At 47.6% G+C, this 69,830-nt stretch overlaps 4 protein-coding genes across 4 annotated transcripts; 3 read left to right on the top strand and 1 right to left on the bottom strand.

The window, feature by feature from the left end:
- Nucleotides 1-734: 734 nt before the first annotated feature.
- On the top strand, nt 735-4,284 carry LOC123346394 (killer cell lectin-like receptor subfamily B member 1B allele B). Its single transcript, XM_044983764.1, has 5 exons — nt 735-861; nt 1,351-1,485; nt 2,837-2,991; nt 3,374-3,486; nt 3,895-4,284. Exons 1-5 carry the CDS (start codon nt 735-737, stop codon nt 4,016-4,018), a joined length of 654 nt encoding a protein of 217 aa, XP_044839699.1. The 3' UTR covers nt 4,019-4,284.
- A 23,882-nt stretch (nt 4,285-28,166) lies between these two features.
- LOC123345163 (C-type lectin domain family 2 member D-like) lies at nt 28,167-34,479 on the top strand. The gene is made up of 5 exons (XM_044981855.1): nt 28,167-28,570; nt 29,181-29,267; nt 32,408-32,592; nt 33,356-33,459; nt 33,919-34,479. The coding sequence occupies exons 1-5, from the start codon at nt 28,468-28,470 to the stop codon at nt 34,046-34,048; spliced, it is 609 nt and encodes a 202-aa protein (XP_044837790.1). The 5' UTR covers nt 28,167-28,467; the 3' UTR covers nt 34,049-34,479.
- Nucleotides 34,480-37,843: 3,364 nt separating this feature from the next.
- LOC123345763 (killer cell lectin-like receptor subfamily F member 1) lies at nt 37,844-42,995 on the bottom strand. The gene is made up of 3 exons (XM_044982811.1): nt 42,804-42,995; nt 42,057-42,169; nt 37,844-37,967 (listed from the first exon to the last, which is right to left on the bottom strand). Exons 1-3 carry the CDS (start codon nt 42,993-42,995, stop codon nt 37,844-37,846), a joined length of 429 nt encoding a protein of 142 aa, XP_044838746.1.
- Nucleotides 42,996-48,449: 5,454 nt separating this feature from the next.
- On the top strand, nt 48,450-51,767 carry LOC123345162 (killer cell lectin-like receptor subfamily B member 1B allele C). Its single transcript, XM_044981854.1, has 5 exons — nt 48,450-48,576; nt 49,088-49,222; nt 50,575-50,729; nt 51,112-51,224; nt 51,633-51,767. The coding sequence occupies exons 1-5, from the start codon at nt 48,450-48,452 to the stop codon at nt 51,754-51,756; spliced, it is 654 nt and encodes a 217-aa protein (XP_044837789.1). The 3' UTR covers nt 51,757-51,767.
- Nucleotides 51,768-69,830: the final 18,063 nt, after the last annotated feature.

Genomic DNA, 69,830 nt, shown 5'->3' with positions numbered 1-69,830 from the left:
TGGCTCAGTCCAACTAACACCTTCCAAAGCTCTCGGCCAGACAAGGCCAGGCGTACGGCAGCACGTGCGCTATACATGAATCAAGTGAAAGCTAGAGCAGGAGCCTCCACTTTAATCTGACCAGTGTCAAGTGTATGTGCTTATGCTGGACTTCCAGAGTGTGATCGCTAGCGCCTGGTGCTGCTCCTTTACATCCCAGACAAGGCCTGGGGGGACTGAAGCACAGACTTGCCCCAGGGCTCAGGGGCGAATTAAAGGGTTCGGGGCTCTGGCCACCACGGCGCTCCAGGCCCTTTAAATCACTGCGGGAGCCCTGCCACCACTACCCTGGGGCAGCAGGGCTCTGGCAGTGATTTAAAGGGCCCGGGGCTCCCCGCAGCAGCTGGAGCCCTGGGCCCTTTAAATCACCGCCGAAGAAGCCAGTCCAGTCCGACATGGTGTACCAGCTCTTACCGGTACACCGGACCGGACCGGCTTACTTTCACCTGAGTGGGACATAACCACATTGTTAACTTGTAACGTTGCTAACAGGAGGTCGGTGTTCGCATGCTCATCAAGTTCCAGTATTTCGTCTGGTTAGTCACAGGGCTGCCCTAAGAGTGACTTGCTCCTTGAGTGACAGGTTCAAAATTATCCTGCTATTATGTGAGGGGGAACATAACCCCCATCGGAGGCTGCTGCACCGGCTCCATTGGAAAGCAGCTGGTCACTACTATTTCTTGCACTATATGCAGATGTTTCACCAAACACTGACTCTTCCAGGTCACCCTCACTGTCCCCGCTGGCATCGGATGGCTCTGGGGGTCGGCTGGGCTGGGAACATCGTCCTGCTGGGAGCTGTGGTAGCGATAGGAGTGTGGGGTGAGTAACTCAAGGCTAGTTATTCACTTGTGTGTAATGCTGCACCATGAAATTTCCTCTTCCCCCACATTTCCACGGAGACTCTTTCTTGTTCCTAGAATCCTGGAAATGTAGGGCTGGCAGGGGCCTCACGGGGTCGTCTGGTCCAGCCCCCTGCATTGAGTCAGGGTTATATAAAATCATGGATGCTTCATCATTCCAAAGCAGAGCAGAATATTCCATGAACAATGTGTAGCTAAGAGCTGGATACATGAACCCCAGTGATCCAGCTATGGCAACTCCTCTGTTAAGCGTGCAGGGAAAAGGGAAGGCATCTTACAATGTGCAACGAATGAGAGTTTCTGTCTTGTTCTTTATCTTTCCCTACTCTAAACTTGTCACAGCATGTGCACGTGTTTGTTTTGCACACACACACTCTCAAGTCTCAGGTTGCGAACCTGGAATAGTTAACTCTGGTTCACAATCATGCTCTTTCCTTCCTGACAAAAGGAAATTTTAAGGGCCTGGGGAATGACGGTGCCAATGAGAGACCCAGCTACGGCTATAACTGCAGCACTGAGCTGAAGGATTTTCCATTCTGCTTCAAACAGTTTCTATGTGAACCTCCGTCCAGCAACTCAGGAGGTAATTTCTGCTCCTTTGCTCTCTCAGCTGCTTCCCCATAGTTCAGTGACACCTAGTGGTCACTTGGGGTAATCTCAGTGTGTGCAGTACCAAATGCACTAAGGATCCTACTTGTGTAGATCCTTTCGTCCCAAAGGGCTTTACAAACTACTTATAGCTTGTAGCTGTAGGGAACCTAAATACAGGCATCACTTACACTTGCCACTGGCAAAATTTCTTCTGACTTTTTAAAGAAGCTCTTGCAGCTTATTGTTCGCAACAGACCTTTGAAAATTCAGCACGGGGAGAGGCCTCAGGCTGGGGAAGGGACTTTTCTTTGTTTGAAGAACTTTCTGCTGAGATGTGAACTTGGGAACAACCACCATTTCCATTTTCACTCGTGAGCCTCAGGAAAGCTCAGTAACATGCTAAAATAATAACAGCATGAGCCTTCTAAATGCTGAGCTCACCCTGTGTCTGGAAACACACTGCACTGGGAGCTGGCAGAGCAGCTATAGCTGGGAAGGTGAGAGCTGGGCCAGGCTCCCCAGAGCCCAGCACCTGACCATGTAGCTTTTGCCCCATAAGCTTCCCCCAGAGACAGGGCGAGAGCTGATTTGGGCGCCTTCTGACAGCCTCCGAACCCAACAGCCCCTTCCCCCACATCACAGCCTTTTCCTACCAGCAGCTAACGCAGGATGCCTGTCGCTGAAGGGATCCAGTCTGTGCTGACGGTTCAGGGTGCAAACCCTGCTGATGATTCACACTGGGCATGTTGCTTCAGTTGCACACCATAGAATTATTGTTCTTTTATTTTTAAACTAGGAAATTCCAAAACATTATTTGAATGGCGGGAAAATCAAGCCCTCAGAAGTCGGGAAATGACAGATTTATGGTGCATGGATAATTCTGCCCCTTTGCGCATATGTATTAATAGACAATCTTTAATTACATGATCACATACTATTGTTTTCTCAATAGGGCCTTGCCTCATTCAGTGCACAAGGTGGACCCACATGGGGGCAGAATTAAGGTTGCACGGGCCACAATAAAACAGACATTTCCTAACTTCTGAGTGCTTGCCTTTGCAAGCTAACACTGCCCAATAGCTAAGGAGAGAAAGTGAAGGAGAATCCCTATTGAGCATGACTTGCATTAGCCAGTACAGTTCCAGGACTGGAGTGCTCACATCCTCGCCCATACCTCTCACTCCTGGCTGCAGCGCCTCCTGCTGACTGAATATGGGACCTGTCCCCAAACAAAAATAAGGGTAGTTGTTCTAGCTGCATGAAGCCTCTGTGGTTGACTGGGATGAAGTTCAGCATTCGTCAGAACCTTCAGCTCCATTACGTGTTTCCATTTTCCCCTCCAGAGGGATCAGGGTGCAAGCTCTGCCCCCCAAACTGGCTGCTGCACAGGGACAAGTGCTACTGGGTGTCTAAAGAAAAAACTCCCTGGAACAAGAGCCGCGACGACTGTTCAAAGAGGAGCGCTCGACTGTTAACGATTCGGGATCAGGATGAGATGGTAAATAAAACCTCTGGGGAGATGAGCATCATTAGTAATAATTAATACACAAAACTGCTGTTGTGTGTCAGTTAAGGTTACTCTATACACAAGGCACCTACACAAGCTAAAAAGCAAAGGACTTAAAAAATTAAGTACATACCCTATGCTCTACAACCTGGCACTGGACACTTCACTAGTAGCACAACATAGACCACAAAGAACGTACCACAACCTTAACTCTGTCCCAGTAGGGACAGAGGCTAAGTGACTGGCCCAAGGTCACACAGGAGTCTGGGCTGGAAAGGGGAATAAAATCCAGCTGTCGTGAGTCTCTGGCTAGCACCTGAACCACTATAACCTCCTTTCTCCCTGTCAGTTTATTGTTCCATGTCATTTACAGGCCTTCATACAAACTACTTCCAAAGATACAAACCAGATCTGGCTTGGACTCACCATTACATTCCCTGCAAGGAAAAGGATTTGGGTGGACGGCTCCCTGTTAAATCAAACACTGTGAGTGTTGTTATCCTTGGAATCCATGTAAGATGCCCAGCAGGGAGCAGGGGGTTGTTGACTTTCCAGCATTGCTGTGAGCAGAGGCTACTTATGCACACAAGGGATGTTCAGTGCTAGGCACAGTCCTCTGCACAGAGGGATGGTCAGTCCTAAACCTCAAGAGATGATTTACATCAAGAGTGTGGCTAATCCTGAGGGTTGTTTTTTCTAATGTGAACAAGTCGTGTTCACTTCTGGAAAACACCAGCCAGCAGCTTCTACAGGATCATGTGCCGGGAAGTCTTATCAACCAGGGCTCTGTAGGAACAATTCAGGTGTTAAGGAAGAAATTCGTGAGAGGTGTCAGAATGAGGAAAAGCTGCTATAAATCTTGTTCAAAAACTAAACAGTGATTTTGTTTCTCAGGTTCAAGGTGGTGGATCCTGCTGAAGGGAACAGCTGCGGGGTGATAAAAGCAGATCGGATTCATTTTGAAACCTGCAGTGCTGTATCGAAATGGATTTGTGAAAAAGACGCTCTCCTGATATAGACAGTGACATTAGTGCTCTGCACTTGTGTGTGTGAAGGACAAATGCTCTTTAGTGTCAGTCTGTCACGTGAATGATGAATAACGTAGGTGAGCTTCAAAGGGAAAAAATGGACGTATGCCCTTTGCCTCTCCTTGCTTTCATAAAATGGATAGAAATGGCCCCAAAGCCTTTTCTTGCATTTGAAATTCAGGTCCTGTCTGGGCTGGAAGATTATAGTTATGGGAGAACTAGTGAAAAGACATCACAAGTAGAGCTAGGGGGACAATTTTCCACTATATCATTTATTTGCAACCTCCCTCCCTTTAAAAAAATGCACTTTTGGGCCGAACAAGACTATTCACAAACTGGTGTTGAATTCACTGAATAGTTTCAGCTAAAATAAAAACAAATAAATAAAATTCACACTAGTTTCACAAGAGGACTGGAGGAGGAGACAGCAGCTAACCCCACCCAACAGCCGAGTGGTTAATGCACCAGGTTTGAATCCCTGCTCTGGAACAGTGCGAATAGATTAACCATGTACATCTAGACGTGGCTGTGCTATTTTAATACAGTTTTCTGTCAGCAACAGAATCCATTCCCAGGAAAGAGCTCAACATACCTAAGAATCAGGTCCTAGTACGACAAATGTATTGCAGAGCAAGGTTACACAGTGAAGATCAGGCACCTTCAAGAATCTAACTTGCTGCAGAGAAGGCACATAACTCAAGCAGCAACAATCTACCCTCTGAAATTAGGAATAATTAGCCTTTGTTTCATTAGCAGCCTGGACTTTCCAGCACTGCACATTTTTGCACAGTAATTTCTTTATAAAAGACATGTAGGAAAATAGTTTACAGTAAAAAGTGCCTTAAAGAAATCTATCCATCATATTACCCTTTTGCTCCTGTCTTTAGGATGGGTTTGTGTGTTCTGTTATCTGTGTGTAATGTGCAAGTATTGGAGTGTTCTGGTATCATTCTGGCATATGTTTGTATCTCTAGTGTCCAGTACCTTTTAGGTATGTGTATTTTTGCAACATCAGCCCTTTCCTTGCCAGCTCCTGTGAGCAGGGCCTGCCTCTGGCTCACAGCTTAACTTTGCGTTAGCAAAGTCTTGACCATTACCTTAGTTCAGGCCTTAGGCCTCATACTGGGCCTCTGCTACCAAGGGTTTATGTCTGAGGGCCTCATCTTACCACACTCCCCCACTTTTTATCATTTTATGGGGAGGATGTTTACCCATCGTCCCAGAAAAGCATAATGTATGGACTGAGGATAACCCAGTGGGCTAAACACTGTTATATGGTTACCTTATTTTACCATCCATACACTCATGCCCCATCTGTCTTTTTAGTCTGCACATTCCCTTGTACTACGGAGAGACAGATTTTATTATCCAATTATTTTTAGTCCCTTATGATGGGCCTGGGAATGTTAGGCCCAGGACCATGACTGAGGAATGTAGTATTATGATTGAGCCTTAGAGGCACTCCCAAATAATTACTATATATGGACGTGGCATACATATTTGTAGCATATATGGGCGTATATGTATAGTATGTATGTGTACATATAACAGCCCTTTATATCCAAACATAACAATTCTTTTCCAATCTGGTGTTGTAGTTCGGCCCTTGTGGTACTGCAGATAGCAACCCCCTTTTATTAGGGCAGTTACAGTTACCATCTGTATCATTAGTAGTAGGCTGAGTGTTTTGAAATACTGGGATAGGGATTGTAATAATGTGTCCCATAGTGCTATGTATATGAGAAGTAAAACAGAAATTTGGAGTAGTGACACTACCACTGAGGCCTTTAAATATAAATATATTGTAATTACTTACTACCCAGTACTGTGCATCCATGTTATAGATTAACCTTACGGCTGATTGTCACCCTCTGGTAAGCTTCACTGGGCAGGAAACAAAAGTGGGTAGCTTCTCTGTTCCATTGGTTGCACAGCTCTGTGATACACCAGTAGTTGACATAGATCCAGTTTTTTTTTATGGATGTTATTTTTCAGAAAATGTACTGAATGGACAGTAACCAATTTATCAAGTATTGCTGTGTCAGGATTTAGTATTGGTACCCAGACACTGAACAAAATTGTTTTGAATAACAAATGCTTTAAGGACGTGCATGCAAGGTGGAAACTGCAGAATTTCTCCAAACCTTTATCACTTGGAAGGGCCCTTCCCCCCCCACCCCGTTGGGCAGCCTGAAAGCATCGGCCTCTTGCACTTAAGCTGGGCTGTCTGAAAGGTCAGGCAGACATCTGTCCATTTGTCATTTCTGAAAGAATTTGTAGCCATAAGAGCTAGAGCTACTTCTTCTTTTTAAATTAAAGCTTAGCTTGAGCACAAGACACAGCCACCAACAAAAGGTACCAGCTCCTGTCCCAGCATAAAATGTTCAACACCTGGGCTGGACTTATTCCAAAGTAAATGCCTGGCCCAACTCTACCTGAGCAGGGGTGGGAAAAACTGCTGCAAAACTTTCTTAAGCTTTGCATCAGTGTCTGGTTCATGCTAAGGAATGTAATGCATTAATATCAACTTCCCCATTCACTTGCAACAGACAAGGAACGTGGAGTGACCACTTGTCCCTTATTTTAAGGGACCTCGCTTGATCATTTTAAACAGTAAATTGAGCAGCAGAAATACACCTATGAGAGAAAAATTCCTGCTTTGCTGAGGGCTATAGGGCTTCCCTAAAATAGAGCATGGGGTTCCTTGGCTGCATCCAATAAAGGGGTCACCCCAACCAAGAGCATCTCACGAGTCTAGTCTCTGCGTGCACAAGCTCCGTCTTTTGTTCGTTTCAGCTTCAACCCCCACCCCCCCAGGCTAGGGGTCAGGAGAGGGTAATATTGGCAACTTCCCCTTTAAGAGGAAATAGACCACGGCCCCTTTAAACCCGCTCCACCCGCTTGCTGCCGGTCTCGCTCTCGTTGCCCGAGCTCTCGCGGGATTTCCGGCGCTATAAATAAGACCCGGTGCGGGCCACGCTGCCGTGTTTCTTTCCCTGCGTTCGCAAGTCCACGTGGTGAGTGTGTCCGGGCGGCCGCTTGGATCCGCCGCCGCCGCCTTCCCCTGCGCTCCCCGGGGCCGATGCGCGGCCCCAGGAGGGGCCCGGCCGGGCCTCACCCGCCTGCGGCCGGGCCCCGTGCGCTGGGCTCAGCCCTGGAGGAGCCGCGGCTGGGGGGAGCCGGGGACCGGGCAGGCCGGTGCCTCTAGCCGGACCGAGCCGGGGGCAGGACTCTCGGCTCCGGGGAGGCTCCGGGCCCGGGGCGCCCTGTGGCTCGGAGCGTGTGAAACCGGTTCTGTTCCCTCTCCCGACCCGCTGCCCGCCCGCGGGGCGCGATCCTCGCTGCAGACCCGCCCCGGGGCCCCCTGGGCGCAGCGGGTTTGTCAGGCCCGGGGCGACCTGATCCCAGCCACGCGTGGGGGAAGCCCCGGGGTCAGCCCGGCGCTGCGGTGTGTCCGTCTGGCTGCAAGGGGAAGGGCAGCCGCTGGCCTCGGCCCAAGGCTGCGCTGCAGGAGCTGACACTCAGGCAGGGACTTTCATGGGGCCTGTCCCGCTTGGACCTCCCCATCCCAGCTGCGGCAGCTGCTGGGCCTGGCAGGGTGTTATTGCCTCTGCCTTAATTTCATCTCCTCTGAGATGGCTGTAAACATGCTGCTCACCCAAAGCACCTTGGATAATTGGATCTGTGTAAATTCAAATCCATTAATGGTTGCAAAGTCTTTGGAACTGCTGGGAGTCACATAAAACACAGTTCTGATCTTGATTAAAGAGGGGGATGTGCTGTGAAATGCTGATACGGAATGGTGACTTCTTACCTTCATCATTATGCTGCAAGGCTAATACAACACAATGCAGCGAGTGACATCTGCTGATAACTTTTCTTGATGACACAGTATTATCGGAGAGGAAATAAGGGGAAGCCATTTATTGCTTGCTTGTGTGCTGCTTATGTTTTAGTCTTATTAATAAAATGTTCATAATTTGTCTAATTATGGAGTTCTCTAGGGTATGTGACGAGCCAGGTGTGTTGCTAGTGCTGCTGCTCTTGGCGCTCGGCTGTTAGCTGCACTAGCAGAGAGCGTAGCATGTTGATTCAGCAAACCTCAAAGTAGTCATTGAGGGCTTGGCTACACTTGAAAGTTGCAGTGCTGGGAGTTACAGCGCTGGTCATGCAGCTGTGCAGGAACAGCGCTGGTGTGTGGCCACACTCACAGCTACCAGCGCTGGTGTGTGGCCACATTTGCAGCATTTACAGTGCTTTTGGGAGTGCTGCATTATGGGCAGCTATCCCAGCATTCAAGTGGCAACAACGTGCTTTTCAAAAGAGGGGGGTGGAGGGTGGTGTACTGTGACAGGGAGCGGGGAAGATAGAGTGGATTTTTGGAGCCAACACTGTGTGTTAGCTTCCTGGATTGAAAAATCACAAAATGTTCATGAACCCTTAAAGTCTTAATTGCAAACAGCCTGCATCCAATGCTGTTTCTCTGTCAAGCAAACATTCACTCCCTGCCTCTCATTTGATTGTTCACAGCCAGGTACAGATAGCTCCTGTTTGCTGTGATCAGTGTTTGTTTTTTTAGATAAGCAGTTCAATGGAGCTCCGATCCGAGTTCACAACAAAACAAAGAGGCTGCACAACAAAACAAAGAGGCTGCACAACAAAACAAAGAGGCTGCACAACAAAACAAAGAGAGGTTGCATAACAAAACAAAGAGTAATTTAGTTAAAAGCATTCTGGGATTTCTCCTTATTCCCTGGAGGCCAATAAAAGCGCTGGTGTGTGTCCACACTTGATGAGCAGCGCTGGATCACCAGTGCTGCAATCGCTACACCCCAACCTGGCCAGGTGTACAGCCAGCACTGCAGCCAGGGAGTTGCAGCACTGGATGTGCCTTGCAGGTGTGGACGGTTACTAATTGTAGCGCTGGAAAGCCTCCACCAGCGCTGCAACTTGCAAGTGTAGCCAAGCCCAAAGAGACCATTGGCTTGGTTTGGTGAAGGTGCTTGGCAGGTTTGTCGTTAACAAAGTGCCCTGGCTCAAGGTTACAGGTTTGCTTACACATACATCCCCCTGTGGTGTGCCTGCCCTCCCACCCCAAGAAGGTAGTGGCGCAATCTACATAATGCTGTCCCCTAAGCCTGTACAAAGTTGCCCCTCCTATGACATTTTTTGGCTATACATTGATACAAAAAATTGCATATTACACTGGGTAATGTTAGTTACTATCCTTATACTTGTACATCCAACAAAATATCCTCATTCATTATCCTTTCATCCCCTCTTCATCTTTACAAGGGGTCAGGGTGTTCCTGGATTCTCTTAAGAATGTGTTTACTTGAGAACTCTTGTCTCTGCATGATCATCTCAGGACAGGAACATGCTTGACACTTACTGTATTCTGTGAAGTCCTACTCTGGTTCATATTCTTAGTTATGCCTAAGGCTCCAGCAAGGCCTAGAACTTGACTAAAATAGTACAAAGGGAGGGGTGCATCACAAATGGCCCCCAGGGGTTACTCTCCTGAGCTAGCATTAATAAGAGCATTGGTGAGGTTCAACCTCATTCTCTGTGCTTCTCCAGACTATTAGTAATTTGGGGATAAAATTACTTCATGCTCAATGCCTTAAAACAGCCCTTTCATTCCAGGTTGTGTCCAAAAACACCACAGAACTCCTTCCAGTGGATTATTGACTTGATCCTCAGGAGATGGGGTCTATCACAGGAGTGGATGAGTGATGTTGTGTGGCCTGCAATGGGCAGGAGGTCAGATGAGATGATCATGATGGTCCCTTCTGCCCTTAAAGTCTGAGCTTTGCTTAACAGCATTGTTACTTCCTCTGCAGGAAAAGTCCTGGATACCAACAGGACAGACTGTCACTGAGCACTGACTCATCAGATAAGTATTATTCAGTCACTCGTCTCTTACTCAAACTCTCTAATCCCAGCCTTGCTTCTCTGTAATGTACTATTGATTCTTTAGAGGATCTTTCTGCTCTCTCCCCTCAGGTTCAGCTCCGAGACCAGCTCAAAAGTTGTCCCAGGAAATGACAGTCAGTTTGACTACTGGGGAGGATTAGGCTGCCCATCATCTGCTGGGATATCTGATAGCTTAGGAAGGGGTCAGGAATCTCAGAACCAGACATGAATCAGGTGAGCGGCTTCTCTTCTGAATGACCCCTGGGGTTTCAGGCCTGGCTGCTCTGGGTGAAGGTTGCAAACTAGTTTACTTTGTAGCTTTCCCCATCCTCAGATGCTCCTGAGTTTGTCAGTTGCCCAGAGCTGGGAGGGAGCAAGGCCCAGGTCCTCAAAGGTATTCAGGTGTCTAACCCAAAATCTGGAGGGCTGTTTTAGTTTGATCCCAGGCATGTGCCTGCCTAATAGATGGAGAGAGGCCTTCCAGTTGGAAGGAGGTTCTCTGGCTGTGGGCTCTTATCTCCATAAGTAGGTTTGAGCATGATGTGTGTGGTTTTTTGTGAAGCTACAGCTGGTTTTATGGTTTGTGCTCTCAGCCTAGGAGGGTTGTGAACGAGTGTCAAACAGTTGCATTTGTACGGCCTGAATTGTGTGGGGTCCAAGCTAGACAGCAGGTCTTGAGGATTGGTGTGGAAAAAGTTACAAACCTGGCATGGTTATAACAATGCATCTCTCTATGTAATGAGAGAGCTCAGGAGTGAGTCTGTTTGTGAATAGGATTGATCAGGGCTAGATTAAGGCATAAAGACCCTGGCTGGGGCCCTGGCTCCTAGAGTCATGTCAGGACCTCAGACTGTGGTGTTTTGTGTGTGTTTTAAAATTTTGAGTTGTTGGGAAGAAAAGATTGGAACTGTGACTTTAAGCAATGCAGGAACATATGCCTGAGTCTGCAGAGAGCCTGAGACCATTCTCTGAAATGGGGGGGGGGGGGGGAGCTGCCTCATGCATCTTGATGGAGTGTTAACCCCAAGACCTGTTGTTGTGGAGGACCTGCATCAAGACCCCTGGAGTAAAGGAGACTCTGCATGTGGCAGGAAGGGAAGAGTGCAGTGGGTCCAGCTCCTGCACCCCCACCCCCTCCCAGGAAAAACACTCATCCTCAGGGTAGATTTGATTTAAATTTCACATTTATCTCCAGGCTTCTTCTCCTTATCCAGATCTATTCTACCCCAACAGTCTTCTATTTATGGAACTCTTTGAAACTTTGCGCTCTTGAAGAGCTAAAGGGGATTGACTCTGTACACATTTGCAGAGGGACAATAGGGTTGAGGTCTGTTTCTCACCTTTTATATATATATTAAAACATTTTTGCTGTTAACAAGCATGTCATCTCTGGAGACAAATCCACAGTTTGAGAAATGCAAAACTAAGCCTCACTGATAGATTATTTAGGTCAGGGGTCCCCAACCTTTTTAGGTCCAGGGACCGGTTTCGTTTGCTGGATCCTCCGCAGGCGTGCCTGCGGGAGGTCCAGCTGAGCCGCGGGACGAGCGCTCCCTCCGCAGTCGTGCCTGCGGGAGGTCCACCGGCTCCAGTGGAGCTTCCGCAGGCGTGCCTGCGGAAGCTCCAGCTGAGCCCCGGGAGCAGCGGACCTCCCGCAGGCACGACTGCGGAGGGAGCGCTCGTCCCGCGGCTCAGCTGGACCTCCCGCAGGCATGCCTGCGGGAGCTCCACTGGGTCGGTTCGCGGCCCGGTTTCTAAGAGGCCGCGGACCGGTACCGGGCCGCGGACCGGGGGTTGGGGACCCCTGATTTAGGTTAATCTTTCTATACAGAAGCCCCTGGAACCCCATAAGATTGGGTCCCTAATCCATGAACTTTTGGAACTCATTTAAAAACTTTACTTAAACATTACATAAATATATTGTCTCATACTATAGAATCAGAATGTATAATCCCTATTCCATGGTGAGATCTTTGAGCTGTAATCTATCTAAAGATGTTTTTCCCTCAAGCATTTTATCAAACTGATTTTTAAAAAAATTATGGATTTTTATCCACCATGCCCCTCCTGCACCATCTCCTTTCCCTCTTCATTCCCCTGCATCTTGGGAAGAAGTTGGTGCATAGACCTTGGAGTGGGAATCATGGATTCTGTGAACCCTACAATCAAGGGGAGATGCTGTGAAGAGGACTGTGGACCAGGAAGGATGAGGGGGCTTGAGTTGTTTTCCTTTGGATTCTCACTTACCCCGGAGGAGGGAGGACACTTATTGGCATGGTGACTGTCGAAAGCTACACTGAATTTACTACCCAACTGCTATGGGGACCTGAGGTAAAGGAGAAACAGGCTCACTGGATTCCAGGGCGGGTAAGGGCCTCTAACAGAACCCATTCTTTGGTAACTTGTGGCTGTTTGGAGTTTCTGATAGTTTTATGCTGCTTTGGAAAGTGATGGTGGTTTTTGTTACTGAAAACTATTTGTAACATCAAGCTGCGGTGTCATGCGTAGCTCAGATTGTTTTTCCTGTCTCTCTTCCTCTCCCCAGAAGAACTGCCTGTTTTTAGTTTGGTGTTTCTATACTGATGCTCCTCACAGTGGTATTTGGGCATCTTCCATGTAAAATCAATAGCTAAGCACTTAGTGGTCTTCCTGAAGTCTCTGGCCAATCTTCCTTTATGGGGTAAGAGCCCTGCTTGGAATAGGGTGTTTGGGGTTTTGGGGCTAGTTGTCTGACTTGTCTTGAATTTGGAGGCATTAGAGTAGATGGGGGTGTTAATGCTGCAAGTCATTCTTGTAATGGTGGAAAGGCTTTTTTTTTTTTTTTTTTTTTAAGGAGGTTTGGCCCCCATCATAGGATTTGGGTGTCCCCATGTAAAATCAATAGGCATTGTAGAGTCTCTAGTGATCTTCATGGAGTCTCCAGCACTTTTACATTTTGAGATAAAATCTCTGTAGGGTAGGTTGTTTTCGCTTGTTTGAACTGGTTGGTTGGAGTTCTGGTCTGAGTGTCACCCTTGTTACAGTAAAAGGTGTGTGTGGGGTTTTTTTTTCCTTTTGGTGGATGGGGTGTGTCCATACTGTGCTGTCTGTGTATTAGTGAGGGCAGGTTGAAGTGAACCCTGTTCTTGGGACAGAAGATAGTGGTGATTGTGCTGCTTTTTACATCCTTCGGTGCCTTGAGACAGAGCCATCTTGGGGTTTGGTCTCTGTACAGCTCTGTCTTTGGGAGAGAAAGTTCTGCTGTGCTTGAGGAGCAAAGTTGAGTGGTATCTTGGACCAAGGCTGTTAAGTACCTTGAAGATGAGCACTCAATCTTGAATTTAATGTGATGCCCTCTGGGATGCTAGTGTAGTGCGTTGAGAACATGTATCACAAAGCCCAGCAGCTACCCTTCCTCACCAAGTTGTGGTTACTCAGGGCTGTTTAATGCACATGGTTACTGCTGATTCCACTCAGATCAGTTGGTTTGTTTAAAATATTGGAATTGCTGGGGACTTTAACCCCGACAGCGAAATTCGTTGTCTGTTCAGCTAGAGAGACAGGCAACACCAGCAAGGTCCGATCAAAAGCCTTTTATTGACAAGTGCACGCATCAACAAAAGGCCGCTCGTCTCCAGTGAGAACCAGCCCCTTTTTACAGCTTAGCATTAGCCTATATAGACAGTTTTATTACGTCATACATCACTCACTTGAGCAAAACCCACCCCCCTTTGTTTAACAACTTAAAACTAGACACTTTTAATATACACACATGCCTAGACTTTATGTCTACAACTTTAGATTATTAATTATATCTTAACACCCAAAAGTTAGAAATACAGGGGAGTTTTTAAACAAACCTATAACTCAACCAAAAGTTAGAATCTGAACCGTGGGATGCTAGAGTTCCTTATCAGCTCTTCAAACACTGTCCTTAGCAGAGCTAATGGTATGCCAGCAATGCAATCCCTGGTTTATCTCAGGCTTGTCTCACGTTTTCCAGGGCTCTGTTAAACAATGCTGCTTTTCAATACTTTTCCACTCTGGGATTACCCAAAACCTTTGTTAGCCTGATTTCAGTCAGGTTAGCATAACTGTTTTGTCTGCTATATTTTCATTCAGGCCTAACAGAATCAAAGGCTCCCAATCCTGATCACACTTTACTCACAGGAATCGCATTAAGGGCCTGCGTAAAAGTAGATCAAATGTGTCTGCACAAGTGGGGCCTGAATAAGAATGTAAAACTGATGCCTGGTACCTCAGTTTGGGTGGAGAGATCTGGGCAAACTTCTGATTCAGTAACAGTTATACATAACTACAAAGCCCAGTCTTACGATTTTATCTGCCTCTACAACAGACATGCTCACTCTTGGCACATTTTATTTAAAAGTGCTCAGCACCTAGTAGCTGCCTCTGAATATCTGTCAGCTTGATTTAGGTACCTAAATGGGAGCGGAGCTCTTAAGTCGTGATCCTGCAAACGCTTAAGCCCATGCTTAACTTGATGGGCAGGATAGAAGGCACTGGGACTACTCATGCTTTTAAAGTAAAGTGTGTGCGCATTTGTGTTTGCAAGATCAGGGCCTTATTTAAGTCCCAGAGTGAGGGCTGTTGGCTACAGAGTTATTTTGAAAAATTATGTATGTGGGCATCTATAAATACATCATAATGACAACAGTGGTGTTTGCTTTTAGAGATAGGAACTGAGATAGGGCCCTGCTGTGCTAGGTGCTGTACCAGGGTGGATTTGATTTAAGTCGCTAGTCAGGAAGACTCAATTTAATCATGGCTTTCTACATAAAACTGCATTCTTGTTGGTTAGTATAACCTTAATACATATTCTTCACAACTTGGAGATGTAGGTTTCATTTTTAGAAGGTACACACTATACATTTTTAAGCAGTGATTTATTTTGAAAACCTTTCAGATGAGTTTTACAGCTATATCAGAAAATGAATGATTGTTTGGTTATTTCATTTGCCAAAGGTAATGGAAGCAATTCACCTCCCAATGACTTCATAAATATCTCCAATTCAACAGGTTAATCACTAATATTTGGAGGATTTTCTTGCCATTCTGTATTAGGAGAACACCACCAGAAAGATATTTAAATTGTTTTATTTAACTAAAACATTATGTATTCTGAATTTTTTCCTTCAACAACAAACATAATTTAACAAAGCACATGAATTTTTGAATTTAAACAGGTTTTTATAAAAATCAGGTTTGTTTTAAACATTTAAAATGAAATTTTAAAAAAACAAATTAAATCAACTGTCATCCAGGTCAACATGAGAAACTTAAAATATTGGCTTCTGTGTCTAACTCCATCTTCACCTTCATTTTTCTGTTTGTTCATAATCTGGAAAAGAAAAAGCATTCCTGCTTTTTCAGGTCTCAAATGATTTCTCAGTTTAGAATGAATTAGTCCAAAGGAAGAAAATATTCTTTGTACACTGGCAGAAGAAGCTACTGCTGTTACAAGTGCTTAAGTGATAATCTCACTTTTATTCAGAGACTGTTGAAGTGACTTCCACCAGTTCACTACTGTGACTTTTTTTTTTAAAACATCAGCAAACACATTTCTTGAATGGTTTCCCCCTTAGCACTGAAGGTTATAATAGTTGGCCTTATGAAGGGATGACTGCTGGATGCCCATGTCCTAGCCAACTCCTTCTCTTCAGCAGTTAAGGATTGACATTGGTACTGAGTATTGAGAATGTTTTCAAGAAAATGAACTGGCAATAATGCTTGTCCCATTCATTTTTTTAGTGCTTGTAATTTAACTGTCATTGCATATTTCTTTTAAGATCTCACTCAGTTTCTTCCAAACTTTATACTCTCACCCACTGTTCAACATTTGGGCTCATGCTTGTGGTAGGCCAGCTAGGCCTCAGTTATTATAACAAATCTCTACGGGTGAAATGACATTAATGATTCCTAACTTGCTTCTTTAAATGGCTGTAGAACACTAAGTGATGGACCCTCCCCATCCTCTGGCAGGCAGGCGAGTGAGCATTACATCTCTTCTGCCCCATGCAATAACCAGGCACAAGGAGGGTTGACTGACTGACTGATTTAGAGTGAAATTCACCTTATCAACGGGATCCCAAGTGAGCGAGCTTGATAAACCCCCTTTCCCCCCATCCCAGAGCCAGAGGCTCCAGCCCAGCCCTTTTTAGCAGTTGCTGCCCCAGTGTGTGAGCAGGAGCATGCACTTTGCATCAGTGCCACTGGAAACACCTTCCATGGTTACTCCTGGGGGAATTCTGCATCACTGCGTGTGTGCACAATTCATAGCCCCTGTAGCCTATAGGATTAGCTTGCTTGCATATATATATCTTTTAGGCTTATAGGTTTATATTAAAGTAAGTTCGGCTGTGACGCAAGGGACCTACAGGCCATATCCTGTAGGTTGAGCTAAGGCAAAGTTAGCATATCTAAGGGTATGGCTACACTTGCGGCTGTACAGCACTGGGAGTTAAAGCTGTCTTCGTACAGCTGAGCAGGGAGAGCGCTGCAGTCTGTCCACACTGACGGCTACCAGCGCACTGTCGTGACCCCATTTGCGGCATCTGCACTGCTCCCAATGCCGCTGCATTATGGGCAGCTATCCCAGCGTTCAAGTGGCTGCAATGTGCTTTTCAAAAGGGATGGGTGGGGTGGAGTGTGGAGGAGAGAGGATTTTTGGAGCAGACACTGTCAGCAGCTGTCTTGCAAGTTCCGACCCCCCTCCCCCACCCTTCTCTCACTCACTGAAAGCAAACAGCAGCTGTTTGTTTTTTTTCCTCACAGACCAGATAAGCAGCTGTTCCGCGAAACGGACCCCCCTCCCTCCCTCCCCTGCGCGGCACTGCTTCTCTCCAAGGAAACGCTAACTGTGGGTGTTCCAAAGGGAGCCCCCTTCCTCTGCTCATTCACAGCAAATAGTGGCTGTGTTTTTGTTTTTTTAGAGCCCAGAGTTCACGACAAAACAGGCATCTCAACAAAACAGAGAGGAACCTTCACTTAAAAGCATTATGGGAAGCTTCCAGGGGTCAGTCACAGCGTACTAAGATTATTCCCTGTTTAAACTGGCACCCCAGCGCAACAGCACTATACTCTTTATTCCTCTCGGGGAGGTGGAGTACAAGCAGCGCTGTAGCCACAGAGCTCCAGCGCTGTATGTGCCTTGCCAGTGTGGACAGGGAGTGAGTTACAGCGCTGTAAGCGGCTTTATTGCACTGTAACTCTGCTAAGGCCTAAGTCTGAGACCTTTCATCCAGACAGCAAAGTCAACACACATGCCTGAGACCTTTCACCTAGAGAAATAGATAATGGCATAGGGGGTTTCCAAGTCTGTACCCTCAAACTTAACAGGTACACAACAAGGAAAGAACAAAAATAACTGGGAGAACAAAAACGTGTATGATCTAACATCATGATAGGTACAAACATACTAGCCTATGGAGTAAGTGTACCCTAACATTTTTGTGGGTGAGGAAATGAAGTTTGGGCATAGAAGGCAGGTTCAGGCACCTGTACCCTATGAGAGGTGACCCACTTTCCTAGAGGCTAGACTGTACATGGTTTTTCTTGAACTTTCTAAGTTCCATGGGGACTAGGCTACACTTGGTTTCCCCAAGCTTTTGTTCTTAACTTAAACCCTAAGAAACAAAACTAAGTAAACTCTGTTAGCTTCAATAGCTCTAGTGTTGAAGCTTTGCACCTCTCACTCAAAAATTGAGGAACCTGAAGTGCCGGAGGCAAGGCTGGCCCTGTGTCTCTCACCATCAGGTTATCAAGAAAAGATGTGAGTATATTAATCAAGATTTGTAGCCTATAATACCATAACAGTAATAAAATTGTAACTTTGTAACTCAAATGAAGTAGTATTTGATTAAAATAATCTTAAGTTTTTAAGTTTATATCTGTCTCAGTGTAAGCTTCCTGTCATACCCCCCAAGGGTCCTTTGTAAATTCTGTAGAGCCTAATTCGGGACAAGAACCTTATCTTCTGGTCAAATTAATTGGCAAGCCTAAAATCCATACTATCCAAATTAATATTGACCTCCTAAATCAGGCAACAGACTGGTGAGCCAGCCAGGGGACTTGAGGAGTGTGTGACAGGGATTTTTCGGGGATCTTTAGACCCCTGAGAATCTCCCCTGAGGCATAAGTTACAGATTGTGTCTCACTCTTAAGACCGCAGGAACCTGATTTCCTGTGACTGCTGCTAAGCAGTCAACCCCCTGTTCTGCACTGTCATTCATTCATGCCCGTCACCCCAACCGGGGTATGGGCCGCCAACCACAGATCTCCATAGTCTTCTATCCTGGGCCATTCGCTCTAGCTGGTTCCAGGTATAGCCCATTTTTTTTGCTATCAACCTGAAGGTCGCGTCGCCAGGTATTTCTTGGGCGGCCTCTTTTCCGCTTGCCTTGGGGGTTCCACTGCAGTGCCTGTCTGGTGATGTTGGTTGGCTGCTTGCGTAGTGTATGTCCTATCCAGCCCCACCTTCTCCTTCTAATTTCTTCCTCTGCTGGGAGTTGATGGGTCCTCTCCAAGAGGTGGATGTTACTGATGGTGTCTGGCCAGCGGATCTGGAGAATCCTTCTGAGGCAGCTATTAATGAAGGTCTGGATCTTCCTGGTGGTTGTTTTGGTTGTCCTCCAGGTTTCAGCTCCATACAGTAAGACTGATTTCACGTTGGAGTTGAACAGTCGAATCTTTATTGCCAAAGACAGCTCTCTGGAACTCCAGATGTTCTTGAGCTGTAAGAAGGCTGCTCTTGCCTTACCAATCCTTACTTTGATGTTGTGGTGTGTGTCGCTCTCTTCATGTCCTGAATACAGCAACAGCTCTCCTGTCAACAGTCGTCTCTGTCCAGCTTGCATCCATCTTGTCTCGCTAATGCCTAGTAGGGTCAGGTTGTTGCTCCTCATCTCTGCTGCAACCTGCGCCGTCTTTCCTGACTCGTACATGGTCCTCACGTTCCATGTGCCGATGGTAATCCTCCTGGCTGCAAGAAGGGTGATCGGCTTAGTGGCTTCCTCGCGGCTTTCACCACCCAGCGTCATGCATCTTCGAGTTGAAGACCCTTCTTTTTCTAGGCTAAAAGTCTCTGTTAACTCTGTTGTTGGCGTTTCTGTAGCAAGCTGATTTTTACAGGGTGGAGTTGCTAGCCCCACGCCCAACCCTCCTCCTTTACCCTGACTTGGGACAGGCAGATGGCCCCAAAGGACCTCTCTAGTGGAGTTGTTCTGCACTGTGGTTTGACTTAACTTTAGTTTAGAGAGAAGTGGTCCCCAAGCTTTTTGTAGCCAGTAGCACATTCATGTTTTCAGAACAGCATGGCAGGCGCCAACAATTTTTCAAGGCTTATTTTGTATTTGTACATTAAATAATACAAAAAACCATATATAATATAATATATGAATCCAGAGAGAAGCCACGAGGACAGAGAGCCTGCAGCCCCGGAGTTCTGTCCCTGACAGGCACGGGGCAGCGGCTTCTCTCCCCTGCTGGGCACTAGGCGGGCGCACATAAATGCCCCAGCGGGTGCCATGGTGCCCGTGGGCACCACATTGGGGACCACTGCCTTAGAGGTTTTGAATTTTACTCTATCTTGCGAGATTATAGTGTTACTTAAATGATACATGCTTTGGGGGTGGGGAGCAGGCAGGGGTGTGTGTGTGTGTGAGACACACAATCTGTTCCCCTCGCTCACTGTTGTGGTATGCTTGTTGTGGAGGGGCAGGACTTTGGAGTGTTTCTAAAGAGGTAGGCATGGGGTAAGCTCTGTTCCTTCAGGCAGAGCAGAATGTAGTGGCCTGCCTGTTTAGTGTATTGTTCCCACTGTTCTTAGTGAATTGCCCCAGGAGTATAAAAGTGTGTACACATTTTTAGGCTCCTTTGCACTTATTGTAAAGGACGGTGGCCTTATAAATTGAACTGACCCATTAGGCTGTTGTTTGCTGTGCCACTGATGAAGTTAGATGCCTCTAAAATTGTAGAGTTTTTTCACACTTGGGAACACTGTCCCATAAGGTACTCAGCCTTATGGGACAGTGTTCCCATTTCTTGCTCCTGGGTGGTAGGTGACAGGTCAAACTGGGCAAAGAGGAGGGACCAGCAGATCTGTCACTGGTTGAGGTCTGGCTGTTCAAATACATTCCAGGTTTTTTTGTGATCTGTGAGCACTTGGACAGAGAACCTGCCCCCCTCTAGTAGGTGCTGCTATCCCTAAAATTCTGCCTTGATAGCTAAGAGTTCTTTGTCTCATGTATCGTAATTCTTCTCTGCTGGTCGACGGCGGTTTGGGCTTCCAAGGACCAGGTGATTACTGACGAGTCATTCTTTTCCTGTTCTACAGTCATACGCAACAATTGGTTATTCAAATTGAGAACACCTTCCTGTTTGTATAGGAAATCAGTTCCCAATAGACAATTCCTTGGGTCTGTTAATTTCATCAATGCAGAGGTATGCATCTTTCTTAGATGACCTATCTGTACTTCAATGGGTATAGAAAGTGTGATAATCTGATTACTTACAAAAGTTGCAAGTGTTTTTGTACACCCTGGTGACAAAAGAGGATCTAAGATCCTTAGTATGGATACTGCTAATTACTGCCCCAGTATTTATAATAATTTCTGTGGCGGCTCCCTACCATTGCAGATTCTGTGGGTCTTCTGCTTGCATCCCTGCCTAAAGGGGCTATGACTACACTCGGGGCCAATTGGTGTTATGCCAAGTAATTTGTAGAGTATGCAGACAAATCTATGGGTTCATCTATCCGGAGGTTGTCCACCAGAGAAGAAAATGGGTTAATGATGCAGCAAGGGTGCCGGGCCTTTGCCTTCCATTACCAGCTCATTCATGTGGGCTTGGAGTTTCGAATATCCCATCATTGAGCCTCACCCGTCTGCTTAAATATTACAACTGAGTTCTCAAGCGTGAATTGTTCTGTGCAGCATTTGAAAAGAGAAGAATATGGTCCTGGGCCCCTATATGGGACCCAAATGCATAATCCTGTCGAGGGGCGCACCCACTCAAAGGTCCAGGGTTATTTGCTGACACTGGTACCAAGGCCTAACCCTGGGGGTCTGTGACAGGTCCTCTGCCCACCCCTCTTCCTGGGGCCCACTGGTTGCCCCAATAAATCTCAGAGGCTTTTAGTTATGCAGCACCTGTGGCTTTATTTACACAACATTCTCCCACCACCAGTGTTATGCTATGTACAGAGCTTGCAGGCCTGATAATCTCCTCTCCTAAACAGTCTGCCCTCAGCCTGGAGATTGACCTTCCCCTGGCCATTCGCCCTTCTTCTGGCTGCCAACCAGCCTTTCTAGCTCTTGAACCCTCAGGCCCACAGGTGCAGCCAGTTCTAAAGGCCAGGCACCAGGCTTCTTCCCAGCCCCAATCTATTTCCCCAGGGGCTAATTAGGTGCTTTTGCACCAGCACCCTGCTACAGGGTCCCTTAATTCTTATGGGATTAGCTCATGGTTCCTGAAGTATTGCTCTGGAGATAAACCTGGATGAGCACAATAACTTTTTATAGAACCTTTATGTCCTACACTCAAGGCATCTCGACACTGATGCAAGACACCTTTTAGTCTGTTCAGATCTGGTGTAGTGTGGTGGTTTACCGGTACACCAGGTGATACCAACATACACCAAAGGGGTGTAGAGGGTCCACGAAATGTTAGAGACCTACGCAATGTGAATGATTGTCCAAATGCCAATAATTGTCCACCCAAAGGGGTTGGATTTTCTGATTTATATGGTGCCAATGTAACATTGGGTGGAGAAGCAGGAATTGCATGCCTTGGTGGTTGTATCTCTCTCTGTTGTAACTTAGAGATTACTACAACACAGGCAGTAGTGTCACTTCACTGCATCTTTTAGTCCTTGAACAATTACAGTTTCTAAAGGCAGTTCCTCTTTCCAATGGGGGCAGACACTAATAGAGGAGAGGATATTTGCTACCCATTTGCTCTGCTCATCTCCTTTACATTACTAGTCGCCGCCTCTGACACTCAACTTCCTCTTTTTTAAAATTTTCAGACTGTTAGTAGCTGCTGCACTGCAACTTCCTCTTCTGACTCTCCCTGTGGCTTCTCAGACTCAATTTCCGGCTCCGCTACTAAAGGTACTGTATTAACCTGAGCTAATTCTCTTACCCTACTTCTAATTGACCCTACAGATTTTTGTCTCCATCCGTTCCATCATGCTAATAGGGATGGGAACCGATTCTTTGTTCTCCTCTAAAACATTTTCTAACTTTTTAACTTATTTTTTTTCCAACAGCCAACCACGGTTTGATTTATAGCTGTGCAGTGATCTCAAGCTGGCATCCAAAGTTTGCTGGGCTTTTCTGAGTAACTTTAACTTTAATTTTATTTAATTAATTGGGGAAAAGATTATAAGCTACGATCAGACATTTAACAGCTATTTCCTTTACCAGTTTAGCCTTTTGTTCTTTTTTTGCTCTGTGTCATGGAGTCCCCGGGCAATGCTCTGGAACGGCTCCCCAAAAAGCCAGTCAGGACTTTGGGGAGCCTCCTCTCCCTTGGAGCAGACTGTCTTCAGGGCAAGAAGCTCACACAGCTTCACCTCTTGGGTCTCTCCTTGGAGCATTCAGCATATGCCCCTCCATGTGCTTCCCACAGCGAATCTGCCCAGGTGGGGTCCTGGGGAAGCCAGAGGGTCCTGCATGCACCCTCACCTCGCTTCGCAGTCAGACGTGACTCTCAGCCAGCCAGTAAAAGAGAGGTTTATTCGATGACAGGAACATGGTCTAAAACAGAGCTTGTAGGTACAGAGAACCAGACTTCTCAGCTGGGTCCATTCTGGGGTCCAGTGAGGCAGACACCCACGTCTGCCCTCACTTCCTGTCCCCAGCCAGCCCCAAACTGAAACCCCCTCCAGCCCCTCCTTTCTGGTCTTTGTCTCTTTCCCGGGCCAGGAGGTCACCTGATCTTTCTTCTCCCACACCTTTAGCATCCCCTTGCAGGAGGGAAGGGCCTGGGCCATTAGTTGCCACGGAGACTGTGTTGGCCAGAAACTGAGGCATCCACACAGTATTCAGAGGAAACATTAAGAACAGCCCCACTTCGTCACACTCTGTTTCTACATTAAATACATTTCTCATAAAACCCCATGGGTTACAATGCTTAGAGATTATCTTGTTCCTCAGCTGTTCTAAACCTTTTTCATGTTGCTGAATATATTTTCTGGCAGTGTTTTTTTTTTTTTTTTTTTTTTTCTCCTCCAAAAGTTATACTGCAGGCAACTTCAGCAGGCTTTACTTTTGCCCTTGCTCCACTCACCTTAACATGTAACATAGAACTCATTTGAATTCTAAAACTGTCTTGTGTAGCAAACTATAATGAACAAACACTCTGCTGTTTTTACTCTGTAACTGAAGGCGTTCCATCACGGAAACAGGAAACAATACCCCAAACCAGTGTTTACACCTACTTCAGTAAGTCCCAAGTAAATGATGGAGGGGTGGGGGCATGTTCTCCTCTCTTCCCTCGATGCTGATCAAGAGGCTTTTTTGCTCTGTCGGGACCTGCCAAACTCTGGGGTTACTGAGGCAGACGGATTAGAGGAGGAGCCCAGGAGAGTTGTGGGGACTGAAGAACTGTACAAGTTCTGAGTTATTGAGGCCTTTTGGCTGCAATTAATACATAGATTTATTAATTCCCCCGCCACCACTAGTGTGGGTCATCAGGCCTGATGCTACTGCTTATATCTTATTGGTACCATTCAGTAACTTCAACTTTTAACACAGCCCCTTACACACATGTATCACTTTTTAAATAACATTACTATTACTTACTTATCTTGCAAGATTAAATTTAAAACCTCAAGTTAAAACTTTAAGAGACAATACTGAACAGTATCAGAGGGGGGTAGCTGTGTTAGTCTGGATCTTTGCTGCTAAAAAACTTCTGAGACTGCTGCCAAGATAGTCACAGGAAATTGACTTCCTGTGACTGAGTTGAGACACAGTTTTTTGCTCTGTATCAGAGGGGTAGTCGTGTTAATCTTGATCAGTAAAAAGCAACAGCCTTGTGGCACCTTATAGACTAACAGACATATTGGAACATAAGCTTTTGTGGGTGAACACTCCGTCACATGCATGTAATGGAAATTTCCAGTGGCAGGTATAAATATGCAGGCAAGAATCTATCTAGAGATAACGAGGTTAGTTCAATCAGGGAGGATGAGGCCCTCTTCTAGCAGTTGAGGGGTGAACACCAAGGGAGGAGAAACTGCTTTTGTAATTGACTAGCCGTTCAGTCTTTAGCTAATCCTGAGCTGATGGTGTCAAATTTGCAAATGAACTGAAGCTCAGCAGTTTCTTTGAAGTCTGGTCCTGACGTTTTTTTGCTGCAGGATGGCCACCTTTACATCTGCTATTGTGTGGCCGGGGAGATTGAAGTGTTCTTGTACAGGTTTTTGTATATTGCTATTCCTAATATCTGACTTGTGTCCATTTTATCTTTTTCCGTAGGGACTGGCCAGTTTGGCCGATGTACATAGCAGAGGGGCATTGCTGGCACATAATGGGGTATATTACATTGGTGGACATGCAGGTGAATGAATCAGTGATGTTGTGGCTGATCTGGTTAGGTCCTATGATGGTGTCGCTGGTGTAGATATATAGGCAGAGTTGGCATCAAGGTTTGTTGCATGGATTGGTTCCTGGGTTAGAGTTACTACGGTGTGGTGTGCAGTTACTGGTGAGAATATGCTTCAGGTTGCCGGGTTGTCTGTGGGTGAGGACTGGCCTGCCTCCCAAGGCCTGTGAAAGCGAGGGATCATTGTCCAGGATGGGTTGTAGATCACTGATTTTTTGCTCTAACTTTAACTCTTTACTTATCCCTTAGGTGAGATTTTCATGGGTCTAAGGATGCCTGGAATCCCTGAAAATTCCTGTCACACTCCTTGAGTCGTCTAGCTGGCTCGCCAGTCTGTAGCCTGATTTAGAGTGTACTAATATTCAGTTTATTAATTTAATATTAATAAGTGTGGGTTTTAGGCTTGCCAATCTGATTAGAAGATAAAAGTTCTTGTCTCGAATCAGGCTCCACAGAATTTACAAAGGAACCTCGGTGTGACAGGAAGTTTACATTGAGACAGATATAGTCGTAAAGACTTTATTAAAAGTAATGAAATAGTAAGTAAATGGAAAAATAATCAGTTACAAAGTTACAATGGCATTACTGCTATTCAAAAGATATATCTGGTAATATAGTATTAGATGCTACAAAGCTTTGGTTAATATACTCACACCCTTCCTTGATAACCTGGTGGTAAGACACGGGACCAGCCTTGTGGTTCAGGTTTCTCAATTCTTGAGCGAGGGATGCAGTGCTTAGTTTTGACAGCTTAGTATTAGTGTCTAACTTAGGGTTTACTTGACTAACTTAAAGTTAAAATCAAAAGCTAATAAACTAAGAATAAAAACTTAGGGGAACCAAGCTTAGCCTAGTTCCCTTGAAACTTAAAAGTTTAAGAACAAGTACAGCCTACTAAGAGTAGTAGTCATAGTAGATAAAAATAGGGAGTGAAAGTAAGAGTAAAGTAGAGAATACTCTAGCAAGGTGGGCTACCTCTTTTATAGGGCAAGTGCCAGAAATTCTTCTTCTTATGCCCAAATTTTATTCCTTGCCCACAGAACTGTTAGGGTACACTTACCCCATTGGCTAGTATGTTTGTGTGTATGGATGACATGTACATACGCACATAGGTACACCACAAGGAAGCCTAAGTCTGTGGGTACAACATTGAAACCCCTCCCATGCCATTTTTCCATTGTCTCTTGGTCTAGATAAAGGTCCTAGACATATGCATAGATACTTATCTGTTTAGGTAACAAGATATAGGTCAACTTTTTTTCTGGGTAAAAGGTCACAATATAGATATGCTAACTTTGCCTTAGCTTAACATACGGGATATGGCCTGTAGGTCTCTTGCATTACGACCAAACTTATTTTTTAATATAAATCTATAACCCTATTACAATGCATAAAATACTTAAACGATAAGAAATGATACATACACACTTTATTTTATATATATATATAATGCACACGAGCAAGCTGGTTGGTCCTATAGGCTACAGATGTCCTCTTTTAGGCTGATGCAGACATGCTAATGCTGCACAGCCTTGCTCCATTCAGTATCTGCTACCAAGCAGTAGAACTTCCCAGCATATTTAGCAACAGACGGATATCCCTGCTGCAATGCCCAAAGGGCTTCCTCGGCTGTATGCTCACTCCTAGGGTCTCTGAAGATCACTATTGCATCTTCCAAACAATTCATATACAGTAACTCCTTACTTCACGCTGTAGTTCTGTTCCTGAAAAATGTGACTAAGTGAAATGATAAGTGAATCTAATTTCCTCATAATTAATGTAAAGGGGGTGGGGGAGGGTTAGGTTCCAGGGAAACTTTTTTTTGCCAGATAAAAGGCATTATATAGGCTTTAAACAATTTAAAACAAGCAATTTAATACTACGCTGGGGGTGGGGGTGGGAGGGAGTAGTGTGCACGTGCTGTGTGTTTACAAACATACATTACTGTAGTTGGGAGGTGCCCTCGCCTTACCCCACACAGGAACAGCCCACTGGCACTGGAGATGAGGCAGGCAAGGAGGCTGAAGGTGCTGTAGGCTGGGAGAAGCACATTGCGCAGCAGCAGCAGCTTCCCCTACTCTGCAAGCACCAGGGGCGGGGGGGCTCAACCCTCAGCCCACCCACTCCCCCTCATCCTTGAACTGCCTGTTCTCCTCCCCCCGCCCGCACCACCTCCTCCCTCTTTACTTCCCATGCTGCAGCCTCGCTCCTCCCCTCCTGCCTGGGGCAATCCAGCTGGCTTGTGTTTAGGGGAGATGGGGGAGGAGCAAGGACTCAGTGCACAGGCTCACTTCCCCTCCCCCCCCGGCCTTCTGCCCCCAAAATGCTGCAAACCAGCTGATTGCTGTGGGCGGGGGGGGAGGGGAGAGGGAAGGTGCTGAGCCGGGTGGGGTCTGCCGGGCAGGAGGTGCTGTGGGGAGGAGGGGGCGTAGGGAGGCTGCCAGCTGTGGAGAAAGTAGGCAGCCAAACAAGGTAAGAGTGGAGCCTTGCATGACTTTAAATGAGCATGTTCCCTAGTTGATCAGCAACGAAACAATGTTAACCAGGACGACTTAAAGTGAGGAGTTACTGTACCTAAGGCCATGTCTACCCTACCAGCTTACGTTAACTCACGTTACATCGGCATGCAGTCACCACAGCTAGTATGTCACTTGTGCACGCGCCTACTTGGCTCCTTGTGTCGGTGGTGAGTGTACTCGCCAGGAGCGCTTGTATGTATTCAGAGTGCAGTGCACCATGGGTAGGAATCCCACTGTGCAACTTGCCACTGTCAACTGCACTGAACCTTGAAGTTTTGGCAATACCTGGTGCTTCCCAAATGGATTGCATCGGGAGCATGGGATCAACTTCCCATAATGCAGTGTTCAATGTCCCATAACTGTGTATGTATCCCATGATTTTTGCACTTTTTTCCCTAAATCCCACAAACCTGCATGGCTCTCCTTGCTGCCTGCCATATCTTTGACAGAAGCATGGAGCCTGCACACTCTGCACTATTGTTATGGGAAGTTCTATGGACTCGTGCAGGCTGCCGCGACATGGTCTGGAGAAGAGGAAGTTTCTGTGGGGGAGAGTGTGACGGTCACATGAGGGGGATATGGGGGAGAACAGAGGCAGAGACGCTTCTCACCCCACATTCTCCCCTCCCATGTGGATGCCAGGATCTGACAGGCCCAGCTCCTTGTAGTCCAGGCTTGGGGCTAAGACCCCGCTGCTTAAGGGGATGCACTGCACCAGTAGGTACATGTAGGAGGCAAACCATGGACATTCTGCACATGCACAGCCAGGGTCTGCAGTGGGTGCAGTGCATTGTTTACTGTCAGAACACGCTATATGCACCCGCCCCACCCCAGTGTGTTGGGGTTGCTGCAGGGCAATGATGCCCCCTCTCCCCATGTGCTCTGGTGGGAAACACCTAGGGGCCGGGCATCACAGTCCCCTCCCTCCCATCACTTGCCAGGATGCTGCCCCCTTTGAGTCTCTGCTCACTCTCTTCCAAGAAGGGGGAGGGGGGTGCAGAACTGGGGAGGGGGCTTTTCTCTCCCCTGCATAGGTGGGTACATCCCGGGGAGGGGGGAAAGGCAGGGAAGTTTCCATAGCAGATCAGGTCTCTGAAGCCCTAGGGGGTGGAGAGGCCAATGGGATTTAAGGGGGTTTAATCATCATAGCACCACCTCTGGCAGGGGTTGGGCTGCTGGGCAGGGAATGAGGAAACCACAAATCATCCCCCCTGACCTGTCCTGCTGGATCTGTCTCAGCTTTCAGATCAGCTGGGGAGTCTGGAGCAGTGAGGGGAGCCAGGGCCAGGATCCCCACCCCCGCTCGGCATTGCTGCTGCTGAATTGACTCAGTCAGCCCAAGAGGAGTGGATCCCAGCCCAGCACCTGCAGCAGCGTCTGTAGCCCGAGTGTCAATGAGAGAGACATTGGGGCCAGCAACTGGGGCTGCTGAGAGGGAAGAGCCGCTGCAGGGGAGAGTTAACGGCAATGGACACCAGGAGACTGGATGGTGGCCAGGTAATGGGGCGTCGCTGCCTGGGAACAGGCTGGACAGAGACAGAGGCTGCCCCACCTGGGGCCATGTTCTCAGTGGCAGCAGCCAGTGCCCAGCACCCCCCCGTCCGTGGGCAGCAGGGACTGGGTCTCCCCCAAGGGCTCTCAGGGCACCGATCCCGGCTCACAGCTGCTGCCTGGCACACACAGCGGTGGCCGTGGCCCCTCCCCCCTTCTGCTGTGTGTGGCCAGTGCGAGACCCCAGTGTGCGGGGACAGGTGCACTCAGCAGTGTGGGCCCAGCCAGCGCTCGGCAGGGGGCAGAGTGGGGGTGGGGATGGTGGGGGGCAGCTTGAGCTCCTGCCACCAGAACATGCGGGTCCTTGTCTCTGTGCCCCTGAGCTCACCAGGCCCCGTGACAGCCTGGCTGGGGGTGCCAGGGAGGGCACTGGGCTGAGGGGAAGGAGGGACTGTTCTGCCAGCCCCAGCCTGCCTGAGCCTCCGGGCTCCTCTCCCAGAGCGTCTGACGGGAGGAGCCATCGACAGAACGGGGCATGTTCTAGGGCAGCTCCAGCCCTGGTGCCGTCAGTGAGACGTGTCCTCGCGGCCTGGCCTGACGGGTCTTTGTGTTTCAGAACCTCGTCGTAATGGCAAGAAATGCGCAGTCGCCCTCGCAGCCGCTGTGTTCTTAGGTCTCATCATCACTGTTATTGTCCTGGCAGGTGAGTTCTCAGCCCTCCCTGCCCCTCTCTGCGCATCCCATTCCCCCTGGAGCCACCACAGTCAGTCTCTCCTTCAGGCCTGTCTGGCTTCTGCCCCTGGGACAGAGGATTCCTGGGGGATTTTCCTCCACGACCCTCCTCCCACTCCCCCCAGACCCTGGCACCTGAGCACTCTGAGTCGGACAATCTGACTGACATTAGCTCCCGCCAGCCCAGCTCTGAGCACTTGGGGCCCAAGTCACTGTTGCCGGGCCCCAGGCACAGTCGCTGGTACCCCTGTGCAGAGTGGGGGTGATTGACAGGGCAGGGTGCAGGGCAGCGATGAGCTGGGCCCTCTGCCTGCAGCATGTCGCCCTGAGGTACCAGCCTGGCCTGCCTGCATCCCCGGGTCATGCCCAGGGCCGGGCTGGCAGGCGCTGGCATGTCACTGAAATGAGCTGTAGAACGCAGCACAGAAACCTCCATTAATGCTGTGTGAAACCCACCAATTAGTGACCTCAGCTGTGCAGGGTCCCGTAGTGCTACTGACTCCCCCGCCTGCACAGACAGCGAGTGCTAGTGCAGAGGGCGGCTGTTCATGGTGAATGTGAGCCCGGCTGTATCTGCCAATAGTCTGGGGCCAGGGGAGCTGTGAGACTGTCAGGGTTGTGATTTATCTGTTGCCCTGGGATCTGATCACTGGGCCTCAGGAGGGTGAATCCAAGTGTGTCTGTATTAGGAATCCTTTGTGCTGATGTAATGACATTGATACAGTGCAAACTGCTAATGTAGAAGGGCTGCAGTGGTGCAGAAAGGGGCTTGCCCTGGGGCTGAGCACTGCAGTAAGTTACCACAGCGGGACACGCTGCTCCAGCGCATCTGTGTAATGTGCAACTGCTTCCCCGTCCTTACACTGGTGCTAGCCGTGAGTCCCAGCTCCCTGCTGGACTGGCCGGCTATTGCAATGGGCAGCGTTGGCTCACACAGCGTAAGGTGGGATCTGTGAGCTTGGGGTTCTACACCCGTGGGTCAGGGAGCCACCAGGCCTTGACAGATGGCACCAGTCAAGGGCTCCCAGAGCTGAAAGGCTCCTTGCTGTGCCCTGTCCATCCTAACCAATACTGGAAGGGGCCCACAGGCCTGGCAGCTTTTCTCTTGGGGGGGGGGGGGGGGAGAGGGTGGCGGCTGTGTATTCCCATATCCAGCTCTGTACAGGATGTGAAATTGTGCCCCACCCAGTTGCAGTTGCTTCCTGAAATGAGACACATCACACACAGAGCAGCAGTTTATGCACTGACTGCCCTGCTCCGTTCATGTGTGAGCATTAGTATGCACAGCACACTGCACCATGACAACTCCGGGGAAATACATGCCTGGCACATGCCCTGCTCATTCTTTGATCAACTTCTGCTGCTAATGTTCTCCCAAAGGTAGGTGTGTCCCAGCCGCAGCTAAGGCTGAGAGCAAGTAGCTGTGACTGGGGGCAGTAAGGTAATTGGTACATCTCCAATTATTACTTATCTCCTAGAACTAGAAGGGACCTCGAAAGGTCATTGAGTCCAGCCCCCTGCCTTCACTAGCAGGACGAAGTACTGATTTTTGCCCCAGATCCCTATTCACCTACTGCACTGACCTTGCCAATAGCTTTGTGGTGAGTTATAGGTGACCCCCACTGCTGCTGCCCTTCTGCGCCAGGTGTGGGTGAGCAGGCTCAGCCCAGCAGGATCCAAGTGTGGAGGAACTTGGTGTGGGGTGTTAGGGTTCTATGTGGGACAAATCTGGGTGTGGGTGGCTTGGTGGAGGTTCCAGGATGCAAGATTTGTTGGGGTGTGGGTTAGGATTCTGGGGGCTTATTGAGGTTCTGGGTGGAGGGGTGATCTGGGTATGATGTGGGTCTGGATGTACAGGGGAGCTGCTCCCTTAACAGTGATCCCCTCCCTGCCACAGCTGAGGAGCAATGGGGGCAGGAAGTGGGATGAGGGTGGAGCATCGTGCAGCGGGAGAGGTTTCTGGGGGAGGGTCTGACCCAGCCCTGGCCACTCCTTGCAGGGGAAGAGGAAGTTCCATCCTCCCCAGCCCATCTGGGATTAGCAGCTGAGCCTGCTATAGGGTAGGAGCCACTGGTCAGGGCATCTCCACCCTCCCCAGTGATTTCTCTCTCCATTGGCTGCTCCTGGCACCTGAAACAATGCACCTGCTCTGCTGGGGGGCATGTGACCACTTTGACAGGAAGGCAAAGGGAAGCTGCAAAAGTCATTTTTCTGCAGGGAAGCAAAGAAATCTGCAGGGGACATAAATTCTGCACATGTGTAGTGATGCAGAATTCCCCTAGGATTAGTCTAGTGAGTTTCCTTCCAGCTGCTGTATTTGGAAGGAGAAATATCTCTACAGAAGTGCATTAAGTTGCAACTGGCCAGTCAGTGTCACAGGCCCTTTCTATTGCTGGAGTTCTGGAACCTTGTGGCCATTTCATGTTCCTGACTGAAAGTTGCTTCACTTCCCTCTCAGTTGTTCACCTGCCTTTTATTGCTCTGTTGATCATGTGGATGTTGCTCTTGTGCTTGGGATGAAAAGCTCTGAGCTGTGTTAGTCCCCCAAGGCTGGGAGTGTCACAGGAATCCTTCCTGCCAGGCAAACGTATCACAACAAGCGTCTCCATCGCCCTGTGTCTGGATGTGCTGGATGGGCCCGGGCAGCGGGCGTTCAGTCTCCTGAAGGGAAGGGTGTTTGTTCCCATCTTCATCTCAACCTGCCTCTCCGGGGAAGCCAAGCACAGAGCAGGGGGATGGGGACAGTGGCCCAGGCTAGCAGAGCTCCTCAGGGGAACAGTCCTGGCAAATCCTGCTGAACTCAACTTCTTACCCAGTATCACTCTTCTGCCCACCCCCTGCTCTAACACTGAGCTTCGGCCTGGTTCTGTGCTTTAAATCACGGCTGTTTGTCAGCTGCATCCCTAATGAACATGAACCCGAGACAGTGGCCCAGTGAAACTGGGCTTAGATAATCCCTCTCTGGTTCTGGATTCCCAGTGTCCTCCTGGCTCCTGAGCAGCCTCCCAGCAGCTGTCAGGGGAGTCTCAAAGCCTGGGATGTCGGGGGGCTCATTTCTTCTGCCAGATGGGCAGGTTCCCTCTTACACCATGTGTTACTGTCTCATTTCAGTGTTGTTATCTGAGCGTTCTTCAGCTGTTCTCAGCCCCTGGTGCCCTGCGTGCCCAGACGGCTGGATCGGGTACCGAGGGAAATGCTACTATTTCTCTGAGGCCAAAGGGAACTGGACCTACAGCCAGAGCAACTGCTTTTCCCTTGGTGCCTCCCTGGCTGCGATCGACACCCAGCAGGACCTGGTGAGAGAGATTCTCATGGCAATAGCCTGGCCTTGGCACAGCAGCTGCTGCTGCAGTAGGACCTGGGCTCTGCCCCTGCAGGGCGAGGAGCAGCTCTGAGCCTTCTCGTGCTGGGAGGCCGGAGCGAATGGACTTCCAGCTGCTGAATGCCAGGCCTGGCTAGATCCGGGGCTCCTCTAGTGTCAGTGTGACTGTGGGGATCACCCACTCTCAGCCCTCCCAGTAGGAGACTGTCCCTCTCTAGGGCTGGGCTGGCTCAGGTGTCTGTTGGGCTGGAGGGGGACTGAGATCCCAGTTTGACTTGGCGAGCCAGTGCTCCTCCTGGGTAGGTGAAAGGGCAGCTGGATGGTGCGGGTGTGGGGAGGCTTTTCTCATCCCTGGCCTCTTCCAGCATCTCCTATTCAGATCAGCTGGGCTCTTTCCTTCCCCCTCCCCTGCCATGGTGAGGGGAGCTCAGCTGCCCTGTAAGATGCAGCTTTCACCCAGAACCTGGCCTTGCATGGAGGGGGGGGGGGGCAGCTTAGACCCAGCAGCATCCAAGAGCTGCCCCAGCCCAGGGCAGATTGGGGTGAGGGGAGCTGGGTTTGGGCTGGGAGGGTTAATACTGAATTACCCAGAGCTGGGCAAGAGGTAGGCGAAAATCCCCTGCCACCCCCTGGAAACACTCAGAGCCCTTCCGTGTACACCTGGGATTCCCTGCCCGGAGCCTGGGGGAGCAGCAGGGCCGGGGCTCTGACACCACCTCTCCCTTTGCTGTTTTTAGGCTTTCCTGCTGCGCTATAAAGGCAAATTTGACCACTGGATTGGCCTCCAGAGGGACCCGGGGCAACCCTGGAAATGGGTCAATGGCACCGAATTCAACCACCTGTGAGTCTTTTTGATCCAGCTCTTCTGTGTGGTGTTACTGCTGCCCCTTATGCTGACACTCACCTGGAATCTCCCCCGGAGCAGACTGGGTGGGTTGGGCCTGCAGAGGCCCATCCAAACCCAGCTGGGGGTGGGGGGAGCAGGAACTGGGGTTAAAATATCCACCCAGCATAAATGCTCCATGGAGGCCAGTTGATCTTAGAACTTCTCCTCCTGGCCCTGCTACCCCACTGCTCCCTTTCTCGCTGCCCCTTGTGTTGGGGGTTTGGGGATGGGGCCTGTGGCTGGTGCAGGAGGGGGAATCGGGGTGGGGGGCCTGTGGCTGGTGCAGGAGGGGGAATCGTGAGGGGCTGTGAGTGCAGCAGCTCCCTGCACTGTGCGAGTGTCTCCCCCTGTCTGTGACTGATGGGAAATGCCCAACTACTGCCTGACACCAGCTCCCTGGGTTCTGTCTTGCAGGTTTCCGATAACAGCAGATGGTGACTGCGCGTATCTGACTGAGAATGGGGTCAGCAGCTTGCGGTGCACCAGCGAGAGACACTGGATCTGCACCAATCCTGATCCGTTTACAAAGGCGAAAGGGGGCTGATAAGGGTATTGTGGAAATTAGCCCTGGAAAAACCTGGCTGTGATCTCTGACCATCGCAGCTGACAAATTCCGGAATAACAGGGATTGCTCTGAGCACGAAAGACAATTATCTATGTAACCTTTTCAAATATTTGCTGGGGGTGCAGCTAGGGGCCCAGCTACTGCTCCTGAAGCGTTTGCCTGGGGCTGCCTGAGCAGTGGCTGGTGCGGCTGGCCCCGGAGCTGCTCGGGTGGCCCTGGGGTCAGCTGCACCGGGCCACTGCAGAATCATGGAAAGTCACAATCTGTGATTTCCATGACCTCTGTGAAAGACTCGCAGTCTTACTCAAGGGACACCTAGTACCTGGTATGTAGGAGTAAGGGGAGAGAGACCTCTGCTCACTCCCTTCCTGGAGCCCAGTGGGTTAGAGGGCAGGGAGTGGGTAGGTGTGACACACGCGCACGCACACACACACACGCCAAAGTCCCCATGTCTCAGTAGGACACTGAGAAATCCCCAGCTGGGGTCAGGCTGGCTCACCTGTGTTAAAATGGGTATTAACATTATAAGAATCTGCTTAGACTTTATTGAATGCTTGTGTGCGGCTGCAGTGTTAATTCACTTCTGACAGTCGTATCCCACATCGTAAGGCGATATTGGAGCGTTTATACTGGGAGCCTCTGACTGTAACTCGCCAGAGTGGAGAGAGGCATTAAGCAGTGTGAAGTGCTGATCTCCAGCAGCCCAGAGCACAAGGGAGAGGGTGGAATACAAATCCCGAACAAGAAATAACTATATTAATCTCTGTGCTGCTTGGAGTCCCTGTTTAAATATGGATAGTACTATAGTGAATGAAACAATGGATTCATGCTACCGTGGCTCTTTTGGGTAATGTTGGTCGCTAATTTGGCTTCTGAATCATTGAGCATCACTGCTATAGATGGTTGTTACCTTGTGAAACTTAAGATTCTAGTTTAGGTGTGTGTGTGTGTGTGTGTATATGTGTGTGTGTGTATATATATATATATATATATGTGTGTGTGTGTGTGTAAATAAATCCTCTTTTTGATACATTGTCCTATAATAAACTTGATACAAACTTTGTTTTTGGTCTGATATCTAAGATGTAATTGACCTGGGTAAGTGCTTTTTGGATGGGGAGTAACCTGAATATTGCAGTGATTCTGGCTGTAAGGAACCATCTGTCACAAAGGCAGGCTCACCTGAGTGGTGAGACAGATCAGAGTACACAAGGGGACTCCATGGTTAGTCTGTGTTACAGTGCCTGAATTTACACTAGATCAGTGGTTCTCAAACTTTTTTTTTGCTGATCACTTGAGAATTGCTGAGGGTCTTGGTGGGCCACTTAATGATCTTTCCAGATATTGTTTGTACCATTAGCTAACTATTGTAAAGCACTTTGGATACAAGTGCTATATTAAAAAAACCCTTAATAATTAACATTTTTTTGTTCCACAAATAAAAGCACACAACTCCTATTTTAATATCACTAGTCTTAACCTTTCTAATGTGATGGATGTGCCCTCTCTCCCTCCACCGCAGCAGCCCCCGAGCTGGAACTGGAAAGGGGGAGGGTGTCTCCCTCTATCCTCTGCTGGGGCTGGGAAGGGGTGTGGGTGTGTGGGTGGGGGGCATCTCTCCCCTGCCACAGCAGCCCCCAAGCTGGATCTGGGAAGTAGGCGCTCTCTCTCCCTGACAGCCGCAGCCCTGGAACTGGGGAAAGTTGCCTCTTTCTCTGGCCACCACAGCCCTGCACACCCCAAATTCCCCCCACTCTTCTCAACCCACTGTACCCTCCCACCTACTCCATATTTCCCCTCCTCCCCCGACCACCACCTCAGCTTACATGTGCGTCTTCTCCAGGGTCCAGGCACCTAATTAGTGGAGCCACACCTGCGTGGCTCTACTAATTAGGTGGCTGATCCTTCATTTTCTTGTGTGCAGCCGCCCAGGCGTGCACGTTAGAGGGAACTATCTGAGGACCACCTGAATGGAGCTTGTGGACCACAGTTTGAGAACCTCTGCACTAGATGGTTGGTTGGTGAAATCTGAGTCTAGAACTCTCAGCCAGTTTGAGGTTTGTGCCTGGTTCCCAGCAGTCTGCCCTGAGGTTGTCACTCACCCTCTCCACACACTGCAGCCAGCTGTATAGCAGGACCTTGGCTTCAGTTCCCTCCTTACAGGACAGAGGAGCTGAGCCTGCCCAGAGAGGGAGTTTGAGGGCAAGGTGTAAACCAGGGAACTCTTGGTGCCAACTGGCAGAGAGTACAGGGGGTGCAGAGGGTTTACAGGGATCCCCTGGCACTGATGGCTACATAATAGTTCACCAAAAGGTGGTTATAATCACTGCAAGATGTGCCTATGGATAATAGGTAAGGAACTATGTATCTATACTGACATTAAAAATTAGGAGTCCTTGTGGCACCTTAGAGACTAACAAATGTATTTGGGCATAAGCTTTCGTGGGCTAAAACCCACTTCATCGGATGCCTGGAATGGAAAATACAGTAGCAGGTGTGTGTGTGTGTGTATGTGTATATATATGTATGTGTGTATATGTGTATATATATGTATGTGTGTGTATATATATGTATGTATACACAGTACATGAAAAGATGGGAGTTGCTGTACCAAGTGGGGGACCAGTGCTAATGAGACAAGTCAATTAAAGTGGAATGATGCCCTTAAGGTCTTGCAGTTAAGGCAGGTCACCAGGAGGTGATGTATCTCAAATGTTCTTTTTGGGCAGGTGGTAACAGGTTCTCTCCTTGCCTAGTCAGCTGTGTATTATGTGTACCTGTAGCTGGATGCCTATTTGCATAGTGAATCAGGTGCAAATTGAGAGATTGTTTCATCCTGTAAATTTCCTCTTTCGTGGATTTTGCAAACAGCAGGGGGGGCGGGGGGTCTCCTGTTTAAGACCAAAGACAAGGGGTTGGTCTGGTCTATCCTGGTGTGCAGAGACACACACTGGATCCCTCACCTGAGAGGCAAACTGACAGCACATGTCTCGTGAAAGAAAGGTCACAGCCTGCCTGGCTGTAAAGTGCTGCAAGGATTTTGGGTGAGCTGTACGTGGTTAGACAGGAGAGTATCTTGGTAAATAAGTCCAGGCTCTAGAACACATGATGTGTCTTTATTTTATATGTAACCATTTGTTTCCAACACTTCTACTTGACTCTTGGCTTTGTTGAACTGACACGTGATTTCACTATGAGCATATGTCACTGCTGTGTGTTAAGCGGAGCAGAGAGCTGAGGTGGAGCTGGTAAGCTGGGGGGCGGGGGTGGGGGCATTCCTGTTCCCTTGGAAGCAGCAGCTGTGTGATTACTGCCCGTGTCGAGGGGCTGAATGCACCAGGGGGATGCTCCGAGGGCTTGAGGGCAGAGTGGGCATATTGCTACCCTGCAGTGACTGCAGGCCCAGCAGCGAGCGTGTGTGGGGCCAGTGGAGTTGGGGAGCTGACCCCTGGCAGGCACAGACAAGGCTCCCTCAGGCAAAGGGCAGGTGGTGGTGAGGCACCTCCCAGCCCTGGGTACCCTGGGAAGCAGCTCAGGGAGTAACTTCCTGCAGGTTTGGGGCAGTTATAAATTACACCCCAAGGCCCCAGCCCAGTGAGAAGGACCAAGGGGAGGAACTGTGACTGCGAGGGGCACCTGAGTTCCAGCACCTCCCAGGGCTCTGCTCTGCCCTCAGCTTAGAGCTCTGCCTAAAGCCACAATCCCGCCCCGTGAGCCTACACGCAGGGGACTGCATGTTACGGAGACGCAAATACAGAGCCTCCGCTCCACTGTCTATATCACGGTAGCTTCTTTCTGGCAGATCCATTTGAACTCAGCACCACAGGTCTCAGACTGAATCTGGTTGTCTCCTATCCAGCCACAGCTGTTCCCTTCAGCAGAGCCTGAGACTGAGAAGCTGCAGAATTAAAGAGTCAGTGTCATTATGGTCCCTGTAGCAAGGAAGGGCCCAGAAGTGAGTCTTTTCTCCCCCTCACCCTGATGGGATGCTTGTCTCTGGTGTTGTCCTTCATCTCTGTAACTTTCCTACAGAGCATCAGTCAAGCATGTGAGCTGAGTTAGGGGGGCCTCTGGCAAGGAATGGAGGAGGCTGAATCTCATGGGGTTGGTGACCTGGTACTTTCTTGTTGAAAGCAGCCACCCTGAGCTCCCACATCTCGGCTTTCCTTTAAAAACACAGTCTGAGCCTCGGGAGAGAGGAAACCTGTGCTGTGGGACCTGGGTAACAGATGGCTGCAGGGAGCCTGAGGACTTGTCCGGATGAATGGTTGGGGCTGGGTTCGCAAAGGGACTTAGGAGCCTAGCAGCCACTTTAGACATCTCCATCCCAGAACCACGTCCCCTGGGATTCACCAAACCCTGGGGGTGACTGAACTGCTCCGTGCCTTAATATTCAGAGTAAAAGTTTCCTAGGTACCTGTGTCTCTGTCACTCAGCCCACGTGCTCCTGCCGCCCTCTGCTGCTGGCTACCTAAGCCCCAGTGTGTGATGCATGAGCCAGCAGCAGACAAGCGTTCCTCCGCCTAATCCACCTGCAGGCCCCGACCCAGTCAGCATGTTCAAAGGCCACTTACCAGCTTGGGTCCCACAGGTGAACTCCTACAAAATAGCAGGGAGGAGCAAACCCAGGGGTGGGGGCACTCACCTGGAAAGTGGGAGACCCCATTTCAAGTCCCCCCGTTTGCCTGCAGGGAGAGAGGTTTTGAACAGGGGTCTCCCACCTCTTAGAAGCAGCTGCTAATACTGAGCTAGGGGTAGTCTGAGTTGTGTGGGGTCGGGGGTGTCTCAGTCTCTTGTGTGAATAAATAATTTAAAGAGTGATTGGAGCAGAGGGACTAACTGTCACCTCAGGGCATGATGCAGAGGGATGATTTCTAGCCCCCATCAGTGACAGCTGCTTGGAGCAGCTGGGCCTGGCACCCGCAAGGGGAGAGGCAATTCCTGATTTAATCCTCAGTGGAGCACAGGATCTGCCCCAGGAGGTCAAGGGAGCTGAACTGCCTGGTAACAGTGACCAGAGGGTAATGACATTTAGCATCCCTGGAGGGGACATAATACCAAACCAGCCCACAACAGTCACATTTCACTTCACAAAGGGGAACCACACAAGCATGAGGGCGCTTGTTGGATGGAAATTGCACAGAGCTGTCACTGGGGTGAAATGCCTCCTAGCAGCACGGCTTGTCTACACTTAACAGCGCCGCAGTGAAGATGCTACCTAAACTGATGGGAGGGCTTCTCTCATCAGCATAGATAATCCACCTCCCCAACAGGCAGTAGCTGTGTTGACAGGAGAAGCCTCCCTAGCAACATAACGCTGTCTACGCCCAGTGTTTAGGTCGGTATAATTGTATCACTCGGTGGATTTTTCCCACCCCTGGACAACATAGTTATACTGTCATAAGTCTGTAGTGTAGCCCGGGGCTAAGTGTGTACCCCAAATAAAAGAAGACAGGAGGAGGACCAAAAAAATGCCACCCTGGCTAAACAGCAGAATAATGGAGGCTATTAGAGGCAAAAGGCATTCTTTAAAATATGTAAGACAAATCCTAATGAGGAAAATAGGAAGAAGCACAAACTCCGGCAAGTGAATTATAAATTATCAGAGGGGAGCCGTGTTAGCCTGGATCTGTAAAAGCAGCAAAGAGTCCTGTGGCACCTTATAGACTAACAGACGTTTTGGAGCATGAGCTTTCGTGGGTGAATAGCCACTTCGTCGGTTGCATCCGACGAAGTGGGTATTCACCCACGAAAGCTCATGCTCCAAAACGTCTGTTAGTCTATAAGGTGCCACAGGACTCTTTGCTGAATTGTAAATGTTTAAGAAGGCAGGCCAAGGAAGAATTTGAGAAACAACTTGCTAAAGATGTAAAAACTATTTTTTTAAAGTACTTTTGAAGCGGAAGCCTGCCATACTGACAGTGGTGTGTGCAGTGTAGTTGTAGCTGTGTCGGTTCCAGGATGTTAGAGACACAAGGTGGGTGAGGTAATATTTTTTACTGGACCAAGTCCATTGACCTAGCTACCACCTCTCAAGGGGGTGGATTTCCTAAAGAAACCAAACCCACGTCCATCACTGTAGAAAGTGTCCACATTGCAGCGCCGCACTGGGACACTGTAGCGCTTGTAAGGCAGGTCTAACCATAAAACGTTGCACCAGTGCAGTTGTGCTGCTGTAGCACTTAAGTGAAGACACTCCTTCACGGCCAGGAGAGCGTCTCCCCTCGGCATAGTTAATTCCCCTCTCCGAGGGGCGGTAGCTCTGTTGACGGGAGAAGCCCCCCCCCCCGCATTGACATAGCGCTGTCTACACAGGGAATTAGGTCAGTGTAACTACATGGCTCAGGGGTGGGGATTTTTCACACCCCCGAGTGACGTAGCTGCACCACAGTACGTTTGTAGCGTAGACCTCGCTGCGGCATAGATGGAGTCTTGGGCGCCAAATTCCCCGAGAGAGGTGGCGGTTGGCATCCTCCCCCTCGCCTTCTCTCCCATTGTTCCCCGCCTAGCGTGCTGGCTTTGTGACTAACACTCTGAGGTGCCGATCTCTCCTCATGCATTGTACAGGGAACCCGGGCACCCAACTCAGGCTTTGTGACTCCCGTTCTGAGGCACCGATCTCTCCCCATGCATTGTACAGGGAACCCGGGCACCTAACTCAGGCTTTGAGAATCCCAGGGACTTTCTAGGCACCATGACACTCAGCATCCCACCGCACAAGTCCCTTTGTGAATCTCGCCCTTAGGGCACGGCATGCTGGGGTGTAAATCTAGCTTGCGCTCACTGGCCGTGTGCACAGTCTGACCGCACACTGCAAGTGCCATAGGGAATTTTTAGTGCACAACAGGAGGGTCCCCAGAGCAGTCCGTGTGCACACAGAAAGCTTGTGTGAGGTAGGTTTACATCCCAGCCTGCTGCCCACAACGTGCTTGTCTAGACAAGCCCCAAGATGGTCTCTCTAAGCTGGGGGATCTGCCCCCCACACCCCAGTGGGGTGTTAACCCTGATCTGCACTGATGATAAATCCCACTGTTCTAATGGAAGGAAGTAGAAGGAAGGATCAAGGGATAAGGGTCCGCCCAATTGACTGGGAGCAGCAGCTCACTGTGACCCCACAAAAGGGGGTGCCTGAGAGACACCACCACTTTCTGCCCCTCACCCACCATCTGACACTGGGAGCACAAAGACCGGAGGGACAGAGCCCAGGGGAACCCAGCAGAGCCCAGAGACAGGGCTGTAGTAGGACATTTGAGGGCCCTACACACCACCTCTTCTCAGGGTCCCCCTTGCACAGGCAGGAGCAGGGGCCACATTCTTACCAGTGATTACATGTCACTGCCTCCAGCTGCCAGCCCAGAGAAGCTGACGTGTAACAGAAGGAGGATGGTTGAATTCCCTGCTCTACCCATGGTCTTGTGTCACTCTGGGCAAGTCATTTAGGGTGGGATTCACAAAAATATGTAGGCACCTAACTCCCTTTGAAATCAATGAGCATTAGGCACCTAAATACCTTTGTGAATCTCACTGTTAGTCTCTCGGTGCCTCAGTTTCCTCAGCTGTAGCATGGGGATAATAGCCCTGCCCTGCCTCACAGGGGTGTGAGAAGGTAAATACAGTAAAGGTACTGAGGAGCTCAGATACTATGGTAATGGGGGGCCAGATCAGCACTTTAAGCCTTGTCTACACTAGGAGGTGTTTCTGGTGCAGTTATACTGGAAACCCTGTAGTGTGGACACAGCTATATCCATTGCTAAGTGTTTCTCCCACTACAGCTTATGCCAGTGCCCCCGATCAGCATAAGCTACACTACAATGAGCGCAGGCACATTGGTATAATTGCAGCTACACTAGGGCCTTTGCGGGCACACCTAGGTTAGGAAAATACCCTTAACCAATGTAACTACGCTGGTAAAATGTTTTAACATCAAGTTATACAATGGAGCTTTTCTCAAACATCTCTCAGACAGTAAACCGCAGGCAGCACTTACAGCATTGGATCTAATGGGGAACCATCCACCCAGGTCCATTTCCCCCCTGGGGATGTCACTTTAAGTCCAATCCAGGCGTAGCTTGCATCTTGTGTAACATTCTGTATGAACTCCTGTGAGGTGCAAAGCAGAGGGGGTGCGGTGAATATGCTGTAAGATGCTGGGACTCCCTGAGCACTCCCGTTTAATACCTGCTCTTGGCTTTAGTGGTTCTGCCCATGCCAACTGGAGAACCCCCTGACCGGAGCTAAGTCACCCTCTCCCCTGGGCGGGTGGGGTCCCAGTGCAGGGGTGGGGAAATGTGGCTGTCTTGGCCACATGGTGACACTAGTACTGGTCCTTGGTGTCACAGGGTGAGCTGGTCCTTTACGTAAGTCCTGGGTTCAGCCTCACCTGGGACTGCAGCCCGAGGTCAGTGTGGCCAGGGTGAGATTTGGTGGAGTAGGGGGGTTGTGTGAGTAGCTCTATGCAGAAGGGCTCTGCTGAGCTCCCAGACAGGGCTCAGGGGTGCAGCTGGGCCATCTGGGGTGGGAACGCTGTGGGGGTCTTGTTCTGAAGGGTATGTTAATCAGCCAGATGCCCTGAAGGGGAGAAAACCCCCCAGTGCAGAGTTTGGTTAACTGGGAGAAAAGGAGAAATGAGGCAGAGGGGTAGAGTCAGGCTGGATAAACCTGCTGCTCTGGGATTGTAACTAGGGACACACGTCTCTCTCCAGCTGGAGTTTGATGAGCCTATATTTTATGTTACCATCTCCTCCTGGTTCTGGATCACGAGCATGCGAGAGCTCTTCCCCAAGCAGTCGTCACGGCTCCCAGTCCAGTTTTTACGCTTCTTAGACAGCCAGTAGCACTTGTCCCCATGCAGCAGCCAGTCGCTGGGGCAGAGTTTGCACCCGGAGCCCTCTGGAGCGGGAGATGGGAACACAGAGGTGTCATTCATTCTGAACATGCAAATTACGGCTGGGTGAAAACTCTTGTTCAAAGTTCTTTTTTTTTTTTTTAATGGAAAATGCCATTTTGACCAAAATAAAAGTGTTTATTGTAGTTGTCATTTTTTGATGGGGAGAAGGGACTCAAAATGGAAATACTGATTTTTTTTGTGTGGGGGGCAGTAGGGATGGAGGATTTCTGGGAGCTCAGTTTTGGAGGGGAAATAAACATTTACTCTCAACATTTCCCCCCATTGGGAAAGAGGGGGAGGACTTTCACTTTTCTACTTCCTTCAGAGGACATAAAACTGTCATTTCTTTTCATATTTATCATGAACTAGGTTTACAATGTATCAGCTCTAGTTCTAGATATTGCTTAAGTTTTTCCCTGCAGCCATGTAAAAAGCCTTCAGACTCAATGTACTAGCGAGGGTTTTTCTCAAGGTCAACACTCAAGCAGCCCGGCACGCTGTAGGCCAGGGCAGCAAGGTGCTGGGAGGCCAGAGAGGAGAGAATTCACTTGAAGTCTTTACACAGAGTTGGTTTCTTACTAAAGATCTGCTCTGACTCAGTCAAGTTCTGGGTTCTATGCAGGAATCACTGGGTGGGATTGTCCGGATTGGTGCAGTAAAATGTAGTTCCTGGAGATCTGACCATGTCAGATCATACAAGCTGAACACAGACAGACCCAGCCTGTACCCCGATGGGAGACCTCAAGGGAAACTGAGTGTTGAAACAAATAATATCGATGACTGAGATAGAAGGACACCACCTAACAAGACAGAACTGAACCTAGTGCCCAGTCTGGCAGTAGGGGGTGCTGTACCACTGCTAGTGCCATGGTTCAGCTGTAGGGTGATCAGAGGTCCAGATAAAATTGGGACCGTCCCGATATCTAGGCGTTCGTCCCGTGTGCCAACGGATGTTTGGTCAGGATGCAATTTGTCCCGATATTTCGCGGCACTTCATTTGTTTTGTTTGTTTGTTTGTTTGTTTTTGCTCTGCCGGTGACCGTGCTCCCTCCCCCAACATGTGTCCTGATATTTTCTTCCTCTCATCTGGTCATCCTATTCAACTGAGAACTAAAAGCAAGGTCCACTTGGGTTCATTAAGAGCTGCCATACTGGGTCAGACCACTGTCTGTATTGCTCAGTATACTGTCTCTTACAAAGGCCCATACCAGAGCTTCAGGGGAGTGTACAGAAGAGGGCAATTATGGAGTGATCCACCCATCTTCCACTCCCAGCTTCTGATAGTCAGAGGTTCAGCATCCCTCCAATCCTAGCACTGTATCCCTGACCATCTTAGCTAATAGCCTTTGATGGATCTATTTCTTTTTTGAACCCAGTTATACTTTTGACCATCACAACATCCCATGGCAACGAGTTCCACAGGTTAGTTATGCGTTGTGTGAAAAAGTACTTCCTCTCGTCGTATTAAACCTGCTGCCTATTAATTGCATTGGATGACCCCTGGTTATTGTATTGTGGGCGAGGTAAATAACACTAGTCTATTCACTTTTTCCACACCATTCATGTCCTATCATATCCCCCCTTTGTTATCTCTTTTCTAAGCTGAACAGCCCTAATCTTTTTAATGTTTCCTTGTATGGAAGCCGTTACATATCATTGATCATCTTTGTTGCCCTTCTCTGAACCATTTCCAGTTCCACTACATCCTTTTTGAGATGGGGTGACCAGAACTGTACACAGTATTGAAGGTGTGGCTGCACCACGGATTTATATAGAGGCACTATGATATTTTCTGTCTTATTTTCTATCCTTTTCCTAATAGTTCCTAACATACTATTAGCCTTATTGACCATGACTACATATTGAGAAGAAGCTTCCATTGAACTATCCACCGTGATTCCAAGATCTCTCTTTTTGGGTGGTAACAGCTAATTTAGAACCCATCAGTTGGGATTATTTTCCCCCCAATATGCATTACCTTGCACTTACCAGTGTTGAATTTCATCTGCCATTTTGTTGCCAAGTCACCCAGTTGTGAGAGATCCCTCGGTAACTCCTCACAGTCAGCTTTGGGCTTAACTATCTTGAATAATTTTATATCATCTGCAAACTTTGCCACTTCATGTTTAGTCCCTTTTTCCAAATCAGTAATGAATATATTCAACAGCTCTGGTCCCAGTACAGATCCCTTGGGGGACCCCACTATTTACCTCTCTCCACTGTGAAAATGGACCATTTATTCCTACCGTGTGTTTCCTGTATTTCACTCAGTTACTGATCCATGAGAGGACCTCCCCTTTTATCCCTGATTACTTAGTATCTTAAGAGCCTTTGGCGAGGGACTTTGTCAAAGGCTTTCAGAAAATCCAAGTGTGCTATAGCCACTGGATCACCCTCATTCACATGCTTGTTGACTCCCTTGAAGAATTCCCTTGACAAAAGCCATATTGACTCTTCCCCAACAAATTGTGTTTATCTCCGTGTCTGACCATTCTGTTCTTGGTAGAAACTATAGTGAATTTGCCCAGTACTCAAGTCCGGCTCACCAACCTGTAATTTTCAGGATCACCTCTGGAGCTCTTTTTAAAAACGGGAATTACATTAGCTACCTTCCAGTCATCTGACTCCTCTTGAATACTGGGGGGTCTGAACCTGTTCAAATTCCAGCCTGGGGTGACTTCAATTTGCCTCCCTAAAACACCCTCTGCAATTCCAACAGGCTATGGGATTCTTCTTCAGTCATTTCCCTTACACATTGTATAGCAGTGCTCTGTGCTGCTGAACAGCTGTTGAGTTTCACCCCAGAGGTGGCTGCATTTCAGTAGTGGGGAAATGACTCCTGTGAGTCCTACAGAGTTTGTAAAACACTTTGTGATCCAACCTCTATAGCAGTTGTATTACACTATTACTAACACTGCCTGTGCTCTAGCAATGGGAATTACTCTGATCACTAGATGTCACTGCTGCTCCTTTGCATAAACAGCTGAGAATTATTATTTATTGTACTTAAATTGTAAGTTCTTTGGGTCAGAGACTGTCTTTTTATGATTTTTTTTACAGCTCCTGGCACAATGGGGCCCCGATCCACAACTGGGCCTTTTGGCATTGTTGCAATGCATATCAATGATAATTAATAATTAGTATTACAGTAGAACAGAGGCCACAAAATGAATATGGGCCCCATTGTGCTAGATGCCGCACATACCCATAGTAAGACCATCTCTGCCCCAAAGAGCTACCAATCCAAACATAGGGTGAGAAACAGATGGAGATACACAAAGAGGAGCAGGATGACAGGGAGAATGAAATAACCATATTGGTACAGAAAGAGGCAGTCACTGCATTTACCTTGCACCCACCTATTGGGATTGATGAAAAGAAAAAAAGACAGGGGAGCTTGGGGTGTACAGTACATCACTACCACACCTAAAGCATTAGAGCATATTAAAAAGCACCTCATCTACTTAAAAATCACCCTGAATGTTGTTTTCCTGCTGTAGTTAAGAGTAGAGTTGATTGACAAAACATTGCCTTTTTTCAAAATGAAAATCTTCACAGAAAACTTGTTGCATTTGAACTTTTCTAGTTGTTGAAATAACCTTCTGTCTCCTGAACACTTTGACTAAAAAATGAAAGTTTACTCCCATAGTTAGCCCCCTTTACACTGTCACTTTGGCAATGTTGCCATCTCTCATATTTTTATCACCCATCTTGTGAAGTTTGGTGGGTTTTTGAAGCCCCAACTCCTGGAGTCAGGGGATTATGTGAGAATCTCAGTTTCATTAAAGAAAGTTTTTAGCTTCATAATTCTGAGAAAAGCCTGACAGTAGGAACCAAGTGCAACCTAAAGGCTCAGAAACCAGAAGGCACATATAAAGAACCCAAAATGTATAACTGGCTTATTTTAGGAAAATTTCTTGATTTTTTTAGTGCCTGACTCCTGGTTTTTGAATTTGTGGAGATCGCGTCGGCGGAAACACTGATCTGAGCATCTCCTGCACCTTGCTGAGTTCTAGATTTACTGTATCAGCTCAGGGGAAAGATCTGTGCTCAAACTATACACCTGAGCTGCTGCTTCTCTCCCCTGTGAGTTCTGTAATATACAGGACTTCGGAGCCTGTCTCCCATCCCTAATTAGATCCCTTGGGTTCAAGTCCCCTAAAGAAGCATCTCCCCCGATCTATAAAATCAGACATAACCATGTGTTTCATTGTCACCTTCCGGAATTAAACTTTAAAAAGGTCCCAGGAGTGGAAGCCACTGTCCCTAGGGCCAGGAGGGCACAGGCTGGGGTAGCTGAGGCTTAAGGGCCCAATCCAGCATTTCTTGTGATGGGAGCTCTGGGCACTCAGGAAGTACAGGAGCGGGCTCCAGGCTTGTTTAAAGCTGCCAGACAAGGCTTGGAACTAGTGGGGTGGCAGAATCTTAGAGTACATCCAAGGTGGGATTTCAGCGTGGGCCGACATATCCGCAGTAGCTCTAATCGAGCCAGTGCACTAAAAGGAGCAGCGTAACTGGGGCAGCGCAAACGGCAGGTCGGGCTGGCCACTCAAGTACGATGCCATCCGAGATGCTCCGGCAGCTAGCCCCTCCCACCGTTTGCACCACTGCAGCTCCACTGTTATATTTCGTGCGCTAACTCAAGCAGTGCTAGCATGGGTACATCTACATGGGCTGGAATTACTCCATCCAGCTCCAGTGTAGACGTATCCTTAGACCTTGAACAGGGTTTAACAGTGTGATATCTGATCACGTCAGCTGGCTCAGTCCAACTAACACCTTCCAAACCTCTCGGCAAGACAAGGCCAGGTGTACAGCAGCACGTGCGCTATACATGAATCAAGTGAAAGCTAGAGCAGGAACCTCGGCTTTAATCTGACCAGTGTCGAGTGTACGTGCTTATGCTGGACTTCCAGAGTGTGATCGCTGGTGCCTGGTGCTGCTCCTTTACATCCCAGACAAGGCTTGGGGGGACTGAAGCACAGACTTGCCCCAGGGCTCAGGGGCGAATTAAAGGGTTCGGGGCTCTGGCCACCACGGAGCTCCAGGCCCTTTAAATCACTGCGGGAGCCCTGCCACCACTACCGTGGGGCAGCAGGGCTCTGGCAGTGATTTAAAGGGCCCGGGGCTCCCCGCAGCGACTGGAGCCCTGGGCCCTTTAAATCACCGCCGAAGAAGCCAGTCCAGTCCGACATGGTGTACCAGCTCTTACCAGTACACCGGACCGGACCGGCTTACTTTCACCTGAGTGGGACATAACCACATTGTTAACTTGTGACATTGCTAACAGGAGATCGGTGTTCGCATGCTCATCAAGTTCCAGTATTTCATCTGGTTAGTCACAGGGCTGCCCTAAGAGTGACTTGCTCCTTGACTGACAGGTTTTAAATTATCCTGCTCTTATGTGAGGGGGAACATAACCCCCATCGGAGGCTGCTGCACCGGCTCCATTGGAAAACAGCTGGTCATGATTATTTCTTGCACTATATGCAGATGTTTCACCAAACACTGACTCTTCCAGGTCACCCTCAGTGTCCCCGCTGGCATCGGATGGCTCTGGGGGTCGGCTGGGCTGGGAACATCGTCCTGCTGGGAGCTGTGGTAGCAATGGGAGTGTGGGGTGAGTAACTCAAGGCTAGTTATTCACTTGTGTGTAATACTGCACCATGAAATTTCCTCTTCCCCCCACATTTCCACATTTCTTTCTTGTTCCTAGAATCCGGGAAATGTAGGGCTGGCAGGGGCCTCACGGGGTCGTCTGGTCCAGCCCCCTGCATTGAGTCAGGGTTATCGATTCCAACACATTTGTGAATAAAATCATGGACGCTTCATCATTCCAAAGCAGAGCAGAATATTCCATGAACAATGTGTAGCTAAGAGCTGGATACATGAACCCCTGTGATCCAGCTATGGCAACTCCTCTGTTAAGCGTGCAGGGAAAAGGGAAGGCACCTTACAATGTGCAACGAATGAGAGTTTCTGTCTTGTTCTCTCTCTTTCCTTTACTCTACATTTGTCACAGCATGTGCACGTGTTTGTTTTGCACACACAGACACACTCTCAGTCTCAGGTTGCGAACTCGGAATAGTTAACTCTGGTTCACAATCATGCTCTTTCCTTCCTGACAAAAGGAAATTTTAAGGGCCTGGGGAATGACGGTGCCAATGAGAGACCCAGCTACGGCTATAACTGCAGCACTGAGCTGAAGGATTTTCCATTCTGCTTCAAACAGTTTCTATGTGAACCTCCGTCCAGCAACTCAGGAGGTAATTTCTGCTCCTTTGCTCTCTCAGCTGCTTCCCCATAGTTCAGTGACACCTAGTGGTCACTTGGGGTAATCTCAGTGTGTGCAGTACAAACTGCACTAAGGATCCTACTTGTGTAGATCCTTTCGTCCCAAAGGGCTTTACAAACTACTTATAGCTTGTAGCTGGTAGGGAACCTAAATACAGGCATCACTTACACTTGCCACTGGCAAAATTTCTTCTGACTTTTTAAAGAAGCTCTTGCAGCTTATTGTTCGCAACAGACCTTTGAAAATTCAGCGTGGGGAGAGGCCTCAGGCTGGGGAAGGGACTTTTCTTTGTTTGAAGAACTTTCTGCTGAGATGTGAACTTGGGAACAACCACCATTTCCATTTTCACTCGTGAGCCTCAGGAAAGCTCAGTAACATGCTAAAATAATAACAGCATGAGCCTTCTAAATGCTGAGCTCACCCTGTGTCTAGAAACACACTGCACTGGGAGCTGGCAGAGCAGCTATAGCTGGGAAGGTGAGAGCTGGGCCAGGCTCCCCAGAGCCCAGCACCTGACCATGTAGCTTTTGCCCCATAAGCTTCCCCCAGAGACAGGGCGAGAGCTGATTTGGGCGCCTTCTGACAGCCTCCGAACCCAACAGCCCCTTCCCCCACATCACAGCCTTTTCCTACCAGCAGCTAACGCAGGATGCCTGTCGCTGAAGGGATCCAGTCTGTGCTGACGGTTCAGGGTGCAAACCCTGCTGATGATTCACACTGGGCATGTTGCTTCAGTTGCACACCATAGAATTATTGTTCTTTTATTTTTAAACTAGGAAATTCCAAAACATTATTTGAATGGCGGGAAAATCAAGCCCTCAGAAGTCGGGAAATGACAGATTTATGGTGCATGGATAATTCTGCCCCTTTGCGCATATGTATTAATAGACAATCTTTAATTACATGATCACATACTATTGTTTTCTCAATAGGGCCTTGCCTCATTCAGTGCACAAGGTGGACCCACATGGGGGCAGAATTAAGGTTGCACGGGCCACAATAAAACAGACATTTCCTAACTTCTGAGTGCTTGCCTTTGCAAGCTAACACTGCCCAATAGCTAAGGAGAGAAAGTGAAGGAGAATCCCTATTGAGCATGACTTGCATTAGCCAGTACAGTTCCAGGACTGGAGTGCTCACATCCTCGCCCATACCTCTCACTCCTGGCTGCAGCGCCTCCTGCTGACTGAATATGGGACCTGTCCCCAAACAAAAATAAGGGTAGTTGTTCTAGCTGCATGAAGCCTCTGTGGTTGACTGGGATGAAGTTCAGCATTCGTCAGAACCTTCAGCTCCATTACGTGTTTCCATTTTCCCCTCCAGAGGGATCAGGGTGCAAGCTCTGCCCCCCAAACTGGCTGCTGCACAGGGACAAGTGCTACTGGGTGTCTAAAGAAAAAACTCCCTGGAACAAGAGCCGCGACGACTGTTCAAAGAGGAGCGCTCGACTGTTAACGATTCGGGATCAGGATGAGATGGTAAATAAAACCTCTGGGAAGATGAGCATCATTAGTAATAATTAATACACAAAACTGCTGTTGTGTGTCAGTTAAGGTTACTCTATACACAAGGCACCTACACAAGCTAAAAAGCAAAGGACTTAAAAAATTAAGTACATACCCTATGCTCTACAACCTGGCACTGGACACTTCACTAGTAGCACAACATAGACCACAAAGAACGTACCACAACCTTAACTCTGTCCCAGCAGGGACAGAGGCTAAGTGACTGGCCCAAGGTCACACAGGAGTCTGGGCTGGAAAGGGGAATAAAATCCAGCTGTCGTGAGTCTCTGGCTAGCACCTGAACCACTATAACCTCCTTTCTCCCTGTCAGTTTATTGTTCCATGTCATTTACAGGCCTTCATACAAACTACTTCCAAAGACGCTAACCGGATCTGGCTTGGACTCACCATTACATTCCCTGCAAGGAAAAGGATTTGGGTGGACGGCTCCCTGTTAAATCAAACACTGTGAGTGTTGTTATCCTTGGAATCCATGTAAGATGCCCAGCAGGGAGCAGGGGGTTGTTGACTTTCCAGCATTGCTGTGAGCAGAGGCTACTTATGCACACAAGGGATGTTCAGTGCTAGGCACAGTCCTCTGCACAGAGGGATGGTCAGTCCTAAACCTCAAGAGATGATTTACATCAAGAGTGTGGCTAATCCTGAGGGTTGTTTTTTCTAATGTGAACAAGTCGTGTTCACTTCTGGAAAACACCAGCCAGCAGCTTCTACAGGATCATGTGCCGGGAAGTCTTATCAACCAGGGCTCTGTAGGAACAATTCAGGTGTTAAGGAAGAAATTCGTGAGAGGTGTCAGAATGAGGAAAAGCTGCTATAAATCTTGTTCAAAAACTAAACAGTGATTTTGTTTCTCAGGTTCAAGGTGGTGGATCCTGCTGAAGGGAACAGCTGCGGGGTGATAAAAGCAGATCGGATTCATTTTGAAACCTGCAGTGCTGTATCGAAATGGATTTGTGAAAAAGACGCTCTCCTGATATAGACAGTGACATTAGTGCTTGCACTTGTGTGTGTGAAGGACAAATGCTCTTTAGTGTCAGTCTGTCACGTGAATGATGAATAACGTAGGTGAGCTTCAAAGGGAAAAAATGGACGTATGCCCTTTGCCTCTCCTTGCTTTCATAAAATGGATAGAAATGGCCCCAAAGCCTTTTCTTGCATTTGAAATTCAGGTCCTGTCTGGGCTGGAAGATAATAGTTTATGGGAGAACTATTGAAAAGACATCACTAGTAGAGCTATGGGGACAATTTTCCACTTTATCATTTATTTGCAACCTCCCTCCCTTTAAAAAAATGCACTTTTGGGCCGAACAAGACTATTCACAAACTGGTGTTGAATTCACTGAATAGTTTCAGCTAAAATAAAAACAAATAAATAAAATTCACACTAGTTTCACAAGAGGACTGGAGGAGGAGACAGCAGCTAACCCCACCCAACAGCCGAGTGGTTAATGCACCAGGTTTGAATCCCTGCTCTGGAACAGTGCGAATAGATTAACCATGTACATCTAGACGTGGCTGTGCTATTTTAATACAGTTTTCTGTCAGCAACAGAATCCATTCCCAGGAAAGAGCTCAACATACCTAAGAATCAGGTCCTAGTACGACAAATGTATTGCAGAGCAAGGTTACACAGTGAAGATCAGGCACCTTCAAGAATCTAACTTGCTGCAGAGAAGGCACATAACTCAAGCAGCAACAATCTACCCTCTGAAATTAGGAATAATTAGCCTTTGTTTCATTAGCAGCCTGGACTTTCCAGCACTGCACATTTTTGCACAGTAATTTCTTTATAAAAGACATGTAGGAAAATAGTTTACAGTAAAAAGTGCCTTAAAGAAATCTATCCATCATATTACCCTTTTGCTCCTGTCTTTAGGATGGGTTTGTGTGTTCTGTTATCTGTGTGTAATGTGCAAGTATTGGAGTGTTCTGGTATCATTCTGGCATATGTTTGTATCTCTAGTGTCCAGTACCTTTTAGGTATGTGTATTTTTGCAACATCAGCCCTTTCCTTGCCAGCTCCTGTGAGCAGGGCCTGCCTCTGGCTCACAGCTTAACTTTGCGTTAGCAAAGTCTTGACCATTACCTTAGTTCAGGCCTTAGGCCTCATACCGGGCCTCTGATACCAAGGGTTTATGTCTGAGGGCCTCATCTTACCACACTCCCCCACTTTTTATCATTTTATGGGGAGGATGTTTACCCATCGTCCCAGAAAAGCATAATGTATGGACTGAGGATAACCCAGTGGGCTAAACACTGTTATATGGTTACCTTATTTTACCATCCATACACTCATGCCCCATCTGTCTTTTTAGTCTGCACATTCCCTTGTACTACGGAGAGACAGATTTTATTATCCAATTATTTTTAGTCCCTTATGATGGGCCTGGGAATGTTAGGCCCAGGACCATGACTGAGGAATGTAGTATTATGATTGAGCCTTAGAGGCACTCCCAAATAATTACTATATATGGACGTGGCATACATATTTGTAGCATATATGGGCGTATATGTATAGTATGTATGTGTACATATAACAGCCCTTTATATCCAAACATAACAATTCTTTTCCAATCTGGTGTTGTAGTTCGGCCCTTGTGGTACTGCAGATAGCAACCCCCTTTTATTAGGGCAGTTACAGTTACCATCTGTATCATTAGTAGTAGGCTGAGTGTTTTGAAATACTGGGATAGGGATTGTAATAATGTGTCCCATAGTGCTATGTATATGAGAAGTAAAACAGAAATTTGGAGTAGTGACACTACCACTGAGGCCTTTAAATATAAATATATTGTAATTACTTACTACCCAGTACTGTGCATCCATGTTATAGATTAACCTTACGGCTGATTGTCACCCTCTGGTAAGCTTCACTGGGCAGGAAACAAAAGTGGGTAGCTTCTCTGTTCCATTGGTTGCACAGCTCTGTGATACACCAGTAGTTGACATAGATCCAGTTTTTTTTTATGGATGTTATTTTTCAGAAAATGTACTGAATGGACAGTAACCAATTTATCAAGTATTGCTGTGTCAGGATTTAGTATTGGTACCCAGACACTGAACAAAATTGTTTTGAATAACAAATGCTTTAAGGACGTGCATGCAAGGTGGAAACTGCAGAATTTCTCCAAACCTTTATCACTTGGAAGGGCCCTTCCCCCCCCTCACCCCGTTGGGCAGCCTGAAAGCATCGGCCTCTTGCACTTAAGCTGGGCTGTCTGAAAGGTCAGGCAGACATCTGTCCATTTGTCATTTCTGAAAGAATTTGTAGCCATAAGAGCTAGAGCTACTTCTTCTTTTTAAATTAAAGCTTAGCTTGAGCACAAGACACAGCCACCAACAAAAGGTACCAGCTCCTGTCCCAGCATAAAATGTTCAACACCTGGGCTGGACTTATTCCAAAGTAAATGCCTGGCCCAACTCTACCTGAGCAGGGGTGGGAAAAACTGCTGCAAAACTTTCTTAAGCTTTGCATCAGTGTCTGGTTCATGCTAAGGAATGTAATGCATTAATATCAACTTCCCCATTCACTTGCAACAGACAAGGAACGTGGAGTGACCACTTGTCCCTTATTTTAAGGGACCTTCGCTTGATCATTTTAAACAGTAAATTGAGCAGCAGAAATACACCTATGAGAGAAAAATTCCTGCTTTGCTGAGGGCTATAGGGCTTCCCTAAAATAGAGCATGGGGTTCCTTGGCTGCATCCAATAAAGGGGTCACCCCAACCAAGAGCATCTCACGAGTCTAGTCTCTGCGTGCACAAGCTCCGTCTTTTGTTCGTTTCAGCTTCAACCCCCACCCCCCCAGGCTAGGGGTCAGGAGAGGGTAATATTGGCAACTTCCCCTTTAAGAGGAAATAGACCACGGCCCCTTTAAACCCGCTCCACCCGCTTGCTGCCGGTCTCGCTCTCGTTGCCCGAGCTCTCGCGGGATTTCCGGCGCTATAAATAAGACCCGGTGCGGGCCACACTGCCGTGTTTCTTTCCCTGCGTTCGCGAGTCCACGTGGTGAGTGTGTCCGGGCGGCCGCTTGGAGCCGCCGCCGCCGCCTTCCCCTGCGCTCCCCGGGGCCGATGCGCGGCCCCAGGAGGGGCCCGGCCGGGCCTCACCCGCCTGCGGCCGGGCCCCGTGCGCTGGGCTCAGCCCTGGAGGAGCCGCGGCTGGGGGGAGCCGGGGACCGGGCAGGCCGGTGCCTCTAGCCGGACCGAGCCGGGGGCAGGACTCTCGGCTCCGGGGAGGCTCCGGGCCCGGGGCGCCCTGTGGCTCGGAGCGTGTGAAACCGGTTCTGGTCCCTCTCCTGACCCGCTGCACGCCCGCGGGGCGCGATCCTCGCTGCAGACCCGCCCCGGGGCTCCCTGGGCGCAGCGGGTTTGTCAGGCCCGGGGCGACCTGATCCCAGCCACGCGTGGGGGAAGCCCCGGGGTCAGCCCGGCGCTGCGGTGTGTCCTTCTGGCTGCAAGGGGAAGGGCAGCCGCTGGCCTCGGCCCAAGGCTGCGCTGCAGGAGCTGACACTCAGGCAGGGACTTTCATGGGGCCTGTCCCGCTTGGACCTCCCCATCCCAGCTGCGGCAGCTGCTGGGCCTGGCAGGGTGTTATTGCCTCTGCCTTAATTTCATCTCCTCTGAGATGGCTGTAAACATGCTGCTCACACCCAAAGCACCTTGGATAATTGGATCTGTGTAAATTCAAATCCATTAATGGTTGCAAAGTCTTTGGAACTGCTGGGAGTCACATAAAACACAGTTCTGATCTTGATTAAAGAGGGGGATGTGCTGTGAAATGCTGATACGGAATGGTGACTTCTTACCTTCATCATTATGCTGCAAGGCTAATACAACACAATGCAGCGAGTGAACATCTGCTGATAACTTTTCTTGATGACACAGTATTATCGGAGAGGAAATAAGGGGAAGCCATTTATTGCTTGCTTGTGTGCTGCTTATGTTTTAGTCTTATTAATAAAATGTTCATAATTTGTCTGTAATTATGGAGTTCTCTAGGGTATGTGACGAGCCAGGTGTGTTGCTAGTGCTGCTGCTCTTGGCGCTCGGCTGTTAGCTGCACTAGCAGAGAGCGTAGCATGTTGATTCAGCAAACCTCAAAGTAGTCATTGAGGGCTTGGCTACACTTGAAAGTTGCAGTGCTGGGAGTTACAGCGCTGGTCATGCAGCTGTGCAGGAACAGCGCTGGTGTGTGGCCACACTCACAGCTACCAGCGCTGGTGTGTGGCCACATTTACAGTGCTTTTGGGAGTGCTGCATTATGGGCAGCTATCCCAGCATTCAAGTGGCAACAACGTGCTTTTCAAAAGAGGGGGGTGGAGGGTGGTGTACTGTGACAGGGAGCGGGGAAGATAGAGTGGATTTTTGGAGCCAACACTGTGTGTTAGCTTCCTGGATTGAAAAATCACAAAATGTTCATGAACCCTTAAAGTCTTAATTGCAAACAGCCTGCATCCAATGCTGTTTCTCTGTCAAGCAAACATTCACTCCCTGCCTCTCATTTGATCGTTCACAGCCAGGTACAGATAGCTCCTGTTTGCTGTGATCAGTGTTTGTTTTTTTAGATAAGCAGTTCAATGGAGCTCCGATCCGAGTTCACAACAAAACAAAGAGGCTGCACAACAAAACAAAGAGTAATTTAGTTAAAAGCATTCTGGGATTTCTCCTTATTCCCTGGAGGCCAATAAAAGCGCTGGTGTGTGTCCCACACTTGATGAGCAGCGCTGGATCACCAGTGCTGCAATCGCTACACCCCAACCTGGCCAGGTGTACAGCCAGCACTGCAGCCAGGGAGTTGCAGCACTGGATGTGCCTTGCAGGTGTGGACGGTTACTAATTGTAGCGCTGGAAAGCCTCCACCAGCGCTGCAACTTGCAAGTGTACTATTGGGTTATCCGGGAGACCATTGGCTTGGTTTGGTGAAGGTGCTTGGCAGGTTTGGCGTTAACAAAGTGCCCTGGCTCAAGGTTACAGGTTTGCTTACACATACATCCCCCTGTGGTGTGCCTGCCCTCCCACCCCAAGAAGGTAGTGGCGCAATCTACATAATGCTGTCCCCTAAGCCTGTACAAAGTTGCCCCTCCTATGACATTTTTTGGCTATACATTGATACAAAAAAATTGCATATTACACTGGGTAATGTTAGTTACTATCCTTATACTTGTACATCCAACAAAATATCCTCATTCATTATCCTTTCATCCCCTCTTCATCTTTACAAGGGGTCAGGGTGTTCCTGGATTCTCTTAAGAATGTGTTTACTTGAGAACTCTTGTCTCTGCATGAACATCTCAGGACAGGAACATGCTTGACACTTACTGTATTCTGTGAAGTCCTACTCTGGTTCATATTCTTAGTTATGCCTAAGGCTCCAGCAAGGCCTAGAACTTGACTAAAATAGTACAAAGGGAGGGGTGCATCACAAATGGCCCCCAGGGGTTACTCTCCTGAGCTAGCATTAATAAGAGCATTGGTGAGGTTCAACCTCATTCTCTGTGCTTCTCCAGACTATTAGTAATTTGGGGATAAAATTACTTCATGCTCAATGCCTTAAAACAGCCCTTTCATTCCAGGTTGTGTCCAAAAACACCACAGAACTCCTTCCAGTGGATTATTGACTTGATCCTCAGGAGATGGGGTCTATCACAGGAGTGGATGAGTGATGTTGTGTGGCCTGCAATGGGCAGGAGGTCAGATGAGATGATCATGATGGTCCCTTCTGCCCTTAAAGTCTGAGCTTTGCTTAACAGCATTGTTACTTCCTCTGCAGGAAAAGTCCTGGATACCAACAGGACAGACTGTCACTGAGCACTGACTCATCAGATAAGTATTATTCAGTCACTCGTCTCTTACTCAAACTCTCTAATCCCAGCCTTGCTTCTCTGTAATGTACTATTGATTCTTTAGAGGATCTTTCTGCTTTCTCCCCTCAGGTTCAGCTCCGAGACCAGCTCAAAAGTTGTCCCAGGAAATGACAGTCAGTTTGACTACTGGGGAGGATTAGGCTGCCCATCATCTGCTGGGATATCTGATAGCTTAGGAAGGGGTCAGGAATCTCAGAACCAGACATGAATCAGGTGAGCGGCTTCTCTTCTGAATGACCCCTGGGGTTTCAGGCCTGGCTTGCTCTGGGTGAAGGTTGCAAACTAGTTTACTTTGTAGCTTTCCCCATCCTCAGATGCTCCTGAGTTTGTCAGTTGCCCAGAGCTGGGAGGGAGCAAGGCCCAGGTCCTCAAAGGTATTCAGGTGTCCTAACCCAAAATCTGGAGGGCTGTTTTTAGTTTGATCCCAGGCATGTGCCTGCCTAATAGATGGAGAGAGGCCTTCCAGTTGGAAGGAGGTTCTCTGGCTGTGGGCTCTTATCTCCATAAGTAGGTTTGAGCATGATGTGTGTGGTTTTTTTGTGAAGCTACAGCTGGTTTTATGGTTTGTGCTCTCAGCCTAGGAGGGTTTGTGAACGAGTGTCAAACAGTTGCATTTGTACTGCCTGAATTGTGTGGAGTCCAAGCTAGACAGCAGGTCTTGAGGATTGGTGTGGAAAAAGTTACAAACCTGGCATGGTTATAACAATGCATCTCTCTATGTAATGAGAGAGCTCAGGAGTGAGTCTGTTTGTGAATAGGATTGATCAGGGCTAGATTAAGGCATAAAGATCCTGGCTGGGGCCCTGGTTCCTAGAGTCATGTCAGGACCTCAGACTTTTGTTTTATGTGTGTGTTTAAAATTGAGTTGTTGGGAAGAAAAGATTGGAACTGTGACTTTAAGCAATGCAGAAACATCTGCCTGAGTCTGCAGAGAGCCTGAGACCATTCTCTGAAATGGGGGGGGGGGGGGGGAGCTGCCTCATGCATCTTGATGGAGTGTTAACCCCAAGACCTGCTGTTGTGGAGGACCTGCAATCAAGACCCCTGGAGTAAAGGAGACTCTGCATGTGGCAGGAGGGGAAGAGTGCAGTGGGTCCAACTCTTGCACCCCCACCCCCTCCCAGTAAAAACACTCATCCTCAGGGTAGATTTGATTTAAATTTCACATTTATCTCCAGGCTTCTTCTCCTTATCCAGATCTATTCTACCCCAACAGTTTTCTATTTATGGAACTCTTTGAAACTTTGGTGCTCTTGAAGAGCTAAAGGGGATTGACATCTGTACACATTTGCAGAGGGAACAATAGGGTTGAGGTCTGTTTCTCACCTTTATATATAATATATTTAAAAACATTTTTGCTAACAAGCATGTCATCTCTGGAGACAAATCCACAGTTTGAGAAATGCAAAACTAAGCCTCACTGATAGATTATTTAGGTTAATCTTTCTAATACAGAAGCCCCTGGAACCCCATAAGATTGGGTCCCTAATCCATGAACTTTTGGAACTCATTTAAAAACTTTACTTAAACATTACATAAATATATTGTCTCATACTATAGAATCAGAATGTATAATCCCTATTCCATGGTGAGATCTTTGAGCTGTAATCTATCTAAAGATGTTTTTTCCCTCAAGCATTTTATCAAACTGATTTTTAAAAAAATTATGGATTTTTATCCACCATGCCCCTCCTGCACCATCTCCTTTCCCTCTTCATTCCCCTGCATCTTGGGAAGAAGTTGGTGCATAGACCTTGAGTGGGAATCATGGATTCTGTGAACCCTACAATCAAGGTGAGATGCTGTGAAGAGGACTGTGGCCCAGGAAGGATGAGGGGGCTTGAGTTGTTTTCCTTTGGATTCTCACTTACCCCGGAGGAGGGAGGACACTTATTGGCAAGTGACTGTCGAAAGCTACACTGAATTTACTACCCAACTGCTATGGGGACCTGAGGTAAAGGAGAAACAGGCTCACTGAATTCCAGGGCGGGTAAGGGCCTCTAACAGAACCCATTCTTTGGTAACTTGTGGCTGTTTGGAGTTTCTGATAGTTTTATGCTGCTTTGGAAAGTGATTGGGTGGTTTTTGTTACTGAAAAACTATTTGTAACATCAAGCTGCGGTGTCATGCGTAGCTCAGATTGTTTTTCCTGTCTCTCTTCCTCTCCCCAGAAGAACTGCCTGTTTTTTAGTTTGGTGTTTCTATACTGATGCTCCTCACAGTGGTATTTGGGCATCTTCCATGTAAAATCAATAGCTAAGCACTTAGTGGTCTTCCTGAAGTCTCTGGCCAATCTTCCTTTATGGGGTAAGAGCCCTGCTTGGAATAGGGTGTTTGGGGTTTTGGCTAGTTGTCTGACTTGTCTTGAATTTGGAGGCATTAGAGTAGATGGGGGTGTTAATGCTGCAAGTCATTCTTGTAATGGTGGAAAGGCTTTTTTTTTTTTTTTTTTTTTTAAGGAGGTTTGACCCCCATCATAGGATTTGGGTGTCCCCCATGTAAAATCAATAGGCATTGTAAGTAGTCTCTTAAGTGGGGGGGGGGGAAAATTTTATCCTTCAAGGAGTCCTCCAGCACTTTTTAACATTTTTGAGATAAAATCTCTGTAGGGTAGGTTGTTTTTTCGTCATTGTTTTGAACTGGTTGGTTTGTAGTTCTGGTCTGAGTGTCACCCTTGTTACAGTAAAAGAGTTGAGTGTGGGGTTATTTTTTTTTCCTGATTTGGTGGATGAGGTGGGAAACGAGAAATTGGGGATGTGTCCCATACTGTGCTGTCTGTGTAATATTAGTGAAGGGCAGGTTGACAGTGAAATCCAACTTGTTCTTACCAACGGGACAAAGAAGAATAGATGGTGGATTGTGCTGTCAATTATACATCCTTCGAGTGCCTTGAGACAGAGCCATCTTGGGGGTTTGTCTCTGTACAGCTCTGTCTTATGGGATAGCAAAGTTTCTGCTGTGCTTGAGGAGCAAAGTTGAGTGGTAATCTTGGACCAAGGCCGTTAAGTAACCTTGAAGATGAGCACTCAATGCTTGAATTTAGTGTGAATGCCCCTCATGGGATGCTAGTGTAGTGCGTTGAGAACAAGTATCACAAAGCCAAGCCAGCTACCCTTCCTCACCAAGTTAGTGGTTATTCAGGGTCGTTTTAGATGCACATGGTTACTGCTGATTCCACTCAGATCAGTTGGTTAGTTTTAAAATATTGGAATTGCTGGGGACTTTAACCGCCGACAGCGAAATTCGTTGTCTGTTCAGCTAGAGAGACAGGCAACACCAGCAAGGTCCCGATCAAAACCTTCTTATATTGACAAGTGCAACGCATCAACAAAAGGCGACTCGTCTCCAGTGAGTAACCAGCCCCTTTTTACAGAGCTTAGCATTAGCCTATATAGACAGTTATTATTACGTCACACATCACTCACTTGAAGCATCAACCCACCCCCCTTTGTTTAACAACTTAAAACTAGACACATTTAATATACACACATGCCTAGACTTTATGTCTACAACTTTAGGAATTATTCATTATACCTTAACAACACCCAAAAGTTTGAAATACAGGGGAGTTTTTTAAACAAACCTATAACTCAACCAAAAATTAGAATCTGAACCGTGGAATGCTAGAGTTCCATATCAGCTCTTCAAACACTGTCCTTGAGCAGCAGCTTAAATGGGTATTGCCAGCATTGTCCATCCCAGGTTTATCACAGGCTTGTCTCACACGTTTTTCCAGGGCTCTGTTAAAACAATGGCAGCATTTTCAATATTTTTCCCACTCTGGGAATACCAACAAACTTTGCTAGCCTGATTTCAGTCAGGTTAGCATAACTGTATTTGTCTGGCTATATTTTTCATTCAGGCCTAACAGAATCAATGGCTCCCAATCCTGATCACACGTTACTCACAGGAATCGCATTAAGGACCTGCGTAAAAGTAGATCAAATGTGTCTGCACAAGTGGGGCCTGAATAAGATTAGTAAATACAGATGGCCCTGGTACCTCAGTTTGGTGGAGAGAATCTGGGCATAACTTTACTGATATCAGTAACAGTGTATACATAACTACAAAGCCCAGTCTTAACATTTTATCTGCCTCTACAACAGACATGCTCACGCGTCTTGGCACATTTTACTTTTAAAAGTGCTCAGCACCTAGTAGCTGCCTTCTTGAATATCTGTTCAGCTTGATTTAGGTACCTAAATGGGAGCGGAGCTTCCTTAAGTCGTCGATCCCAGCAAACGCTTAAGCCCATTGCTTAACTTGATGGGCATGATAGAAAGGTGCACTATAGGACTAACTCCATATGCTTTTAAAGTAAAGTGTGGTGGCGCATTTGTGTTTGCAAGATCAGGCCTTATTTAAGTCCCAGAGTGAGGGCTGTTGGCTAGCAGAGATTTATTTTGAAAAAATTATGTATGTGGGCATCTATAAATTACATCATAATGAACACCGTAGTGGTGTTTTGCGTTTAAGAGATAGGGAAAACTGAGATAGGGCCCTGCTGTGCAAGGTGCTGTAACCAGGGTGGAATTTGATTTAAGTCGCATAGTCAGGAAGACTCAATTTAATCATGGCTTTCTACATAAAACTGCATTCTTGTTGGTTAGTATAAACCTTAATACATATTCTTCACAACTTGGAGATGTAGGTTTTCAATTTTTAGATAGGTACACACTTATACATTTTTAAGAAGCAGGCTGAATTTTATTTTGAAAACCTTTCAGGATGAGTTTTACCAGCTAAATCAGAAAATGAATAATTTTTTGGTTATTTCATTTACCAAAGGTAATGGAAGCAAATTCAATCCTCCCAATGACTTCATAAAAATCTCCAATTCAACAGGTTAATCACTAATATTTGGAGAGATATTCTTGCCATTTCTGTATTAGGAGAACACGCACCAGAAAGATATTTTAAAATTGTTTTATTTAACTAAAACATTATGTATTCTGAATTTTTTTCCTTCAACAACAAACATAATTTAACAAAGCACATGAATTTTTGAATTTAAACAGGTTTTTATAAAAATCAGGTTTGTTTTAAAACATTTAAAATGAAATTTTAAAAAAACAAATTAAATCAACTGTCATCCAGGTCAACAAGAGAAACTTAAAATATTGGCTTCTGTGTCTAACTCCATCTTCACCTTCATTTTTCTGTTTATTCATAATCTGGAAAAGAAAAAGCATTCCTGCTTTTTCAGGTCTCAAATGATTTCTCAGTTTAGAATGAATTAGTCCAAAGGAAGAAAATATTCTTTGTACACTGGCAAAGAAGCTACTGCTGTTACAAGTGCTTAAGTGATAATCTCACTTTTATTCAGAGACTGTTGAAGTGACTTCCACCAGTTCACTACTGTGACTTTTTTTTTTAAAACATCAGCAACACATTTCTTGAATGGTTTCCCCCTTAGCACTGAAGGTTATAATAGTTGGCCTTATGAAGGGATGACTGCTGGATGCCCATGTCCTAGCCAACTCCTTCTCTTCAGCAGTGAAGGATTGACATTGGTACTGAGTATTGAGAATGTTTTTCAGAAAAATGAACTGGCAATAATGCTTGTCCCATTCATTTTTTAGTGCTTGTAATTTAACTGTCATTGCATATTTCTTTTAAGATCTCACTCAGTTTCTTCCAAACTTTATACTCTCACCCACTGTTCAACATTTGGGCTCATGCTTGTGGTAGGCCAGCTAGGCCTCAGTTATAAACAAATCTCTACGGTGAAATGACATTAATGATTCCTAACTTGCTTCTTTAAATGGCTGTAGAACACTAAGTGATGGACCCTCCCCATCCTCTGGCAGGCAGGCGAGTGAGCATTACATCTCTTCTGCCCCATGCAATAACCAAGGCACAAGGAGGGTTGACTGACTGACTGATTTAGAGTGAAAATTCACCTTATCAACGGGATCCCAAGTGAGCGAGCTTGATAAACCCCCTTTCCCCCCATCCCAGAGCCAGAGGCTCCAGCCCAGCCCTTTTTAGCAGTTGCTGCCCCAGTGTGTGAGCAGGAGCATGCACTTTGGCATCAGTGCCACTGGAAACACCTTCCATGGTTACTCCTGGGGGAATTCTGCATCACTGCGTGTGTGCACAATTCATAGCCCCTGTAGCCTATAGGATTAGCTTGCTTGCATATATATATCTTTTAGGCTTATAGGTTTATATTAAAGTAAGTTCGGCTGTGACGCAAGGGACCTACAGGCCATATCCTGTAGGTTGAGCTAAGGCAAAGTTAGCATATCTAAGGGTATGGCTACACTTGCGGCTGTACAGCACTGGGAGTTAAAGCTGTCTTCGTACAGCTGAGCAGGGAGAGCGCTGCAGTCTGTCCACACTGACGGCTACCAGCGCACTGTCGTGACCCCATTTGCGGCATCTGCACTGCTCCCAATGCCGCTGCATTATGGGCAGCTATCCCAGCGTTCAAGTGGCTGCAATGTGCTTTTCAAAAGGGATGGGTGGGGTGGAGTGTGGAGGAGAGAGGATTTTTGGAGCAGACACTGTCAGCAGCTGTCTTGCAAGTTCCGACCCCCTCCCCCACCCTTCTCTCACTCACTGAAAGCAAACAGCAGCTGTTTGTTTTTTTTCCTCACAGACCAGATAAGCAGCTGTTCCGCGAAACGGACCCCCCCCCTCCCTCCCCTGCGCGGCACTGCTTCTCTCCAAGGAAACGCTAACTGTGGGTGTTCCAAAGGGAGCCCCCTTCCTCTGCTCATTCACAGCAAATAGTGGCTGTGTTTTTGTTTTTTTAGAGCCCAGAGTTCACGACAAAACAGGCATCTCAACAAAACAGAGAGGAACCTTCACTTAAAAGCATTATGGGAAGCTTCCAGGGGTCAGTCACAGCGTACTAAGATTATTCCCTGTTTAAACTGGCACCCCAGCGCAACAGCACTATACTCTTTATTCCTCTCGGGGAGGTGGAGTACAAGCAGCGCTGTAGCCACAGAGCTCCAGCGCTGTATGTGCCTTGCCAGTGTGGACAGGGAGTGAGTTACAGCGCTGTAAGCGGCTTTATTGCACTGTAACTCTGCTAAGGCCTAAGTCTGAGACCTTTCATCCAGACAGCAAAGTCAACACACATGCCTGAGACCTTTCACCTAGAGAAATAGATAATGGCATAGGGGGTTTCCAAGTCTGTACCCTCAAACTTAACAGGTACACAACAAGGAAAGAACAAAAATAACTGGGAGAACAAAAACGTGTATGATCTAACATCATGATAGGTACAAACATACTAGCCTATGGAGTAAGTGTACCCTAAATTTTTGTGGGTGAGGAAATGAAGTTTGGGCATAGAAGGCAGGTTCAGGCACCTGTACCCTATGAGAGGTGACCCACTTTCCTAGAGGCTAGACTGTACATGGTTTTTCTTGAACTTTCTAAGTTCCATGGGGACTAGGCTACACTTGGTTTCCCCAAGCTTTTGTTCTTAACTTAAACCCTAAGAAACAAAACTAAGTAAACTCTGTTAGCTTCAATAGCTCTAGTGTTGAAGCTTTGCACCTCTCACTCAAAAATTGAGGAACCTGAAGTGCCGGAGGCAAGGCTGGCCCTGTGTCTCTCACCATCAGGTTATCAAGAAAAGATGTGAGTATATTAATCAAGATTTGTAGCCTATAATACCATAACAGTAATAAAATTGTAACTTTGTAACTCAAATGAAGTAGTATTTGATTAAAATAATCTTAAGTTTTTAAGTTTATATCTGTCTCAGTGTAAGCTTCCTGTCATACCCCCCAAGGGTCCTTTGTAAATTCTGTAGAGCCTAATTCGGGACAAGAACCTTATCTTCTGGTCAAATTAATTGGCAAGCCTAAAATCCATACTATCCAAATTAATATTGACCTCCTAAATCAGCAACAGACTGGTGAGCCAGCCAGGGGACTTGAGGAGTGTGTGACAGGGATTTTTCGGGGATCTTTAGACCCCTGAGAATCTCCCCTGAGGCATAAGTTACAGATTGTGTCTCACTCTTAAGACCGCAGGAACCTGATTTCCTGTGACTGCTGCTAAGCAGTCAACCCCCTGTTCTGCACTGTCATTCATTCATGCCCGTCACCCCAACCGTGGTATGGGCCGCCAACCACAGATCTCCATAGTCTTCTATCCTGGGCCATTTGCTCTAGCTGGTTCCAGGTATAGCCCATTTTTTTGCTATCAACCTGAAAGGTCGCGTCGCCAGTATTTCTTGGGCGGCCTCTTTTCCGCTTGCCTTGGGGGTTCCACTGCAGTGCCTGTCTGGTGATGTTGGTTGGCTGCTTGCGTAGTGTATGTCCTATCCAGCCCCACCTTCTCCTTCTAATTTCTTCCTCTGCTGGGAAGTTGATGGGTCCTCTCCAAGAGGTGGATGTTACTGATGGTGTCTGGCCAGCGGATCTGGAGAATCCTTCTGAGGCAGCTATTTAATGAAGGTCTGGATCTTCCTGGTGGTTGTTTTGGTTGTCCTCCAGGTTTCAGCTCCATACAGTAAGACTGATTTCACGTTGGAGTTGAACAGTCGAATCTTTATTGCCAAAGACAGCTCTCTGGAACTCCAGATGTTCTTGAGCTGTAAGAAGGCTGCTCTTGCCTTACCAATTCCTTACTTTGATGTTGTGGTGTGTGTCGCTCTCTTCATGTCCTGAATACAGCAACAGCTCTCCTGTCAACAGTCGTCTCTGTCCAGCTTGCATCCATCTTGTCTCGCTAATGCCTAGTAGGGTCAGGTTGTTGCTCCTCATCTCTGCTGCAACCTGCGCCGTCTTTCCTGACTCGTACATGGTCCCTCACGTTCCATGTGCCGATGGTAATCCTCCTGGCTGCAAGAAGGGTGATCGGCTTAGTGGCTTCCTCGCGGCTTTCACCACCCAGCGTCATGCATCTTCGAGTTGAAGACCCTTCTTTTTCTAGGCTAAAAGTCTCTGTTAACTCTGTTGTTGGCGTTTCTGTAGCAAGCTGATTTTTACAGGGTGGAGTTGCTAGCCCCACGCCCAACCCTCCTCCTTTACCCTGACTTGGGACAGGCAGATGGCCCCAAAGGACCTCTCTAGTGGAGTTGTTCTGCACTGTGGTTTGACTTAACTTTAGTTTAGAGAGAAGTGGTCCCCAAGCTTTTTGTAGCCAGTAGCACATTCATGTTTTCAGAACAGCATGGCAGGCGCCAACAATTTTTCAAGGCTTATTTTGTATTTGTACATTAAATAATACAAAAAACCATATATAATATAATATATGAATCCAGAGAGAAGCCACGAGGACAGAGAGCCTGCAGCCCCGGAGTTCTGTCCCTGACAGGCACGGGGCAGCGGCTTCTCTCCCCTGCTGGGCACTAGGCGGGCGCACATAAATGCCCCAGCGGGTGCCATGGTGCCCGTGGGCACCACATTGGGGACCACTGCCTTAGAGGTTTTGAATTTTACTCTATCTTGCGAGATTATAGTGTTACTTAAATGATACATGCTTTGGGGGTGGGGAGCAGGCAGGGGTGTGTGTGTGTGAGACACACAATCTGTTCCCCTCGCTCACTGTTGTGGTATGCTTGTTGTGGAGGGGCAGGACTTTGGAGTGTTTCTAAAGAGGTAGGCATGGGGTAAGCTCTGTTCCTTCAGGCAGAGCAGAATGTAGTGGCCTGCCTGTTTAGTGTATTGTTCCCACTGTTCTTAGTGAATTGCCCCAGGAGTATAAAAGTGTGTACACATTTTTAGGCTCCTTTGCACTTATTGTAAAGGACGGTGGCCTTATAAATTGAACTGACCCATTAGGCTGTTGTTTGCTGTGCCACTGATGAAGTTAGATGCCTCTAAAATTGTAGAGTTTTTTCACACTTGGGAACACTGTCCCATAAGGTACTCAGCCTTATGGGACAGTGTTCCCATTTCTTGCTCCTGGGTGGTAGGTGACAGGTCAAACTGGGCAAAGAGGAGGGACCAGCAGATCTGTCACTGGTTGAGGTCTGGCTGTTCAAATACATTCCAGGTTTTTTTGTGATCTGTGAGCACTTGGACAGAGAACCTGCCCCCCTCTAGTAGGTGCTGCTATCCCTAAAATTCTGCCTTGATAGCTAAGAGTTCTTTGTCTCATGTATCGTAATTCTTCTCTGCTGGTCGACGGCGGTTTGGGCTTCCAAGGACCAGGTGATTACTGACGAGTCATTCTTTTCCTGTTCTACAGTCATACGCAACAATTGGTTATTCAAATTGAGAACACCTTCCTGTTTGTATAGGAAATCAGTTCCCAATAGACAATTCCTTGGGTCTGTTAATTTCATCAATGCAGAGGTATGCATCTTTCTTAGATGACCTATCTGTACTTCAATGGGTATAGAAAGTGTGATAATCTGATTACTTACAAAAGTTTGCAAGTGTTTTTGTACACCCTGGTGACAAAAGAGGATCTAAGATCCTTAGTATGGATACTGCTAATTACTGCCCCAGTATTTATAATAAGTTCTGTGGCGGCTCCCTACCATTGCAGAGTCTGTGGGTCTTCTGCTTGCATCCCTGCCTAAAGGGGCTATGACTACACTCGGGGCCAATTGGTGTTATGCCAAGTAATTTGTAGAGTATGCAGACAAATCTATGGGTTCATCTATCCGGAGGTTTGTCCACCAGAGAAGAATATGGGTTAATGATGCAGCAAGGGTGCCGGGCCTTTGCCTTCCATTACCAGCTCATTCATGTGGGCTTGGAGTTTCGAATATCCCATCATTGAGCCTCACCCGTCTGCTTAAATATTACAACTGAGTTCTCAAGCGTGAATTGTTCTGTGCAGCATTTGAAAAGAGAAGAATATGGTCCTGGGCCCCTATATGGGACCCAAATGCATAATCCTGTCGAGGGGCGCACCCACTCAAAGGTCCAGGGTTATTTGCTGACACTGGTACCAAGGCCTAACCCTGGGGGTCTGTGACAGGTCCTCTGCCCACCCCTCTTCCTGGGGCCCACTGGTTGCCCCAATAAATCTCAGAGGCTTTTAGTTATGCAGCACCTGTGGCTTTATTTACACAACATTCTCCCACCACCAGTGTTATGCTATGTACAGAGCTTGCAGGCCTGATAATCTCCTCTCCTAAACAGTCTGCCCTCAGCCTGGAGATTGACCTTCCCCTGGCCATTCGCCCTTCTTCTGGCTGCCAACCAGCCTTTCTAGCTCTTGAACCCTCAGGCCCACAGGTGCAGCCAGTTCTAAAGGCCAGGCACCAGGCTTCTTCCCAGCCCCAATCTATTTCCCCAGGGGCTAATTAGGTGCTTTTGCACCAGCACCCTGCTACAGGGTCCCTTAATTCTTATGGGATTAGCTCATGGTTCCTGAAGTATTGCTCTGGAGATAAACCTGGATGAGCACAATAACTTTTTATAGAACCTTTATGTCCTACACTCAAGGCATCTCGACACTGATGCAAGACACCTTTTAGTCTGTTCAGATCTGGTGTAGTGTGGTGGTTTACCGGTACACCAGGTGATACCAACATACACCAAAGGGGTGTAGAGGGTCCACGAAATGTTAGAGACCTACGCAATGTGAATGATTGTCCAAATGCCAATAATTGTCCACCCAAAGGGTTGGATTTTCTGATTTATATGGTGCCAATGTAACATTGGGTGGAGAAGCAGGAATTGCATGCCTTGGTGGTTGTATCTCTCTCTGTTGTAACTTAGAGATTACTACAACACAGGCAGTAGTGTCACTTCACTGCATCTTTTAGTCCTTGAACAATTACAGTTTCTAAAGGCAGTTCCTCTTTCCAATGGGGGCAGACACTAATAGAGGAGAGGATATTTGCTACCCATTTGCTCTGCTCATCTCCTTTACATTACTAGTCGCCGCCTCTGACACTCAACTTCCTCTTTTTTAAAATTTTCAGACTGTTAGTAGCTGCTGCACTGCAACTTCCTCTTCTGACTCTCCCTGTGGCTTCTCAGACTCAATTTCCGGCTCCGCTACTAAAGGTACTGTATTAACCTGAGCTAATTCTCTTACCCTACTTCTAATTGACCCTACAGATTTTTGTCTCCATCCGTTCCATCATGCTAATAGGGATGGGAACCGATTCTTTGTTCTCCTCTAAAACATTTTCTAACTTTTTAACTTATTTTTTTTCCAACAGCCAACCACGGTTTGATTTATAGCTGTGCAGTGATCTCAAGCTGGCATCCAAAGTTTGCTGGGCTTTTCTGAGTAACTTTAACTTTAATTT

Source organism: Mauremys mutica, chromosome 12, assembly GCF_020497125.1.
Source record: "Mauremys mutica isolate MM-2020 ecotype Southern chromosome 12, ASM2049712v1, whole genome shotgun sequence".
In the NCBI taxonomy this organism is placed as follows: Eukaryota; Metazoa; Chordata; order Testudines; family Geoemydidae; genus Mauremys; species Mauremys mutica.
The sequence above is the reverse complement of the archived record's forward strand: the minus strand, read 5'-3'. Positions and strand labels throughout refer to the sequence as shown.

What these genes read in the sequence shown, in the direction of transcription:
- LOC123346394 (XM_044983764.1), top strand. Translation starts at nt 735, where the DNA reads ATGTTTCACCAAACACTGACTCTTCCAGGTCACCCTCACTGTCCCCGC. An exon ending in TTCGGGATCAGGATGAGATG is followed by an intron (nt 2,992 to 3,373) that starts GTAAATAAAACC and finishes TGTCATTTACAG; the next exon opens with GCCTTCATACAAACTACTTC. An exon ending in TCCCTGTTAAATCAAACACT is followed by an intron (nt 3,487 to 3,894) that starts GTGAGTGTTGTT and finishes TTTGTTTCTCAG; the next exon opens with GTTCAAGGTGGTGGATCCTG.
- LOC123345162 (XM_044981854.1), top strand. Translation starts at nt 48,450, where the DNA reads ATGTTTCACCAAACACTGACTCTTCCAGGTCACCCTCAGTGTCCCCGC. An exon ending in GGTAGCAATGGGAGTGTGGG is followed by an intron (nt 48,577 to 49,087) that starts GTGAGTAACTCA and finishes TCCTGACAAAAG; the next exon opens with GAAATTTTAAGGGCCTGGGG. An exon ending in TTCGGGATCAGGATGAGATG is followed by an intron (nt 50,730 to 51,111) that starts GTAAATAAAACC and finishes TGTCATTTACAG; the next exon opens with GCCTTCATACAAACTACTTC.
- LOC123345763 (XM_044982811.1), bottom strand. Translation starts at nt 42,995, where the DNA reads ATGAATGACACCTCTGTGTTCCCATCTCCCGCTCCAGAGGGCTCCGGG. An exon ending in TCCAGAACCAGGAGGAGATG is followed by an intron (nt 42,170 to 42,803) that starts GTAACATAAAAT and finishes TGCACCTCACAG; the next exon opens with GAGTTCATACAGAATGTTAC. An exon ending in TCCCCATTAGATCCAATGCT is followed by an intron (nt 37,968 to 42,056) that starts GTAAGTGCTGCC and finishes TTAATTCTGCAG; the next exon opens with CTTCTCAGTCTCAGGCTCTG.
- LOC123345163 (XM_044981855.1), top strand. Translation starts at nt 28,468, where the DNA reads ATGAGAGAGACATTGGGGCCAGCAACTGGGGCTGCTGAGAGGGAAGAG. An exon ending in CACTGTTATTGTCCTGGCAG is followed by an intron (nt 29,268 to 32,407) that starts GTGAGTTCTCAG and finishes GTCTCATTTCAG; the next exon opens with TGTTGTTATCTGAGCGTTCT. An exon ending in GGCACCGAATTCAACCACCT is followed by an intron (nt 33,460 to 33,918) that starts GTGAGTCTTTTT and finishes TCTGTCTTGCAG; the next exon opens with GTTTCCGATAACAGCAGATG.